Genomic DNA, 72,089 nt, shown 5'->3' with positions numbered 1-72,089 from the left:
TGCAGTCATTTATGCTTAGTAAAGCTTGTAACTATTGCTATATGAAGAAGGATAGCAAATGATTAACATAAAACTGGTTAGTTATTACTTGGGCATGGAGCCAAACCATGTTATGGCTGATTTACCGTAAAGGCTTATCTGCACTCGAGCTGTTCCCACCCTTGTTCTGGTACCAGCATGGCTTCACTGGCCGTAACAATTGCAGGAGCTCTTGTTGGACCAGGCAGGAGCACTTTTACTGCCATGTGGCCTAATCTGGTTGTGCAGTCATGTGTGCAGAAAGCAGTGCACGGGTGTATGTTTTACAGCTTTTCCTTAGAAATGGCTTTAATATGCACACCAACAGTCAGCACATAAAAATAATTTCCATCGAGTGATTTGGGGATATAGGAAAGACAGATTTCAAGGCTTGTTATTATGCCACTGTGATGGGCTTTAAAAAGGAAACATTTTTCCTAGCATGTTATAAATATCTTATCATGCCCTTACGATCACAGGCTAGGAAACCATCACAGCTATGCACGAGAAAGGCAACACTGCAGTAACATAAAATCTCTCACTCTCTTTTGTTTTCCTGGTGGATTGTTGCAAGAAGGAAAACTTGCAAATGTCCAGACATTTTCTTGCCCTTTTTTAAAAATCAGTTGGGTTTTTTTTCTGTTTACCTTAGAAATTGAGGCATTGTTTGTGGTGTGTTCTGTGCTGTGAAGCACATGGAAATACTGGCAGTCCCTGCTTGAGAAGGCTCCTTACTCACTAATTACTCCTAGCTATGAACTCACAGGGGAACCCAGACTTGTGTTTGGTGATTAAACCAACACATGTACGTGTGTCAGGGGACTCAGGCATTTGAGAACATAAGCTTAAGTTTCTAAAAGTAAGCAAGGAGTTAAAGAATAAACCATATCAGATAGCCTGTTAATTACCACATGGCCATTTCCACTGCTGTTCTCCATAAAGTTGTGCCAGCAGTTTCATTTTAAACATTGTTTTCTGCTAGTTTATATAATACAGCTGTAAATATTTTTGCAGGCTCAAACTTGGAATTTAAAGGGAGAAACTAGGAAAAAACCCCATACCCCTGACTACTATGCTTTCGACTGATATAAAAGTGAAACTGCTGGGAGTATTACATGGGATGGGTATGTCCATCTAAATAAAAGCTTTGGATTAACAAGCGAAGGATGTACAAAGCCATCTCTGCAGATGTCCTCCATGAGGCAGATGTCCTGGAAAAGGCCAGGGAATGAGCCTGTGTGTTGAATCTTGAACTAGAATGGAAGAGCTCAATAAACAAAATACCAATATAGTAATGCTGAAGGAATATAATTAGTCACCACATTCTTGAGTTGTGCTCTCTGGTATTTCCATTGTAAACATGGATTGTTTTTATCAAGCATGAGTACAACCGTGGATACAACTGCCAGTCCTTGTGTAAGTGACAAGCATCAAGGATCTGATCACTGAGGTTGATATCACACAAAACAACTAAATCCTCTAACAGCCTGGTAGAACAACTAGCCTCCTTTTTACCCAGCTACCCAGTTTAAACCTGCCTAGATTCTGCAGGTTAGTGAACTTGGTAACTCTGGTGGAGCCTCCAAATGCCAGAGCCAACACATGTGAAATGGCTCAAGCAAAGACCCTCCTGACAGCACCTGCTGATGTAGCTCAGTCCCTTTGCATCACCAACCTGGGATCACCACCAGTCTTCCAAGGGGGACATTTTGTCGGTAGCGGTGTTGAGCAGTTGTTTCTCCTTCCTTGCCCTGGACCCCGTGCCACCTGTCTGTGGGGCTGGCCCAGCTGTTTGTGCAGCCAGGCAGTGAGCTGTGCCAGGGAACATGCCTGCTTTGGGCTATTTCCTAAGGCAGTTTACTGCATGGTTACACAAACAGCCAGGCTGGTGCAACTCAGGAGGCTGCAGGGAGGCACAAGTGATCAGCTGATGGGGACAGGGTAAACAGCAACTGCTATAGCCAGTTCCAAAACAGTAGTGAGACCAGAAGCCAAACCACAGGCTCAAGTTATTTACAGTCCTTTCCACTGGCTTCAGTGAACAAAAGTTAGTCCCCCTATTGCAACCCCAAATTCTGGTAAGACTGAAATCAGTGAACAATCCTTTTCCCCATTATTTCAATTGATTTGTATTTAGAGTAAAAAACTTACCTAAGTTTTAATGTTATCTACGAAGGTCCCATCTGAGGGCATTTGGAATGGGTACCAAAAGACCATTTGGGTAGCAACCCATAGATTTTTATCCCACTTCCTGGCTCATTCACCGTGGGATGTTCATAGGGATGATCACCCCATGATCATAGGGATGTTGTAAAATGATAGGAAAGCAAGTTCCTTCAATCTGAACCACAGAGGAAATAAATTAAAAAAAACCAAACCAACAAACAAAAAAAAAACCCCAACCAACCAACCAACCAAACAAAAAACACAAACAAAAAAACCCCATGGCTGACAGAGGCTCCTATTCTTCCAGCTCAACTGAGAACACAGGCTGGGAAAAAAAGCACTTGATACCTGGGACATGTCCACTGAAAGAGAGCATCTGGTCTTTTTCTTCCTCATGCTAGGCCACATACTCTGTGATCATGTTGTTTTAGCAGTTGTGCAGAGAAAGTCCCATGCTGGGTTGCTAAAAGCCACCATGGACTTTGCCATCTGGGTAGGTCAGTGCATTCATAAAAAGCCTCTTGCATTAAACCAAAATGCAGAACAACTCTCCAAATCCATCAAAGGAAGTCCAACACGTGGGTGTAATACAATGGGCCCTTTAGGTGTGTAGGTGCCCTTTAGGTGTGTAGATCTTGTCTACAGCAGGATTACTAAAACCATTTATTTTTGATTTGTTTTGAATCTAGGTGCCCACTATCCAGCGCAAGTATCAAAGTTTTGGTCAGGAATGCCCTAGGCATGGAGATACCAAATGATAATTCCTGCAAGAACCTGTGAGGGCTTTATTCTTTGGAAGGAGGTTTAGAGCACCCCTAGGAAAAAAATCAGAGAAAACAACTTGATGTCTCCGGCCGGAAGATTTGTTTTGCAGTCCCTTTATATGAAAAATGCCTACAATTACACCTAAGCTAACAGAAAAGCTCTGAGGCTTGATTAGTGTGTGCAAAGCCCATCAGTGTGTACATGGTGAAGTCTGTAGCCCTGAGAAAGGAAGGAATGAGGTGGCCCAATAACTCTGTGGTGAGTCAGTGGTGTTACCTAACGTATTGTACATCTGTGCCACACGGGATACTCGCTATAAACACATTGCCTTATCACCTGTTTGTTGGGAAGGGTGAACTGGTTCAGCTAAAATAAGAACAGGAATAAACCTGTGTCCAACAGCATTTCCATCTTACCTCCAGTTATGCTCCAGCGCTCCCTGTACCGAGTGAAATTAACTCCCAGTGGTTTTTTTTTCCCCTTGAAGTATTAATTATTTAATTGAACAAAAAGAGGGAGAATGAAAATAACCCAGAGAAATGGAGGTTTGTGCAGTGTTTCAGCCAAGGTTTCCAAGCTGATATACAGCAATAAATATCAGGGACCAGCTGCTTCCTTTCTTACGAGTCCATGTGGAGATGGCGATTCCCTCCAGATCTCCCCTGGGAAACACTGTATCAGAGCATTATTTTTAAAAGAAATAAAGGATGTCAGCAAACAGAGGTGGACTTTGAGTTATTTCCGTCTCGTTTTCCCCTTTACAGTCCACCAAGTTCCATGGCTATATTCATGGGGTCTCATGAGACCGTCTGGCCCACGGGGGCTTTGCTTCCACTGGAGTTATGTCCTGCTTTCCACCACCATGCAGAAAGAAGGGGACCAAACATGCAAGCAGAGTGCAAGGGTTCAGCAGATGTCATTTCTCAGGTCTCTGGGGACGTGTTATGTGTCTTGTGTCACATCACTGTCGCTCACGTGTGGTGTGAGGGTAAGAGCACCTCGTCACCTCTGGAGGATCCTCCAAGCTCCTTAGAGCTAGGTGGGTGGATGATCACAGAGAGATGCTTAGGAAGTACACAATTCCAGACATCCTAAGATTGCAGGCAATGAGTGCTTTGTGTATTATTTTGATGATTATACAGCATTTATATTGTAGGAGTGATCAGATGTGCTAGAAATGGTACAAACCAGTCTGATAATATAGTCTCTGTCACTAGGGAACAATTTTAAAAGATAAAAGAGATGAGTCTGGGGGAAGGTAATACTCCGTCTTACAAATATGTACCAAGGTAATGATGAGAGTTCTTGCACATACTCATAGATCTCGCCCAGAAAAATACAATTGTAGCAGAATTGTTAATCTTGGCTTTCCTGCTTGATTGTGTTTTGTTTAGAAATCCAGTTTTTGAGTCAGAAAAAGCTCATCAGAATAGAAATGAGAAGGGCTAATCAGGAAGGGCATAAGAAAATAAGAAGATGAGAATAAGGAAGGAACAGAAAGAAAGAAAATGAGTTCAAGAGGAATAGAAAAGCTTATCATTTGAGAACATTAGCATGGAGAGATTACAGAGTACAGAGTTAGGAGAAATGCAGTGTAAAGCAGGGATAATTGCCATTGGTAGTTTAGGAAAAGAGTGAAAAATAGCCAGAATTTTGAACATGTGTAAATATTGGCTCCATGAGCTCTAGAGGCATCAGAAAGAAACTAGTGATGGCTGGTATTAAGACAGGAGGGCTACCTGAGCAAGGACACAAGAGGATGCTGCCGCCTCCTCCCACACTCCTTCCCAACAGCAGCACCCTTTTGCTAACTCTATTCTTTGAACAGTTGCTCCTAAGACCACCTGTCACCTCCAAGCAGTCCTGCACCCCAGTGCTGAGAAATGTGCAAAATACAGAGTAAATCCATTTGCAGCTGTCCTTCATTTCAGTGAAGTCCCACACCAAATCTGGGTCTATGTTTGAGTTTTAAGGGGAACTGATGCCAGGGACAGGCATTTCTTAGGTGCAGTTTTCCTCACATACTAAATAGCTCTCCAAAGTAATTTCTCCCTGAACAGTGCAAGAAAGCCAGGCCTGACCTTCCATAAAACACCACTCCCAAATCTCAGTTTCTTCCTTACTTCTACTGGAAATGACACACCATCCCTTCTCTGATTTTTCTCCTTTCTTTCCATCTCCTGTGCACATTCACCCTTTGGTCTGTAATCAGTCCTAAGAAAGCTCTTTGGTACTCAGTGATGCCTCCTCCTTGGATCACCCTGCATCCCCACTACCCCTTCAGAGGTGTCATTGCCACTGCTGCAGTGCCAGCCATCAAGCAGGAATAGGAAACTGATCCAAGTATAAAGTAATGCTCTAAAACTGGGAGCCTGGGAGATGGGGAGGGAGAAGCATGGTCATATTTAACCTGGATTGATTCCCTTGCCCACTTCATGCTGCAGCTTCACAGACACTTGCCCCTGTGGGGCAGGCAATGGCAGTGAACTGGTGGGTGGGGGATCTGTGCTGCTGAGCCTTCCTTGCCAAAAAGACAAGGGTGGCATATGGATGTGCTCTGGCCTGCTCAGCCCATGCCGTGCTGGCCAGTGGCTTCTGTTGCACTTCTCCAAAATGAGCCCTTCCTTCCTCCTTCCACATGGTGAGCTCACTGCATGTGGAGTTGAAAATTTTTGTTCCCACAGAAAACCAGGGTTGTATAAACTCAAGGTGACATTGTTTTAGCTGAGTTGTGTTGGCCCATCACACAGATGAGGGTGTGTTTGACTGTGCTGACTGTTCTTACAGCATTGTCTTGAGTTTTGTGATATCAGATGATGTTGGTAGGGGCCAGCTGTTGGAATCAGATGATCATATGTTAATCCCAATTTTCCTTTTCCATTCTTAAAGCAGACTGTGGCAGGAAAGTGAGGGAAGACTGACAGCATGGTACAAAGCCTGAAACATAAAACACACTTCAAATGAACACATTTTGTAAAATCTCATTAGTTTTTGAGGCTTGACTCATGACAGCTGAATCCTCAGGACTGGCAATATTCATATAATGTAAAAGAGCTATAAACCTTAAAGAAGTAAAAATGCACAAAGCTTCTACATCAGTCACCAGCTGCAGCCAAGCTATGGCTCATTGGAATTTATTGCAGAGTCTTCAAGCGGAGCAAGTGGTGAAGTGGTGCTATTACTTCTGATTACAAATGGACTGGGTAAGAGCATTGGTGCTATAAACACCCCATTATGGAATGGGCTGCACAGTACAACACCTACTATATTAATAACATTCAATTCTTCAGATTTAAAAATAGTGCTCTTAGGAAGAAAAGCAATTGCATTCTAGTCTGACACCTGAAAGGAAATGTGGGAAGGAAATAACTGTAACTGGCACAGCTAATAATGGATTATGATGCTACCCTCCTGGGAACTGGAGGGAATTGTCCTGCACTTTACATTGGAACTAGTCTGCTTGCTCAAACATAAATCTGTATTAATCCTTCCAAAAGCTAAAAAAAAAAAAAAAAAAAGCCCAGGTGAGCTTTTGGTTCCCATGGAGCCATTTTGATGAAAGAAAAGGATCAGAAAGCTGCCTCTACAGTTCATCCGAAAGGGCCCCTCTGAAAAGGGAACCAGAGACATCTCTGCTACCTACCCCACAGTGTCTCCACACCTCCTGACGACAAGAAGAGGCTGGAGCAACCTGCCCTTTGGTAGTCTTTGCCTAACATAATGATCCCTCAAGGCCTTTGGCAATTCAAAGATTAGAGGGCTCAACTGAACACAGAAGCTGCACCAATTTATGATGCCCTTGATTTGCACGCCCAGAGTCAGTTCAGGGTGTGGTTTCACAGGTTCCTAGGTCTCTGTTCCCATCCCCTGGCCAGAGGTCTGTCTGTCCCAGCAGAGCTGGCGGCCCTTGCCCTGGGTGCTCTTCGCAGCGGGTTTTGTGCAAAAACCCCCGCACACCTTCCCACACACCTGCCTTCATCAGCCACTAGTGGGAGGACACACTGAACTTTTGCCCTGCAGGAACTGGGGCACAGGGAGGCTTGTTTCTGCCAGCTCACAGCAGGATGATGAGGACAGCACAAGCGCTGAGTAAACACCTGAGGAGGGGACTCCTCCAACGTAGCAGCCAGGGTTGTCAGACTTGGTCAGTCAGCACAGCTGCTCCACAGCCCCAGGGAGTTCAAACCCTTCCTCTCCCACACCTCAGCATTTTGCCCGAGCCACAAGACTGTGGGATAGCTGGAGAGGAAGGGAACACTCTCTATCTCATCCCATGATTTTTTAACTGCTGAAAAGAAAGAAGTCAAGATTCAGGCAGGAGGAGCAAAGTGTGGCTTTAGGTATCACTTCCCACTGATGGATCTCAAAGGGGGGTTTTGGAGGTAGATAGTTTTAAACCCATTGCATAGACACTGCACCAATAGCATTGAGCTGTGGTTGATCTGAGGAAGGTCATCTAGCAAGCAAATGGCAGAACTGGGAGAAAATGGTACCTTAGACCCTTTCCAGTAATGCATTTGCTTCACAGTGCCTCCAAATATGAACTCTGGCAGAGACAGACCATAGTTAAATGCTTGTGTCTTCCTCCTATCCTCTATCCAGGCATCAGATTTTAACCAAACGTGTCCTACCCCTGCCTAGGCCCCCTTCCACCACCCAGATCATGCACAAAGGGCCTTACATGATTGCACTCCCCCTCATACACCCTGGAGGAGTGGGATGGGACATATTCATGCTTCGAGACACACCAGCTTATTCATCCCAGACCAACCTTGCCTCTTTGGTTAAATTGATGAGACATTACACATGGGCTACAACAAAAAACCCATGACCTCTGGATAATAAAATGGCTGAAGAGGGGCCTAAATGTTTGTTTAAAATTTTGTCCTGTCATTTTTCCCGACTAAGTAAGTGCATGAGCACAGCTGAAGATCCAGCCTATTTTGTAGCAAGTGTAGATTTAATAAATCTGTCTCAACTCCAGCTGTACAATGAGAAGCTGTTATAATGGGAGGAAGTTGGCTGAGCTCGTATTCTTCCCTGAGACAAAAGTTCTGGGTTCGATGAGAGAATAGCTACAGCTTTTTCTAAAGAGCCAGTGAAATAAAATCACCAGAGGAAGTACTCCAAAACCCTTCAATACAGCAAACTATGTAGGCAAGCAGTACAAGTAAAGATTACATCATTGCCCGAAACAACCAAATAGCCCCATCAAGGTAATTACCAAGTATGAGGCAAACAACTGGATCAGGATACAGGTAAATACTGCTAAACCAGAATACTGAGCATGTTATGCTGGAGAACAGAATGGGAGCATTTCAAGGCATAATGTTAATTCATCAGCTCTCACCATTATTCTTGATCAGAAGTGCTTGTGCTTCAATACTGTCTTGGGAAGCTGTGAACATCAAAGCCCAGGCGTACACACACATCCAGGTCCACCAGCTCTACCAGGCAGGTATGAATCTCCAGCAAGCAGATGATAACAAATAGCAGGAAGCCCATGAAAATACATCTTAAGCCAGCTCTGGGAACAGGAATCAAAGCCACAGTTTAAGTTGCTTTGATTCAGCCCCTGTGTAGAGACTAGAAGCTGAAAATCAAAGTGGGGCTTGGTACCTTTTTAAAGGAGCCAATTCACCACAGCCTAAATGAAAAGAGTTAGTAGCTCCCACAGAAGTGCAGGCACAATTCTCAGCTGAGATGTGAGAAGCTCTTTTCTCTTTTCAGAGCTGGTTACACAAAGAAGTTTACTTTGAAATGTGTGGTGCCGCAATGTAATTGCTCCATATACTAGTGTGCAGGAGCAGTCTCCAAATGAACACAGGGCTTCTTCCCAAGCCATTGTTTCTGCCCGGAGAAAAAGAGCGAGGATGCTTCAGCTGGGCACCAGGGTACCTGGTGGAGATGCTAGGCTGTGGGATAGCTCCACTGGCGCCCAGTGGGACAGGCAACAGAGCATAGCCAGAAGTCACAAATCTACACCCAGATGTTCACACCATCAATTCTCTGTGATTCACCTTTTGGGTGTATCGTTGTTCAAGTAACCAACAAATCACTGAAGAAACCAGCTCTCCCCAAAGGAACTGGGCATAACTGGCATGCCAGTGCCAGACAGCTGCAAGCTTTCCAGGCAGAGCTCTTCCATGTAATTTTGGCTGCCATTTTCTCAGCTTCATCTTCCCCACCCAGCAGCAGTGCCACAAGTACAAGGATGCAGAGGAGAAGCAGAAAGAGTTCAATAACGTGCTCTTCTGGTAGAGCTGCATTTCATATGCCATCCCTCCTTGTCATGAGCTTGGGAGAGTGGAGAGGAATATGCTGAGGGCCACCACTGGCCCACAGAATGTGCTTCAAGGTGTGAAAAGGTGCTTTTTCACAATTACCTGAGAGATATTTCATGACTGCCTATTCAAAAGGACACAGTCATCACCATCCAGAGAGGTGCCGTCAGGGCAGCGTGTAGAAATCCCCAGGTCCTGGAGTGTTGTTAGTGTCACCTATGAGGGTGCCTAATTTCACTGCCTTGGCACAGCCCTCACTGTTATCCCTGAGCCAAGGCTTGCACTTAACAAATACAACCAGGTACGGGTACCTGGGTGCAGCCCTGGCCTCCATGGCGCGGACCACCCAAGAACAGGATCATTTCCTGCTTGCCTGGACCAGTCCCATCTTGGGCTATGCCACTGGTGGTACCTCAAGCCCCACAGTTTTCTAGGAGTTGTCTGCTCTACTTCAGGCCTTCTGAAAGCCTCACAGAAGTCTTAGCTTTACAGTGTATGTAATTCACCAGATTGTCACCTGACTCCACTACTGAAAAAAATCAGGACTGCCATCCCAATTAAGAGTGTTGTTAGCACTGTCAGAGTTTCTTCTTTAGTTTCTAGAAGGTTCTGTGAACACCCTCTGTGTGTGGCTCTGTAAGATATTGGTGGGACATCTGGACCATAGAAAAATCCATTTAATGGCTGCAGGAGCAGTGACAGGCCAACAGCGCAGTGCTGTTCCCCAGCACCACGAGCTGTGTGGAGACACCAGCCAGGCTCCATGAGCGAAGGGCAATCGCTCCCCTCCCTGCAGCAGAGAGAGGGACCAGCTTCAGCTGGAGACCAGGGTTTAGATGTCATAAGGCCTGGCTTAGCAGCCTGCGTTGTTCATCCATCAGAGTGGAAATTTCCAGAGCATGTGTCAGACAGCCGTCCTGCACTGATGCTGAGGGCAACACCTTGGGTACAGGCCTGACATAATACTAGGAATATTTGCCATGATTTACGGTATGCAGTATCACTGGTACAGTGACATGACCCGATGAGCTGCGAGAGACATCTCCTTTGCTATGATGTGCAAGTTCTGCACGCTTGGCAAGCTTTTATTAATTTTCAATAAAGTGGGGGATGTCAATTAACTGGGGGAAATATGTCAGCCTCTGTTAATGCACTTTGTACTCCTTTATTAATTTTTCATACTGCTATGGATACAAGCCTGCTTGGGGGAAATACCAGTCGTACACAGTGCGTTTCCCTGCAGGGTCTTGTGTTGGGAGGCAGGGAGTGGGAGAGGAGGGGGAGGCTCTCTGTTACTGCTCAGTTTTCAAAGTGCTTGGGTACGCTCACGAGCGTATCAAACTGTGCAACTTGTGCATAATCAGTTTGAGTGCCTGTGTGCTGGCCTGTGGGGCCTCTCTCTCTGCCTGCAGCATCATTCTAAAAGCTTAGGTTCTTTTCTAGGTCATGATCAATGTTATATGTTGGAGTACATGTTGGATAATGCTGGTGCATTTATAAAAAGTAAAATTCAGCTTTAAAATTATAACTATTAGACAAAAGGGTTTTTTTTCTCCCTGGGAAGTGCAGTGTTTTAATGCTGTGCAAAGAGAGCAAAAGCAAAGGGCTTAGAAAAGGACAAGGGACATTCTGGTATACAGAGTTAATGCTCTTGGCATGCTGTGGAGAGCCTTCCAGTGTGTGTGACCAGCTTTCCTTTCCGGGAATCTTGGGAATTAGTGCGACACGGCTCTGTAATCTGTTCACAACATCAAAGGTGGATCCACCTCCATGAACAATTTTTGCACTGGTTCATTGATGAGGGAGAGATCTGTCTTGCATTCCTTGGGCTCTGCTCCTCCCAGAGCATCACACCCCTGTCCTGCACATTTCCACATTTCTCAGGGCTCAGAGAGGGTCACCAAACATTTCTTTCTTTGTTTTTCCCTTTCTTTGCTCTCAGGTCCTCTCAGGCGCAGATCTTGAAATCTGTGATCTCAAGGAGTGTGAGCCTGGAAAGGAGCAAAGTCAAAACCCTGTATTTTGCAAGAGCAAACTTCCAGCTCCTTAAGGAGTTGGTGACTAAGATTCACTGGAAAACTGTCCTTAAGGACAGAGGTGATGACCAGCACTGGCAGCTCTTTAAGGCCCCTTGAGTTCAAGAGTGCTCTTCCAGTGCAAGTCAGGCCAGAGACTGACATGGATTTGCTCCTCAGCCTGAGGAGTAAGGAAGAAATGCACTGCCAGTGGAAGCAGAGACAGGTGACCTGGGGAGAGTACAGAGACACACAGTTCATGTGTCTAGGAATGGGGTCAGGAGAGCCAAGGCAAAGCTGGAACAGGACTTGGCAAGAGATGTAAGGAATTACAAGAAGGGATTCCATAAGGACACAGGTCAGAAAAGAAAAGGCCAAAGAGAGTGTAGCCCCTGTGATAAGCAAGAAGGGTGACACTGATATGGAGAAGGCTGGGGTAGTCAATGAGTTCTTTGTCTCAGTCTTCACTGACACTCAGGCTTTCCACTTCTCTCAAGTCCCTGATCCTCTGGCTAGGTGTGGGGGGAGTGAAGCCCCTCCCCTGTAAGTGCAGAGCAGGTTCAGGATCACTTCATGAAGCTGAATAGCCACGAGTATGTGGGACCTGAGGAGATGCATCCCAGGGTTCTGAGGGAACTGGTCAGTGTTGTTGCTGAGCCACTCTCCATCATATTTGAAAAGTCATGGTCAGATGAAGTCCTTGGTGACTGGAAAACTGGAGACATCACTCTCATTTTTAAAAATGGGAAAAAGGAAGATCCAGGGAACTACAGAACAGCTGAGCCCGGGAACACCATGGTGCAGAACTTCCTAGAAGATCTGCTAAAGCACATAAAAGACAAGAAGGTGACAGCCAGCATATCTCTACTGAGAGCAAATCACGCCTGATCAGTCTGGCGGCCTGTGTTGGAGTGATGGCAAGAGTTGGTAAGAGAAGACCAAAAGACATCAGTTATGTAGTCATCTGTTAGGCATTCAGTGTGGTTCAACACGATTTCCTTATCTCCAAATTGAAGAGACATGGATTTGATGGGTGGACCATTCAGTGGATAAGGAATTGGCTGAATGAATGCAGCTCATTCATTGTGAGAGGGTTGTGATCAATGGTTTTATGTCTAGGTGGAGGTCAGCAATGAGTTGTGCCCCTCAGGGCCCTGCCTTGGAACCAGTGCTCTTCAACACTTTCATCAGTGACACAGTGAGATCAAGTGCACCTTCATCATGTTTGCAGATGGCCTGAAGCTGAGTGGTACAGCTGACACAAAAGAAGGACAGGATCACAGTGGGAACCTGGACAGACTTAAGAAGTCTGAGTGAGGACGTCCTGAAATTCAACAAGTCCAAGTGCAAAGTGTTGCACCTGATTCAGAGAAATCCCAGTTATAAGCAGAGATTGGAAGAAGTCATTGAGATCAGTCCTGCAGCAAAGGACTTGGATATTCTCAGGGATGAAACTCTGGGCATGAGCCAAGAGTGTGTGCTCACAGCTCAGAAAACTGACCACATCCCGGGATACATCAAAAGAGGTGTGGCCAGCACATCAAGGGAGGTGGTTCTCCCCCTCTACCCTGCCCCACGAGGTCACCACCTGTGTGTCCAGCTCTAGAAGCTTTAGTACAAGAAAGATATGGACCTGCTAGAGTGGGTCTAGAGAAGGGCCATGAATATGGTCAGAGGAATGGAGTACCTCTACTACAGAGATAGGCTGAGGTTCTGCCTCAGCTGGTAGGAGATAGTCATAGATTTGGCATCCCAGAGGAGGCAGTGTGCTTTGGGCTCCTGAAATGCTGCCCACCTCCCTTGCAGCCCTGCTCTAAGTCCAAATGTCCTTTAATGCTGCTTTTTGATGAATCTGAAGGCTTGTGGAAGAAACCTTATCAAAGCCTTACTAACAGGACTGTGCAGTATATGTCCTACTTGGACTCCTACAGTTCTTCTGAGAGAGAAAAGCTACTTAAAAATTGTTAGCAGTAGAAAGCACCTGTGCGAGTATCACAGGGTTTTGCGCTGGCCAAGGTGCGCTGGATGACAGGAAAATGGACTGCATGAGGATTGTGCACTGTGGTGAGGTGCTGGGAGAGAGGCAGGGAAGAGCACAAAGGGCTGGCTGTGAGGCATGCAGGCTCCCTCTTGCATTGCATGCTCGTAGGGAAAGAGACTGTAATGTGGAGTTGTTCCTCAGTACCATAAACCATTCTCAGATGGAGCTGCCATGGGATGCATCCTCTTCTCCAGCCACAGCTGTACTGGCCTTGCACACACAGGCAGCTGAGCTGGCTGTAAGTTAGGACCACATGTCTTCAGAAAAACAAGCTCCATCACCCAGTCATTTTGTCATTGCACTGGTGCCCGTGTTCATGCTGGGGTGGGAGACAGAGGGTGGCTGGAGCCTTGAATTATACCAGCAGGGTTTTGTCCCAGCTTGGAAGGCTCCTTGAAAGACATCAGGCCCCTGGCTGACTCCTTCCTTCCTTCCTTCCTTCCTGCCTTCCTGCCTGCCTTCCTTCCTTCCTTCCTTCCTTCCTTCTTTCCTTCCTGCCTTCCTGCCTGCCTTCCTTCCTTCCTTCCTGCCTTCCTTCCTGCCTTCCTGCCTTCCTTCCTTCCTTCCTTCCTTCCTTCCTTCCTTCCTTCCTTCCTTCCTTCCTTCCTTCCTTCCTTCCTTCCTTCCTTCCTTCCTTCTTTCCTTCCTGCCTTCCTGCCTGCCTTCCTTCCTTCCTTCCTGCCTTCCTTCCTGCCTTCCTTCCTGCCTGCCTTCCTTCCTTCCTTCCTTCCTTCCTTCCTTCCTTCCTTCCTTCCTTCCTTCCTTCCTTCCTTCCTTCCTTCCTTCCTTCCTTCCTTCCTTCTTTCCTTCCTGCCTTCCTGCCTGCCTTCCTTCCTTCCTGCCTTCCTTCTTTCCTGCCTTCCTGCCTGCCTTCCTTCCTGCCTTCCTGCCTGCCTTCCTTCCTTCCTGCCTTCCTTCTTTCCTGCCTTCCTTCCTGCCTTCCTTCCTGCCTTCCTTCCTTCTTTCCTGCCTTCCTGCCTTCCTTCCTGCCTTCCTGCCTTCCTGCCTGCCTTCCTGCCTTCCTTCCTTCCTGCCTTCCTTCCTGCCTTCCTTCCTTCCTGCCTGCCTTCCTGCCTTCCTGCCTGCCTTCCTTGTCCATCCAATGTGCAGTGCAGTGCTGAAGGGGTGCTCAGTTCTCACAGGCCACAGGCATGGTAATAAATCAAATGGCTGGGGCTTCTTCCTCTGCCCTAAAGGCAGGTGGCACAGCTAAACTCTCCTCATCCATCCTCCCTCTTGGGGAATGATCCCTGGATTTTTCATATCCCCCAAAAACTGGACTGTAGTATGGAACCAAAATCATGCTGGAGAGTGCTCTAGTAGCAATTAAATGGCATGACAGGACAATGAGATGGCTCAGGAGGGTGGATGCCAGAGCGCAGGATTCAGCTGCAACATGGAGGTATGGGAGGAGGCCCACAGGGAACCACCAGGTGCCACAGGACAACTTATCCTGGAGGGTTATTCAGCATTCTCTGAGATGCAGTACACTCTGTAAGTATAGATACCCTCCTGGCCCCAAAGTAAGTATGTATCTGTAAAAATACTGTGCATTTCATAGGTGACATTGCTGTAAGGAACCACAGCTTTCAGTGTTTGTGCAGTGTCTGGCTAGCACAGAGACCTGAGAGATGCTGCACAGCCTGCTCCATGAGGGCCTTTGTGGCAAGATCTTCAAGTGTCCTGGCCTCTCCATGCTGATATTTAAAGGTCAGTTGTATTCTGGAAAGTTACCTTGATAGGCATAGCGAAAATTTGTCTTTCTAATCAGCAAATCTGCCCAGCTAATAACGGAAAATGTAATTTCCAGATATGCCAGTTCAGGGTAAGTTCAGCAGAGAAAGCCAGAACAGTTTTTTCTGTGTCTCACCCTCAGTAGTAAGGGCTGTGAAAAAAAGGCTTCCAATTCTGCAAATGTGACTGGAGTTGGAATAGAAATTTGCTATCTTGGGTGAGGAAGTTCTGCAGCCTTAGCTGGCATAAAACGTAGCAAATCCTTATTTTAGTGAGTGAATTCCCCAGATGTGCCTGGGAACAAGTCAACTGACTACAAAAGATCTATTTATCCACAATCACTATTTAGAGTAAAACTGCACTTTGAAGTTTGGAAGGCACTTTCGCAATAGAGGGGTTTGCCCTGATGTCCTTGTCCAAAAATAGTGCCTTATTTTTGTCCTGCTAACACATGCCAGCTGGCTGCCACCCTCCATTCCTGACGCAGCTGCATTTCAGTTCTGCTGTTTATGTAAAGTTTGTGCGGTGTGATTTAGGGTCCTTTGGGATGAAATGTACTATGTAAATATAAACTCTTATTTCCAATGTCTTTCTGTAGCCATTAAGGGCCTAATTCATCCCACCACACAGGGGTTTACACCAGGAGTTGGCCAAACAGATGCAGATCCCAGCATCGTCTGGCACCTCGTGGGTTCAGCCTCTGGAGGAAGCTTCCATGAGCAGCTTCTACAAACACCACAGTCGTGCTCAGTGTCCCAGCACTTGGCCCAGCTTGGAACATCCAAGTGGAAGACTGTTTTGAAGACATGGGTTTAGTTTGGCATTTCACTACATAAATTTGTTGTTTGCTAAGAGATTGGAATCTGGATTTGGAGTTTTGCATATTCATTCACGTTAGGCTGTAGGATAGTTTGGATCCATCTGGTTAATTTACCAATACAGCTGAGCGAGTGATAAGGAATAGGGTGTGGCACAGCCACCTAAGTGCTTCTCTTGCAAGGTCAGATAGCCCCACAATAATTGGGAATAACGTGCAAATATATTGCTTTCACAAAGAAATAAGCCCTGCTGAGGAATTGGGAGAACTGTGAATCTGGTCCAGTTTGATTTTATCTCACCATCTATTTACAAGTATGGGCCTATCCCAGACTATATGCAACACATATCCATCATTCACACTGCACAATACCAAATGAGACATTTGCAACATAGCAAAGCAGATGATCTGCAAGATGCACTGCCTATTTAAATAGTGTCCTGAATATTTATCCATAAGAATTTCCATGTCACTTCAGTTGTAGAGAGAGTGGAAAAATGGGGGGGGGCGGGGGGGAAAGGCGAAGGCAAAGTTTGAAAATCCAGGATGGAAAACTCAGGGGTCTAGGATCACATGCCCACAATACCCTCCCAGCAGTTTAGTCAGGGATATTCAACCTCCCCTGACTGCAGCTGAAATGACATTGAACAAGAGTTTTCCCCTAGATTTTAGAAGCTACAAAACATGGAGCAGACTCCATGTGCCTTAACAGCAGGTGAAGTTGAAGTTTCACCTGTGCCCAGCCAGCCCCAACTTCTGCAAGCCCAGGCAGAGCCTGTGATATGCAATCACTTTCCCATATTTGTGAGGTGATGAGCAGAATAGTTTGCAGACTTCCAGCTACACTTCCTGCAGATGATTCAGCTCAGGTGAATGTCTCTGCCTCCAAGAGCAGCAGTGTGGGGCAAACCTGAAAGTGGGTCTCTTTCCCCGAAGTGTCTCTTCTTTGCAATGAATTCAGTTTTCACATGTGCAATAGCAGCAGCACGTACTCTCAGGCTAAGCCTTTCATGTGCACTTTGAATCTGCACTGTGGCCGCACAAGGGGCAGGGAAGGGAGCTGCTTCAGACAGAGGCTGCTGAGGATCTTCTTGTCAAACATTAAAGGACACCTGTGGACTTCTGTCTCAGGCAAGAAAAGTTACAATCCAAAGGAACTTGCTATGCCTGGTACGAAGTGCTGACAGCTGGTCATTAGAGCAGGGAGGTCTGCTCTGGCCCAAGTCCTCCTTGCTTCTGAGAACACCTTGGTCACATCAACAAAGCTCCTTGTAAGCATTGGGACAACATTTTGAAGATCATCAGGCACCTTTCTCAGACAGACTACTGGGACTTCAAAAAGCAGGTGGGACTACTGCACCAAGAATTAAAACCTGGACCTGCTGAATTTAAAACAACCAGCAGAACTAACCTGAACATTGAAAAGGCAGAGTAAATATAATCCAGATCTCCAGAGATGCCACCCTGCTGCCTTTATGGGATGATGCAGCGCACTCCAGCAGAACCCATCTCTCTCCTGGGGAATGGACTCACTTGTCTGAAGGCAGAGGAGACCATGCCCATCAAACCTGGACCAACCCCATTCCCAACTCCACCTGCTGTCAGGTCCCACCAAAACCCGTGTAATCACCTTTTGCAGTGTCCTTGAGCCTGACTGGATTCCCATTGGGCTCCCGCAGTACGTGCTGGAAGGTGAGATCTGCTCCCTGTCCCATTCTCAACCAGCAGCGCACAGCGTCTCTTGTTTTGCCCTTTCACATTCAGAGAAAGAGGGAAACTATTTGATTTCTTCAAATGTGCCCAGGACTATTTGAGGCTACCTGATCCCAGGGAAGAAGATGGAAGTGTTCTGTACCCTCTTTATCTCCATGTCCATTACTGCTGCACCAAACTTAGAGCACATTAGCTAAAAAGGAATTGTGGAGGAATTTGCAGAGGAGCTTAGGAGACTATTTTGGGTCCAAATGAGCTCAGAACCAGTGAGGAGCAGAGACTGGCTGCAATGGTTATGCTCACAGACCTCCAGGACTGGGCTGACCATGACCCCCATGCTGGTCCTTTGGCTCTAATCTGGCACTGTGAAATGTCAAACTCTCCTTAAAACAGAACAACAAAAAAAAAAGTATTGCCAGAACCCTGTCATATCCAGAGAGAGAATAAAGACTGTACTGCATATTACATGTGCCTTGCTGCTACAGAGGTTGCTGCTCCACTCATGGTGAGCACATTGCCATCACTGAAACATGGGACTGGTGCCCATAACATGCCACATTCTTACCAGAAGTGCACAAAAGAGAATTATCTCTCTTTAAAAAACCCTCTTCCTCTCCCAGGAGCAATCCTAGCTCATTTTTTCCTCTCTGGGATTCCCTCTCCTCCTTACACTCACAATGTTTTTTACCTTATTTTCTTTTTTTCCCTGTTTGGCAAAGAAAATTTGCAAATCCTCATGGGAGTCACAGGGCAGCAGAAGGTGCACCAGAGGCTGCTGAAGGGACAGTGGTGTGTAGTTTGACTGTCTCTGGTGTCAGCTGGGTTTGGGATGAGTCAGGAAGATAAGTTAGGTAACAAACAAGTGGGAGAGCTAATAGACCAGTTGGTATCGTGGCAAGGGTGCGTCTGCCGCTGACTCAGAGACCTAATCAATGTCTTATCATTTCTCACGCCTTCCAGCTCCAGCATGAAACCTCCAAGGGTTCTCATCAGGGGATTAATTCCTCCCTCTCATCTTCATCGGGAGCATGCACTTGAGCTCTCTGCGTGGAAAGCAGACACATCTCCATGTGGCAGAAACACCCAGCCAATGACTACACCTGGCAGCTAATGGATGGACACATGTCCCAGCCAGGTGTATCTAGGTAGAGAATGCAGATACTCTATCCCCACTTGCAAGCGTATCAGGAGCCTAAGGGATTATTAGATATATTTTATGATGGAATAAAGATTTTAGGGGAAAAGGAATCTCAAAGGGAGAAGTTCAGACATCCTGAAGACAACAAACAGAGGCACTTAGGAGGATGCATATTATGCTAAAATACAAGTCCATCACAGGCAGCTGGGTCCCATGTCACAGAATAAGATCAACTCTTGGTATCATTCTATGAGAGCTATGAAGATTCACCCAAAGATCCATTGTGAAGGCTTGTCAAAGGACTTCTCCTGAGAAGAAAGACACAGGATGAATGCTAACCCAGTACCATGCACGTGAACCTTGCTGTCTGGAAGGGAGCCATACTGCAACACTCTCCAGCACCAGGCTCAAGTAAGGCTCCTCTCTGGCTCCTTGGTGGCACACATGGGCACCTCCTAAGGCTCTTTGTCTTGTCCTTGTCTTTTTCCTCATCTGCTCTCTATGGCCCTTCACTCTGGGTGGGGTTATGGTGGTTGCTGATTGCTGCTGATCATTTCAGACAGACTTTTTAGCTCCCTCAATTTAGAGCCATCCTGGACATGGCTCTAAATGGTGTTCCTTCTTCACATCCTACCCCAGTTTTTGTTCTGTTTTCTCTCCCTCAGTCTCCAAGGTGCTTGGCATATGTCTTTTATCTACCTGGCATGGGTTCCATGGGTATTCAATGGACACAGAAGCTAATTAGCGACTGATGCAACAGGATTTTAAATTTAACCTCATGGTGCAGCCATGCCTTGAACGTAAATAAGGCACATACTTTTGGGTGAACATGTGGGGGTTCTTTTCAGAGGAAACCAACCTGTTGCTCAGGACTGGTGTGACCTCTGCAAACAACCTCTGAAATACTCAGACTTGCTGTGTGCTACTCACACACTTTGAAAACTTCTCCCTGTGCTCGACTACTTGCAGCAGCAGAAGCGCATGGAAATGTGAAAAGTGAAAAATTCACTATGAACATATAGAAAGAGATCTACAGGAAAATTTGGAGGTCGAGCTTTTAGATGGCATCCATTTCTCACCCCCTCTCTGGCCCTATTTACTAAAAGAAATAGAGTTCCAACAAAGGGAGTACAATCAAGGAAAAGATGTTTCTAAAGTAAAGTTATTAGCAATAAATAAAATGAGAAAACAAATCAGAATAAAGTCAGTGCATCAAGATGATCTCAATAATCTCAACACGAAACCAGTTAATCCTCATAAATGTTAAGAGAGGCTCTTCAGGAAGCAGCTGACCCTTTGGTTACAAACACACTAGAGCTGATTTAGCATAGAAACTGGAGCTGCTTAAATAGTTTACTTTTGAGACATTATTATCTGAAGTTCACGTCACAGAGCCAGTTATAAAGCTCCCGTCTTAGATTTCTGTTCTCACACAGTAGGTAACCCTTTCCTCTCCTCTGCCGGCAGATTCCAACAGATGACACATTTCAACAGAACAACTGTAATAAACAGAATTTTTACAGATATTAGCCAGAAACTATCTGGGGCAACGGATCTTTTAGTGCAAAATCATTTTTCTTTATGAGCCAACATTTAAATCTAAAATGTTTTCTTCAGAGTACAGATTTTAGGGACAGACACATGCATGCATGCACACAGCGATGCTTCCATGGCACAGAGTGAAGTCTAAGAAAGTCCAGACATTTCCTAGACATCAAACACAAATAGCAAACATCGATAAAGAAGCCACTTCCCAGGGGACTGGTCTTGGAGCTGCAGTTGCAGACGCAGCAGATGTCCTCTTGGCTCAATGCTTCTCCTGCACAGACCTTGTTTGGGCTCTGGTTGGGAAGCAGAAGAGAGGAACAACATGATGTTGGGGGTTAGGTTTTGTTTTGTTTTGTTTTGTTTTCCTATAGAATTTTTCCCCCCATAAGTTGCTAAGAGACTAAATACTGATGCTTAGATGGTGTTTGACCCACACAAAAGAAGTGGCCCAGGGTGGCGGAGGGAAGATCACTGAGGTTTGAGGTAGGGAACAGCACAGTGCTGCGGGAGCTGAGCTGCTTTTCTGGCTCTCAGCATTTTTTTTTCGGGGGAGGACGTTCGGGCAGCTGCTTGCTGCGTGAGGAGTCCACTCAACATAGGGTCTGATCCTGGGAATTCTACCGTCATCCATCATCTGCTGGAGCGCCCAGGAATTCTGAGCCCCTTCACCTGCCCTGCTGGAGCTGGGCCAGCCCTGTCCGGCCGTCACAGCTCCTTCAGCACTGCTCACTTTGCCAGGACATCCCCCTGCCTGCTGGGGACATCCTGCCCTTCCAGCCGCCAGCCTGGGAGTTTCCACCATTCCAGCTTGGTGCTCTCGGGGTCCCAAGGGATCAGACTGCCCTGGGCTTCCTGGTTCTGTTTGTTATCAATGCTATAGTTGTTGTTGTTTGTTTGCCTTGTTATACTTACTAGTAAAGAATTGTTATTCCTTTCCCCAAAGCTCTGACTGAAAAGCCTCTTTAATCTTCTAAATTATAATAACTTGGAGGGAAGGGATTGGAATTCCCCATTCCTAGAGAGGCCCTGCCCCTCCCTAGCAGATACCTGTCTTTCAGACCAAGACACGTAATCAGCAGAGTTTTGACAATGTCTCTCTAAAACAACTGTACTTGGAGGGACCGGAGAGTCAGTCTTCTCTCACCAGGCTCATTGACCTTAAAGGTGGGATATCCCAGACTCATCCTTAGGGTTCATGAACTTTGCTTACTCAGCCTGGTGACATCTCCCTCCCCAGGCTGCAAGCAAATCTGCTGCAAGCTCTGATTTGGAGCTAGCCCAGAATTGAACTTTGCAAGTGGCAAGTTTGGGAAAAGTCCCATTTACATCCACAGAATAAAAAGAATTTGGTGCTTTATAGAGCAGACACTGTACATCTGCAAACGTTTCCCTAAGCCTTTGTTTTCCTCCCTCTCCCCTGTTTTGTAAGTAAAAAAAAAAATTAACATGCAAGATGTTTCCTGAAGATTTTGGCATAGTCTTATCTGGATAAAAGGTCTCATGATGACTCTGTTGCCAACTTATAGAAATTTCAACACAAAACTATTTTACAAAAATAGCTGCTTGCCAGGGTTTGTTTGTTTTCTTCCCAACCACTGCCTGACATTCCCCCATCTGCAAACTCAAAAATAAACGTGTACAATTTATTACTTCTGTCATCTTCTTCTCCTCCTAAAGAAGGCAACTTACAGTCAGCATTCTATTTTGGAAATAAGCTAGAAGTCAAGCAGTTTGTCTCTTGTACACTTTAGAATAGCAAAACTTGCTAGTTATTTCTTTGCTGACTTAGCCTCTGAGCAGGGTTGGGCATGCTGCCTGAAGCTTCCACAGCTGATTCCAAAGCCTCCTGTACCCCACTGAGAACAATACTTGCAGTAGCCTTTTGGGGAAGGAGTGACCTTGGGGTTCCCAAGGTGCTGGGATCTTACTCCCATCCCCCAAGGAGAGAGTCTGGCTGAAGGGTGAGGGACAGGGGGCAGGGGCTGAGCCCCGAGAGCTTTGCCCGAGGGGGATGCTTCCTATTCCTGTGCACAACCCTGCTGATGGGCCCTGAGCAGCAGTGAGGCAGTGTCACCCTGTGCCCCATTTTGAGGGAAAAGCAGAGAGAGAGAGAATGGAGCCATCATATTTCCCCCTCCACAGCTGGCTGCCCCTTTCCCACATTTTGGAGAAGCAGCGATGATAGTACCACTCCAATTCTGTCATTATACTACATAGTAATAAAAATGTATATTCTGTGCTCTGGAATCCTACGTTCTTGGCCTGCCTGGCAGTGTAGAATCCTTGTCTCTCATCCAGACAGTTTGGAATCAGACGGTGAACAATTCAATGGGTGTGGGAAACCCACTTTTCTATCCTCCGTCACAGACTCATTTTGTGACAAGGAAAAGAAGTCCAGAGCTACAGAGAAGTGCCAAGTCGGCTCATCCTTTGAAAACCAGACCCTAAACCTTCTGTGCCTGAGCTCTCCATCTCCAGTTAGTGAAAAAAGCACTTCCCCGTGTCCTGTTGAGCAACGTATTCCAAACTGAGGAGCACTTAGTGATGGGGACAGATGCTCGCTCTAACCTGGGGGTTACTCTTTCAGCATGTCTGACTGCTCTTGGTGGGTCAGGAGCACCCACGCCGGTGGAAACTGAGCCCCAGCCGCCACACTGGGGGCACGGGGAGCCGAGGGCTTTGGCTGGATGAAGCAAGGGGCTGGAGGTGAGCTTCACCCGGGGCTCGTAGCAAGGGCAGCTCCAGCAGGAGGAGGGAGGCCCATGGCTTCCTCGCTCCAAAGAGGAGGGAAAGAGAAGACTCGGACCCAGTCGCCTGGTATAAACATTAAAGGGATTTTGCATGCTTATATTTTTTTTCCTCAGAGAAAAATTATGCTGCTTTTGGTTGCCATAGTTTCCTGGTTTCCCTGGTTACCTCTCAGTATGGAGTAGGGGATGAGAGATGAGGGGAGGGAAGGAGGAGCCAAAAAAAGACAGGGGCCAATGAACAAAGATCCTGAGCAAGGCAGATGACATCAGCAGGCCTTTTTTTTTCCCGGGAAAAAGAACAAAAAGACAGAATGTATGTTTCTCGGCAAGGACGGTGGCCGTGTTTTGTACCCTTTGATGTTTTATAATTCAAAAGCGGGAGAAGATTATACAACAAAATTAATCACCAGTGAAAACCGACAGCCCAGTGTTTAATACTTCCTTAAACTTAGAAGCAGGAGGATCATTGGTGAGAGAACCATGATGCAAAATCACAGCAAGTGGAGTACCTGAGACCATGTGCAGACAGGCAGGCAAGGCCAGGCTGTTGGTAATGGCTTTTGCAATGGACCATTGCAGGCAGGCAGGAGAAAAGTGTTGATTCAACTCCAGCTCCAGAAAGCTCCAGCACAGCACTCCTGGCCAGTCCTATCCTGCAGAGCCTCATGCGGATCATCCCCTTCCAAAAATCAACAGGACAATGTATGCAAAAAAGGCTTCCTTACATGGCCAAGTCTCCAGTCCTTAGTGAAAGTCCCATGTTGTTTTCAAGTGGTCAAGCTTTGAGTAAGAACTAAACCAAGACAGTGTAAACCCTCTTTATACAACCACATGTTTCAGTGGTTGGACAAGAAATCCAATCTGACCCCAGTGGCAGGGCTCCAATAATCCTCTCACCTTTCTCTTAATATCCTGTGACTCAGTGATATATGTCAGGCCATTTAAACCCCGGCAGCAGAGTTCAGGTGCTGTGCCAATTATATTGAGTGGATGGGGAGATCTGCTAGTTGAACAAGAAATAGGTCAGAGGAATGACTTAGCTAATAAATTATTTTAATGAAAAGTTCTTTCGGGAGCTGTTGGGTTTGTAGTTCTGCAGAGGAGAAGAGGGTCATCAGGAGCAAAGAGTAAAATGGGAGGACTTGGCAGTAGACCTCAGCAGAGCAATGAACAGGTAACCGAGAAGATGAGAAATAGGATGAACAGAGCATGTTGGGTCTTTGTGGCACAGACCCTGCTATAATGGCGCTGAACAGTCTCCACATGGGACAGAGGTGCTGGGGCTAGCTTGTGTTGGGGGCAAAGCTGCTGCCCTAACTGAGCTTCTCTGCCCAGGTCAAAATAGACAGCTTCTCCTCGAGGCTACTTAGCTGGGGTACGGTGTCTATCCAGCACAGGACTTCATCCACCCCACAGAAATATCTACATCCCTGTCCAAAATCTGCTGATGTCAAGTCTTTCAGTGCTGGGCTTTGAATCAAGTCCAAGTCTGGTGTCTAGATATGGAGTTAGCAAAACTGAAATCATTGCCAGGAACACATAGAATCCTTAGGTTGCCTTCATAACCACTTTGAAATGATTCCTGAGGACTGTTTTGTTGTGTTCTGATTGATGGGGTCTGAAAGTGCAGGGTACAGTTTCTCTGCAGAGTCCTGCGGCTGTATGTGTTCTACCTGTAGATAATCCAAGACAAAACACACCTTCCAAAGGTACTAATGGCAATCTATTGAATGTCCTACAGGGAGAGCAGAACATTACTGTATGCTGGGCAAAAATCACAATAATTAGTAAACAAGGTACATTTGGAGTTTTGTTTCTGCTTGTAATAACAGAGATAACTTCAAAGTTATGTTTTCATCACTGCAAACGAAGGCATAGAAATTAGTGAAATCTAATTTTAGGTGTTTTCAAGTTAGATGACTGTTGGCAGCCAGAGGCATAGAGAGGAGTGCAGCTGGGACTGCTCACCTTGGAGCTGTCTCTACTGGGCGCCTCTTGTAGGATGGGATAAAACCGCTCCTTGGTGGTGTCTGTTTCTCTCCACCATTTTCAGACAAAGCCCAGCAAATTGATTTCAGTTATCTGACTGCCGAATGCACCATGCCAGATGTACAAGGTCCACCTGTACTTTCTGTGATGGCTGTTGACAAAGTAGCGTCCCCTGTCCCCAGAGCTCCTGCTGATTGTGCTCAGGCCTGAAACTCCCCCTGGCAGCTAAGGACAAAACTGATGTTGGTGGGAGATGCGCAGGGAAAGGAACACCTCCCTACAGAGAAGGCATTTTGGATTTCTGGTTTCTTGTTTCTCTCTGCCATACAGCATCCAGTCCACAAAGTTTATTGCATGTTGTTGGTGGATTTAATTTAGGGCTGATGTTGAGCAAACCACAGAAACAGGGCCTTCGTCAGTGCACTTATTTTTGTAGTGAGATTTGAAGAAGTAGTTTGAAAAATAATCTCCAGCATTCATGAGATGTTATAAATTGGTTCTTTTATGTATTAGAGACAGGGCAATAAATGCCAAAAGGGATTTATTGGTTATTGCTGTTCTGATAAAAGGGTCATTAAGAGTTGTAAAAGTCTAAACGATAATGGGGAGATGTTGTAAATGCTGTAAGTGAATAGAATGAAAGAACATGATATACCCGTCAGCTGAGGTCACTTCCTAATAGTTTATAACCCTCTTCTAAACACTGAAGAGAAATCTGGGTTTGTCCAGCCAGGCAACTGAAAATTCCCATCCGTCACCCCAAGCTGAGCTCCTGGAGCTTCCTAAGCGGCACCTGACTGACAAGCATCCTGAAAAAGCCTGCAGAGTAAGTCTCTATACCTTGTGGGGACTGGCCTCTGAAAGGGCAAGTGTGGGGCACGGGGGCGTGTCAGACGTGGTACAGCACCAGGGGCTGCTCTGAGAAAGGCACTAACACTCGTGTGGAAGAACAGACCTACGCACCCCGAATCTGCACCTCTGATGCGGACAAGCCTCATCCGCCGATTAAATGCCGAAGGAGATTTTTTGAAATATCCCAGCAGGTCTGCCAGCTATTTGCTCTATCTGCCCCGCACACAGCATCTAACCAATAAGTCCCATTAAAATTTAAATGTGAAAATCATTTTAAAATGAACACCATCAATTCCCACAGCTTATTATTAGCAGAGCTGCTGAAAGCAGCTGTTATTAAGGTCTTCAGCATGTCCCTTAGGAGCCTTGTTTTCTGTTGTTTATGATTTTGTCAAACTTGAACTGCAATTTTTCATTCTGAATCTCTGTCTCCTGCTGAATTACTGAGGAACATTTCAGGCAGAACAGTACAGCTGTGAGACTAGAGGAAAAAACCAACATTTTGTCTGTGTTAAAGTAAGACACTGGTGACTTTTTCTTTGAGGAAGGCTAATTTTTCTGTACTCAGAAGTCTGTCATGACAGCGTGATTTCTTTTCAGTGACCTGCTTTTTGCAATTTCGTGGGTAAATTAGGGAAATCTGGTAAATTTTGTTATTAGGCAGTTAAAAAAATCAACATAACCCGTCAGGATTCAGTGTATGACATCCAATTTCTTTGGTGTGCTCCAGCCCAAGGTGGCCATGACCTTACCTGCAGTTACAGGAGAGAATGTCAGTCCAGCAAGGGCTGGATGTCAGACCTAAGGGGGGATTGTAATTTTAGGTCCCTAATAGGAGCTGTGAATGTGGCCATAAAAAAGAAGTTGCCCAGTATGAATGCAGAGCTGTGAGAGATGTAGGGCCTGATTTATAGAATATAGGTGGGATAAGTTGTGGGAAGAAGGAGAGGAGGCTTACATCAGGACAAGAAATTGTGGATGGAGATGGAGATGGAGATAGATGGAATGCCTGTGCAGGAGGCTTTGAATTTGCTGGTGAGTTGAGTGGGCTTCTCTGCAATAGCACCTGAGGGAACTGCCCTTGGTTTGTCCTCCCCGCTCCCTTGTGTGGGTAAAATACCTTCTCTCCTACCCCTTGGGAGTGTTATTGCAATTGTCAGGTCAAGCATCTGCAGATGGGAAATACTGCGCACCCGGCGTATCTTCTATTTTGCTGAGCTACTCCAGCAATACAAACATATGAAAAATCGTGATTAAGAAAATGTAGCTGCCTCCAAAGCAGGGTTTGAAGGGTGTACAGTAACCAAGGCCTGGGCACACTCAGCACAGAGTAAACACACTGCTCATCCTGAGCACCAGGGCAGGAGAAAACACCGGTGGGTGATCATGTGGCTAGAGATAAATGTATCATAAATCATTTACCACAGGAAAAAAATGTCAGTTGAGTAAGCATCCTAATTCTGGCATTTCTTAAATTTTCAGTGTTTGCCTTTGCAACCTAATCATGCTTTTGGCTTCTGTGATACATTTGATATCATGGCACACTGCATATTGAGACACTGCTGACTGTCTCTGACCTAGTCAGTGAGGCACGTCGGATTTATTCCCGTAACAAGGCACACTGCAGACCTGTTCTCTGCAGCAGATGAGCTAAGGGGCTTGGCATTTCACCTGGCCTTAATTCCTCCAGACCAGGCGCAGACCAGTCGAGGCTCCTTGTGACACCTGATGGAATGCAGAGACTCTATGGAGCCCAGCTTGGCCAGTAACTTATGTGCCCTGGGAGGTGCTGTAAGTACCTTGAAATATCGATTTCACACCCGTAAACTAATCTGAAGAGGATTAAAAGATTGGTTGGCATTTGAGCAAACAAGAAGGATAGCTTTTTTCCTAGGGGGATCTATGAGTCATCTTTTATTTGACAAGTCAGGCAACTTTCAGATATTAAAATACATCTTGAAAATACTTCCAAACCCTTGACTTATTTTAATCCAAAGAGAACTGTTGTTGACTATTCCTGGTTTTAAAAGCTTTTCATGTTTTGGTCAGGAGTAAGTACAATGATTCATTTTACAGCTTCACTATAACATATAAGGAATAAATAATTTCTGAATGTCACATAAAATGAGAAGTTATTCTTTGAATTATTTACAGAATATTCACAAATAAGGAATTTGTGTAGAGAAAACAGGGACAACTATGCATACACAATAGGGAAGAAGTTTGTCAATAAAATATTATGGACAACTGTAAATTGTAAACAACTGTAAACGACATTTTAAAAACAAGTGACAGTATCAGAGGTTTCTCAGACAAATATCTTCAAGCATTTGACTAATTATGACATTAGTCAGGAAAAATCGGACCAGTCCCAGCCCAGCAAATTATCAGCATCCCCAGAGAGGATAACCTCATTTCCAGGGCACCACTGAGAACAGACAAACAAGTTGGTTCTGTTTTACATTTAATTTTTGTTTTCTTGTTGTTATAAATGGTATGCTGTTGTTTTGGTTTTCAGTGCTTATGGTTAAGTTACTTACAAGCAGCATGACTGTAACTTCATCCAAGAAAATGATTGTGGATTTATTTACGAGATATTAATTTACACTTGTGTAAATGAGTAGCGAATTCTCCTCCAACCTGTATGTTCTCACCTGGTATTCTGCCTGTTTGCTTGCTTTTGATTACTTCTAATATGCATACTAATGCTCTTAATAACTTGGCTCATGAAATCTACATCTGCAGTGGGCTTTTAATTTACAGCTTGGATAGTATTGTTTTAATTTTCTTCTTTCCAATAACAAAGCAGCTACTGATGCTTCAGATGTGATGGGAGGGTTTAAACATTCCTTTGGTGTGCAATGGGATGCTCGTTGCTATACCAGTACTGGAACACACACAGGACAACCCTGAAGTTGTACTGGTCAGTACTTCACCCACTGACAAGCCCTGAGCATCCTTCTGCACAAAGGAGCCTTGCTCTCTTCATCAGTTCCTCGTCTTGACTCCTGGCTACCTTTCCTTTCCTTTCCACATTGAAAACAATCTCAGAACCTTCATAGAAAGCAACCTGCCACCTCTAGGCCAAGCCCTGGCTGTGACTGCTGTTTCTTGCTTTGCTCATGTGGCAGTCTGGCTTTCACAACTCGCAGCACAACAGGAGCCTCCCATGCACTAACGAACCTCACATCCGGGGATGGCTTAGAAGTCGCCAGGGTAAAGATAATGGGGATACATTTGCTTTCGTGGTTTCAAGCCTTCCAAGTATCTATCTAATCATGAAGGTTGGGAATTTGTTTGCTTTTTTTTTTTTTTTTTTTTTTTTAACAAAAGGCAAATCAGAAATATAACAGATTATTCACCAGGCACGTGGCTTCTGGAATGTGAGTTAAAAGCAAAACATAAAATGAACATAATGCTTTAGAAGTCAAGAGAAGCAGAACAACTGCAAAGAATAATTTGTGGATTACTTTTATTATGTTACATGGTAAATAATTAATAAAAGGAAATAAATTCTGAGGTCACATAGCAAATAATGGTTGTGACAGATAAGCTACACTGTAGGAAGTTCTAGGTCTGGTCCAGATTTTTAAACATAAACTAGTTTTCTGAGAAACAATGATTTTTATACATGCACTGTTAAAGCTCTTTAACCCTGCTGTACTATGTGGAGTAAATAAAAATCAAACTCTGTCCTTACGTACACCGAATATGCACAGTAATGTGTTTTGAGAGTTAATAATGCATGAAGGGTGCTCAGGGTAGAGGTGGAAGCTCGGCCTCTGGTTGCTGAAAACTTTAGATGCAAAGGGTGTCATGCAGATTTAACGGGTACATGAGAGCTTTTTCTGGGGTTTGTTGGTTTGTTGTTTGAAAATAAAAAATTTTTAAAATGTTTTATGGAAAGCAAAGTGAGAGAAAGATTTCAAGTGAAACAAATGACAGCTTTAAGAAATATTATACTACAATTTTGTAAATTTATATTTATTTACATTCTGTGTTAAATAAAATACCTTGTAATACAATAAATGTCTTAAAAATAAACTACTGAGAAAATGTTCATAGAAGCTTTGTGAACTTTTTCATCAATAACATACTAGACAATCCACACTATATCATCTCCTTTGTCCCCTACGTTCGCCCTACGTTTGCCCTACGTTCGCCCTACGTTTCCTTGACCATCAATCTGTGCTCCCTGGTGTTAAGTGTTTTTCTCTCTCTCTAAGCCCCACAGTTGTGCTCCTCAGGCACAATTCATGTGGTTCCTCACACCTTTCCCAGCCAGCTCTCTCAGAATGAGGTGAATGGTCCCCAGGGGACTCCTCTCTCCCCCCGTTTGCTCAGCTGGAGCCGGGATGATGAGCTGGAGCAGCACGCAGGCACTCATCTCAAGATAGGCGAGAGGAATCCTACCCCTCTTCCCAGTAACTCTCATTTCCTGGTTTTCCCAGGATTAAAGAGTGCTGAACTGTTTGGCCCCAGAAGAAAAAGGAGGAAACAGAACAACAAAGGAGAAATCTGATTCCAGTGGGAGCTGTTGATGAAAAGCATTTAGGCAGAGCTTTAAAAGGGAGACAGAAACACTCATTTGCGTCTCACCTCAAGTGACACACATCAATAAAGCAGTGTAAAAGTGAAGGGATCTGCTGACCTTCAGAGCAGAGCTTCCATGGGAAACACATTTTGTGATTTGGCTCAGGTATGTCAGGAGCCATTAAATCAGGAAATTATAAAACTGAAGGCTGGTGCAATTGGGAATCAGAAGGGGGCACAGAAATGGATTAATTCTGTACTGATCAATTTAATAAAAAATAGTGGCCGTTTGAGAGCTGACAAGCAATCAAATGAGATCAAAGTTCTCCCGCAACGGCTGGCATCAGACGGGGCACGGTGTTTGCTAGGTGGGAAAGGCTGCCCTGCCCTTCCTCACCAAGAACCTGTTTGTGGACAAATATATTAATTCAAAGTCCCAAATGACTTCAGTATTTCAGGCTACTAGCCTGATCCTCAGCTCCTATTGATGCTTTGTTTATCAGTGCAAACAACCTATTTCGCAAGGCAAGCCTTTATTTTGGCTGACATACTATATTCCCAAAGGCTGATGTAACATGGGTCACAAATGTCTGGTGACAAATCTCTTCCATCCTCTCTAATTTCCATGTGAAATCAACTTGCATGTATCCCAGATTATATACAGCCAAGCAAGGAGACGTTGTCTTGGCAGAAGCACGTTTAAATCCCCCAGGTGCAAGGAAGGAGAAACAAAGATTCATTACAGTAATAAAGTTTCAGCCTTCTAGGGATGAGGTCAAACGAGAGCAGCAGAGCACTGGCTGACAGGAGAGTTGATCTTATGTACATGGGAGCTATCAATAAGCCTTCTGACACATGTCTGTTGAGTATGGTCCATTGAGGGAAAACATCTACCTTATCACTGAACATTTCACAGGGCAAGAAATGTTCATTGTGTTGCACAAGTACGATTCACGATTTTTTTTTTTCCTGTCTAAATTTGATTTCTTAGTTTATTTACCTTTGAACCTGGTCACCAAGTGATGAGTTGCATCGACCTGTCTGTTTAGTCCAACGGAAAAATGCTGTATTATTTTGTAGCAATTTTGCTACAATTTTAGCAATTTTCTATTTACTGAGAATCCTTTCTCTGTAATGATGCAAATTCAGTGTTTAGGGTAGGAACTGTTCACTGGAATCAAGTCTGGAAACTGCAAGGGTGCACGCCAGAATGCTGCTCCCTTCTTTAGAGTCAATGAAAATGTGCATTCTCCTTAATACACTACCACATATTGGTATGGTTTTTACAGACTAAAAGCTGCTGCTGAAAATGACAAAGCAAACTGAGAAGTACAACTAATATCTAGGTTGCAACATGTTGCCAGAACATTCCTGAGAAACAGGAGCCTCCTGGGAGCAGCGTAGGTGGCATTCACTCAATGTTTACACCAAATTGCATTTCCTTGCCATTGCGCATGCCAGAGCCTGCCTTAATTTAGACTCTGCCCTCATAAGACCCTCAACTCCCTCCACTGCTCCCTGTTGCAGGCACAAGCTGCAGCCAGAATCTCCCAGGACTGGTCTCCAAAGCCTCTTGGTCCTCCGCTCAGTTCAGCAGAATTTCATGATATATACATTAACTCGGATTTAATTTGGTACTTCTCCAAATGCCAACTGCAAAAACAAGGCTGAGGAGGAGAAGGGAAGAAAACCCCACAAGCAAGTGTGATACCTGCAGGCCAATAGTTCCATGAATCTTTCCAGGGAAAGGCAGGCACTCTTGTTTTCTAGCAGTCTATCCGTTTTCTCCCTATTTATATATGTACTCTTTGCCTGGCTCATGAAGTGTCTAAATAAAAATTTATTGCAGGGACTGGCTATTGATTTGCAATCCTGCACATCTGGAAGACATGACCCTAAAAGAATGTCCATTCTTTGAACTAATGCAAATTTAAACTCTAGCATAAAAGAAATTGTTTCGGGATAAAATTAAGTGACATTTTGAATGAACATCATTGATGCTTGGGTTTATTTTATAGGTAAATCCTGTTTACAAAGTACACCAGAGAAGTTTCAGTGATATTTGTGGGGCTGATTGAATGCAGTGAATCCACACTGGAGACTTACAGAAATTGATTACACCCTTTTAAGTATATTGCAGAAAATGGTTACATGATAGCTGCTTCTCGGGGTCCCTGATATCAATGGGATGGATACAACAGCAGTCTCTCTTAAGATCCAGAATTTTTTCTGTGAATGAAACAAGCTAGTCCACGACCAAGCAATTCAAGTAAACTCCCTCTCTGGGAGGGAATCCAGGTTTCTCCCTCTGTCACTTTGTGTTTCATTTAGTCTTACCTCTGCCAAAACCACGGAGTTCAAGGACTAAGCGTAAATTTCCTGTCAATTCCTGTCCAAGTCATTGCTGCTGACATCCTGACTCACTGAAGAGGCAGATATTATCTACCTCTGTCAACAAACATTCTTCTTGCGATTCCTAGGGCAGGATCAACTCTTCACCTGTAAGGTCAGAGTTACGTACAGTTGGGAAGGATATTTAACAAATTACTCTAACATGATGTACACAGGAAAAAACAGTGCAGCCAGCTAAGGCCAACCACAAAGCCTGGTTTCCTCAGATTCTCCCATCACAAAAAACATATTTATATTTGGCACTTTCACTTGCACTGTGCACCAACATATTGGCTCTTTGCTCATCTGAACTGTACCTAAATTAATTTCTCCATAAGCTTCTTAATGATAGACCTTATATCTACCTACCATCCAAGTTATCTGTTTCATATGTGCAGATTGTGCTTGCATTAACTCAAAACAACGCAGATTTACAACGAATCAAAGAATCTGCTTTTGTTTTGAGAGTCATAGAATACTCTGAGGTGGCATGGACTTCAGAGTCCAGCTCATGAGTAAATGACCCATCAGGGGGGAAAGAACCCACAACCTTGGGTGTCATTGTACCATGCTCTAACCAAGTGAGCTAATGTCAGGAAGATGACTGATCAACTGTCAAATTTAGCCACCTTTTGCTTGAGCAAAGCCATCACTTCCCTCCCTCCACTTGCCAATGCATATTTCTTCTTATGTAGGTATTGCAATAAGGTATTACAGTAACAATCACTGTAACAGTGGTAATGATATCACTGATAATAATTATCTTGAACTAATATAGTGCCTTTCTTCTGGGGATCACGTTGTGCTTAAAAATCATCAATGCAGGCAACTCCTCTGGAGCTTCCATCTGAGTGGGAGCAGCTCAGATCCCTGCCTAGACATCTTCTCTCTTGGGGCATTGCTCCTTTTGTGGATTGCTCTCCATCCAAGCAATAAGGTTTCATCCAGATCTGAATGAGCTAACAAGCTAGAGGGGTACCAGAAGTGGTACAGTGACACCTGCTAAGAGCTGAGCACAAATTTGCTGCTTTCTGCACCCAAGGTTTGACCAACTTGATGCATACCAGATAGTGAGACAGCTCAAGAAGGAATATGCAACTGCAAAAATGAGCCCAAGGCAAGTGGCATAAAGGGAAGGAGGGGGATACTTCACATGGAGGAGGAACAAAAGAGTCAAATCATGGTATGTATGCTTAGATTTGTTTCCCCAACTGATAAAACTGCATTTGTCAAGAAGAGGAAGAATCAGTTTGCAAACAAGCTAGCAATATTCTAGTAACACTATGAGATTTGACAAGTGGAGTAAATTATTCCATGTCTTCAGACAACCCAGTTTTATCACTGGATCTATCTCTCATCTTCATTAATTACTATTGAAATTGCAGGCAGTCATCCATTTACCAGAGAACAAGCAGGAAACAGAGTATTCAAAGTATGATGAATCAGTGCTTTAACTAGCCCAAACACGACAGGCAAAGCTTGCTGCCGTCACTGGTGATTCCCCAAGAAAAACATTTATGTAACTGTACAGTTATACATAATTACACAGTGATAGGCATCCTGCTTACACACTATGTCTCTTTGTTCTCTGCATTTTTCATAGTGCCCTGTTATACAGACTGATACAGGTGCCAGTAAAATTAATCCTTTCAAATGGAGCCATTCAACTCAGACAACTCCAGGCTTGGAGAGCGTCAGTTCTGGAAATGAAGTCTAAGCCTGGTAGTGCTGGCTGGGATTGAAGAAAAGCTCAGGAAACAGAACAGCCCTTCCTTAGAGGAACCACACTTCTCTGTAACAAACTGCCTGGCTTATGTTTCCTCCTTTGAGAATTACAGCTGGGATTATCAGAGCTCCTTCAGAGTCAAGAATCTGCATCCCAGATGGAAGTTGCACCCTACTGCCAAGTATAGTCCCATTCACTTCTTTTCCTGCTGTCTAGGAAATCCTAGCAGACAAGCAGTAGCTTGGTAATAGCTAATCTGCCTGCTCAGGGTATGTTTTGCCTGTGCTGGAGTCTGTTTCTACTCACTCCAGTGAAAAGCAGCATCAGCTGCAGAGGGCTGCCTCAGCCCAAGATGTTTTAATAACACTAGATGCAGCTTTTGAGAAGGGATCTCGTGTCTGCTTAGTGTTTGGGCTATGACTTGTATTACTGATTTATAATCTTCAAGTATCAGGCCAAATTGCTTCCTGCCTAAAGTTGGAAACCCATCAAAAGCAGTGATATCACTCTTTCTTCTGCCAGCTGTAACATGGTCAGACAAGAATGTGGGGCTAAGACTGCTGGTTGCTATGTTGGGATGGGAGATGTGCTTGACTAGTGTATTTAGTAAGACATTAAGACACATTAAAGATCACATTGCTCCACTTCTCTGAAAAATACTTATATAAAAACGCCCAGCACAAAATTCCAAGAGCAATTTCCTAGATGTAATCAGTCATTCCTGCTGATGTCAGTGCCAGGGATGGGGTTTCAGTGACTCCAGTCGTGCTAGGCCTGCCCTTCAGGGACAACACAGTGCCTGAAAAGAGACCTGAATTCGGGTGCTTGTTTTGCACTAGCTGAAGTACTTGCTAAGCCCTCATTAGCAGCACTTGTGTGGTAACACCAACTCTGTCATCACTCAAGGTGTGTTACCAGGGGTGCCACTGGAAGCTGGGGAATGAGCTGCTCCTGGTCAAGCAGCTGAATGGTGAGGATGCTGCGTGGGGAGGCAAGGGATGAGGCTGCCTTTCCATGCTGGCAGGGCAGGCTGTGTGGGGACTAGCACCTTCATCCTCAGAAATGCAGCCCAAACAACTGGGTACCAGAGACTAAAGAGCCTCCAGACCCTGAAATCTGCAGGGGATGTTTAAAAAAACCAAACCCAGGAAGAGGGAGAAAGGGGAAATAGAGTTTTGACAAATCATAGAGAAAACAAAGCATAGCTCTGACCCAGCAGAAATGATAGTGAAATCAAAGATGTGGGCTGCAAGGGTTGTCGTCATTAGCAATAAAAAAACTAAATTGCACTTTAGTAAGAGATGACCAATATACTAGGTGGCAAAGTGTGAGTCAAAGCAAGTGCAGAGCTGTGAGTCATCCACCTCAAAGAGCTTTATCCTTGGATAAAAGTCAGAGAGACAGCTCAGGGAGGAAAAAGGAGTGTGGGAAAGGACAGAGACAATAGTAGAGCAGTGGGCCTCCTCACAGAATGGAGGCCACATGGAGGGCAAGGCAGCTATTGGCCAGTTATGCTCCCTTATTGTAATTTCTGACCAGGTACACAATACTCTGCACGTTTCACAAATACAAGGGTCAGCCTCCTGCTCTGGGGAACTTCACCTGCAGCACAAACAAGAACTAGAGCAAGAGCAGAAAGAGGCAAGTGGTACAGAAAGCAAGTCACTAAGGGAGTGTGTTTGTGTGTGTGTGTGTTTAAATGAAGCAACATTTACCAAGATTTTTCTCCTGTAGTCCATTTACCATGACTTTATTACTCATACAGTGCTCTTGCAGGCACTTGGGCTGAAGGAGCAATACAGCAATTAGTCAGCTGACATGGCTTGGTATTATGAGGTAAAATGAAAAGCAAGAAACTAACAGAGAAAATTACAAGTCAGATAAAGGCAACCGTGATAAGGATCAATGTTATTTAAGAGGGTGAAAACACAAAGAAGAAATTCTTTCAGGTGGGATGGAGAGAGAAAAAAAAGGGACGGAGAAGATGCTGAGATGGTTAGAAGGACATAGAAGAGAGAGCGTACAGGATGAGAGGCTGTCGAGCACCCCACACATCTGAACACAGGGTGACATGAGTTAGTTCTAGATTACAGGGAAGCACAAGGAGTGACAGGAAGAAGCAAAGAAAATGAATATGCAGGATCTCATGCTGCTTCAAGGACAGTAAATACAAGAGGCAGGGTAGAAAGAACAGGAAGATGGTCATGGGAATCACATCTGTATTGTCTTCCATCTGCAGAGGAGCCCTGTTTCAAGAAATTCCAAAGGCCTCAGGAGAAATCAAAACATAGATTTACCACCAGAGGATTGAAGCTAAGAGAGAACACAGCCAAAGCATGTTTCCATGTCCCCAGCTCAGTTTCAGAGTGCTAATCTAAATCAGCTCCCTTGATTTAATGTGTATTTTCCATGTTTTACAATACAGCAGATGACAATAGAACCTGGCTCACTTATATCCTAGGCAAGGCAGGCAGGAGCTGAAGCAATCAAAACCACTGGAAGCTGTCCTGAAATAAGACAGGAAAATAATTAAATAGGTGGGGAAAAAAACCCCAGAGGTTCTATGTATTTTGTGTAACTTAATTTTCTTAGGACTTCTTAGGCCCAGTTTTAAGTAATGCTTCCATATTCTCATTATTCCTCAATATTTCCCCCCCAGTTATTTCCTTGCACTCCCCATATCAGGTGGGAGAGCACACCTTTCCAACTTTAAGCAAAATTTTGGTCTCACATACACTTTCATAGGCACTACTTTTTTACACTTTGATAGAAGAGGTACAGCTTTGGGGAGGGAAGAATCTGAAATAATTAAAATAAGCAAAACCACTCTATACTGACAATCCAGAACTGGAAGTTAGCAGCCTGAAAATGAACCATACAAAAGGCTGAAATTGGGAGAACAGGTGAAATATCCCCAGTCATGACCTGATTATTGAAACATTACACATATTTTTAGGCATGGGATTTTTAACAAACAAAAGTGTAACTTGGTTTACAAAATAATCAACTGCATATTTTTAAACATTTTGTGTAATGACAAACGTGCCCAGTATTAATGCATTATACTAAGGTCTGTGTCTGTCTCCTGACAACAACCTTCAAAGGAGAGAAAGAATGATTGTTAAACTGGAAAGCATCAGTACCATGAACTTGTAAATAAAAAGGAAAGTTATGTCTGCAGGGCTCAGAAATAATATGTAAGCAGAGAACAAATGCCACCATACAGATACAAGATGCATGTTTGTACAGAGAAAGCTTGGAAAAAGAACACAACATCCCTGTATTTATTCATTGTAATGTATTACAGCACAATGTTTAGGGCACAAAATAAGCTGCCAAACAAAAAAAAAACAACTTTCATATAATATTAGTTACAGAAAGCATTTTGGAAGATTGAAGTGCAACAGTAATAACATTTTCAACATCACCTTAACAATCATTTCAGCATTTTCATTCTGGGAGAATGAAACTTGCATGAAAAATGATTTTTGGTTCTCCCACCTTCAAATGTGCCATTTTTTTCCTCAGGAAAAAAATGAAAATCAAGTGAGCAGGCTGGATTTTTCACTTCCCTGCTAACTATACAGTTATGCATGTAAATAACTTGATGCTCATTTATAATTTTACTGAAATCAAGGTGTGGGATTTTCCATATTGGAGCATCAGCAGAAGACTGAAGTTGCACAATAAATGCAACAAGGTACACTATAAAACAGCAGGTACTAAGAAGGCTTAAGAAAAAAGAACATCTAGAGCATAACTGAGCAATTGTTTATTTTATGTCTGTCCATGTGCAGATGGTCTGAGCACAAATATTTAAAACAATTACTGTTCTTTTCATTGCAATGACTATTGTTGCTTATTCCAGTAACTTTAAAAACCCCCTAAACTAACAAACAAACAAAAACCCCTGGATCAGACATGATGCCTTAGAAATGTAATGGATAATTTGCGGATCATTAAAAACATAAGCAACTCCTTTCACTATCCAATAAATCAACAACTGCAGAAGCATTTTAGATTTTATTTAAAAATCCAGGAAACTTATAAATCTCATTTAACACTCCAACAGGACACACATATCGGTTTAGTTTTTCCTCACAGCTGCCAGAAAAGCAATCAGTTTTCCAGCAGCTGATCGGCTGTTGACTTGACTGCAGGTCAGGAGACATGCAGCCTCCAAGGGACAATTCCCATAAACCCCCAAGGGGCAATTCCCATAAACCTGTTCCACAGAAGAGTCACCAGCTCTGTAATCACAGAATCAATTAGGTTTGAAAAGGCCTCTGAGACCATCGAGTCCAATCTCTGACCGAACACCACCCTGTCAACTAGACCCTGGTACAAAGTGCCGCGTCCAGTCTTTCCTTAAACACCTCCCGGGACAGTGACTCCACCACCAACTGGGCAGCCCGTTCCAATGTCTAATCACCCCTTCTTTGAAAAAAATCCGCCTGATGTCCAGCCTAAACCTTCCCTGGCACAGCCTGAGGCCGTGTCCTCTCGTCCTATCTCTGGTTGCCTGGGAAAAGAGACCGACGCTCCCCTGGCTACATCCTCCTTTCAGGTAATCGTAGAGAGCGATAAGGCCGCCCCCGAGGCTCCTCTTGTCCAAGCTGATCTGGGGCCCCGCGGCCCCTCTGAAGGCGCCCGGTCCCTCTGGAGCGGGGCTGGCCGGCACGGAACGGCCGCGCTGCCCGGGAGCTGCCGCAGGGGAGCCCTGACACCGACACCGCCCGCCAGCGCCCCGGTACTCCCGGTGCCCCCGCTGCGCCCCGGTACATTCGTGGTTCTCCCGTACATTCGCTATGCCCCGGTACATCCGCCGTTCTCCCGTACATCCGCTGTGTCCCGGTACATTCGCGGTTCTCCCGTACATTCGCTGTGCCCCGGTACATCCGCTGCGTCCCGGTACATTGGCGGTTCCCTCGTACGCTCGCTGCGCCCCGGTGCGCCGCCGCTCGGCTCCGCAGCCGCAGTTCCGGCCGTGGGAGGAAGCGCGGGGCCGCTCGGCTCCGCTCGGCTCCGCTCGCCGGGGGATGCGGGAGCACTCCCGCCCCCGCGGCCGGCGGGAGGCGGGCGGCGGCGCGGGTGGGCCGGACGCGTCGCCCCGCGGAGAGCGGCGGGGGGACCCGGCGGCGGGCGGCCAGCGCGGGGCAGCGATGGAGGAAGGTGAGGGGCGGCTCCTCAGGCCGCGGGGCCGGGGCCGGGCGGAGGCGGTCGGGGCTCAGGCCGCCGGCTCGGGCCGGCGCTGCGGCCGCCCCTCGCGGTTTGTGCCCGGGCCGTGGCGGGACCGCCGCGCACGGACGGAGGTGAAACACTGGCTGCGGGACGCAGGCGGCCTCCCGGGCCCAGCCCGCCCCGGCGGCCCCTCGGGCCCCAGCCCTGCCCGGGGCAGCCCGTCCTTTGCAGCCCCAAGCGGGAGGCCGGGCCGGTCTCTAGGGGACAGGGGGTCTTTTTCTCTTCCCTTGCCTGGCATTGTCTCTGGGCAGAGAGCCGGGGGCAGCACTGTGGGCTCCGTGGATGCTTCTGTAAGTGTACTTTCTCTTTGGCATCCTTCCGTATGTTTTAGTCAGTCTTCTCTCTCGTTTCGTTAAGTATTAAAGAGCATCCAAAAGAGGGCTACGAAGGTGGTGAAGGCCCTTGAGGGGAAGCTGTATGATGAGCGGCTGAAGTCACTTGGTTTGTTCAGCCTGGAGAAGACTGATGGAGACCTCATCGGAGTCTACCTCTTGCTCAGGAGGGAAGAGGAGGGGCAGGCACTGATCTCTTCTCTGTGGTGACCAGTGACAGGACCCAAGGGAATGGCCTGAAGTTGTCTCAGGGGAGTTCTAGGTTTGCGTTAGGAAGAGGTTCGTTACCCAGAGGGTGGTTGTGCACTGGCACAGGCTCCCAAGAGAAGTGGATGCAGCACTTAGCCTGACTGAGTTCAAGAAGCGCTTTGGCAGAGCTCTCAGGTGTGTGGTGTGATTATTGAGGTGTCCTGTGCAGGGTCGAGAACTGGACTTGGATCATCCTTGCGGGTCCCTTCCAGCTCAGGGTATTCTGAGATTCTGTTTCACTTTAAGCTCCTACACAAGCATTTTTCTCCATGTGTTTTCCGTGCAAATCCTCTTTGTAGGTGGTAGGAGATGGCATTTAGTTTTCTTGGAGAAATCAGCAGAAACAAAACTGTTAATAGGTACCCAGAAAAATGCAGGAGCAAAACAAACATATGCAGATCTGTCCCACAGCATATTCCAACCTCCCAGCTGTTCTCAGCAGGGGTACTTGTGGAGTTGCACATGGTTTCTGTATGTTTAGGAGTCTCCAGTAGCTTGTTCTCCACAGCTCTGTCTGTTTTCTTATGAATGTGTACCAACTCTTGGTTTACAGAATGTTCTTTGGGTAGGAGTGTTCTGCGTGAAGGTGATGTACAGTGAGCTGGTTCTTTTTAGCCTGACTCACTAGGTTTATTTGAGAACTTCTTGTATTAGAAAAGGCAAATCACGGCTCTCTATTCAGTGTGTTTGTGCACTTCACTAACTAGTAGACACCTGGAATATTTCTGTTACTCATTCTCTTTTCTAGACTGAGGCATCTTCAACTTGCTTCCTTGTTCCTTGTATGGGAGCCGTTGCACAAGTTAAATCACCCTCATGGCCCTTCTCTGAATGTTTCCCAGCTCTATCTTGTGTTTCTTTAGATGAGAAGACAAAAATTACCGACAGTGCTCAATTAGTAGGTGAAAAGTAGATGAATATAGTGGCACAAAGTAGGAGTGAGTCATGTTTTTCTGCAGTAGAAACAAAAAAGTAAGTGGAATGCATGTTTTCTGCACAAAAACTTGTTTGAACTGGGGACTTAGAGGGTACTGAAAAGCAGATGAAAAATTATGTGCTGGATAGAGAGGTACTAGAGGCTGTCATCATTTCAAAATTCTAGATAATTTTTAGTTGTTACCTTGTTTGACTTTCATTTCGCTCTGTTTGAAGGATTCATTGAAGTGAAACAGCATTTTTCTTATTTGTGGCAGCAGCAAGAAACAGAAGTAACACACACACATCTTTTTGTATTATTGCTTTGAGGGGGGGAATATGTTGAGCAGTGTTGGAAACCGAGGTGAAGATCGTTTGCTGATTGAGATGTTGTTTCAGAAGTAGAATTTTAAATTGTTACTTCTTTGGGAGCTTTCTATTACTGCTGTTAGTGCTATACTTTATAAGTTTGTTACACTTCTCTGCCAGAGAAGCAAATGCCTTTTCCTCCAGTGTTCTCAGTGCTGTTGCTTTGGTCATAACTAGAATGCCAGAGGCACTCAGTTGTCCTTACAAGCACATATCTGCCCACTTTTGTGATCTGGGGTTTTCTCCCACTGAGTTTTATTTTGCATGGTATGAATGACTTTTAACTGCAGTGCATTTGGTGTTTGCATTGCTGATAAGCTTCTCGTATACATGTCATGAGGAGATACTGATATAAATTTTATTTTGGATTGACATGATGATAAATGTGACACTGAAAACCCTAAACCTTGTGTTGTGTAAAATCTTTCCAGTTCTTGTCTTGGTTAAGAAAGTAGACATTTTCTGTTCATTCCATGAAAAATGTTACCACTGAGATCTTGGTTTGCTCAGAATGATTTATAAATTGCTTTGTTAGCACACAGGTGTCCTGATACAGGCATTGCTTTGACCATTTATATTTCCATCTCTAGTTTCTAACTTTTAGATCTAGTAGGCTGGAATTAAAAGTAGACTGAATTAGAACTGAAGTAATACGCAACCAGAGTGCTTAAAAGATTTGTTGTGGGGTGTGAAGATTGACACTTCAAGTTTGAAGTTGAATGGGTTTATGAAGGATCTGTTTTAAGTCCAGGAGAAAATTGGTGGCTGCAAAATTTCAAGCAATGTTGGACAGTAGGTCAAACACAAGAGCTAAAAATTCTGGAGCATGAAATACAGTTAAACCTTTTCATTACACTTCCAGAATGACATAAATATTGTGGGGTATCTTTAATATAGGAATTGTAAAATACTTTGCAATTAATCTTTTTGAATGTAGACTTGCAGTCTGTGAATTAGCCTCATTGCCTTTCCGACTGTAAAATAAATGGGCCAGGACTTCAAACTGCTGCTGCTCACAAAAAAGTTAACAGAAGCCCTTGGTCTTGGGATGTGATCTATGTGGCTGAGCAGACTGGGCTTTTTAATTTTATGTTAGACTAAATATTCGTAAATCTGCTTAGTTCCAGTAGATCCAAAAGCAGGGAAAAAGTGATATCACATTTACTTTATAAAAGCCTTTGCCATATAAATAACAGGCATCTGAATTTAAAAGTAATGGACTACCCCAATTTTTGTATTACGCTGCAATAGCAGCGTAAAACCAGGATGGGAATAGAATGGAATTGGCACCAGTTTCTCCCAGTGTCTGCATCAACTTATCTAAACTACTGATTTCCTTCATTTCTGTTCATCAAATGAAATAAACCAGTTAGCTTCCAGTTTGGATTCTGGCTAATCCCAGAGTATGGCCTCAAGAGAATACTGTTGCTTTTTTCTAAGGAATAACATAAGACTTGATTTCTGTAGTGTAATATTGTTATTTTAGTTGGGCATATGACATACTTTAATTGAGACTTTGTCAAACATATCTTCCATGGGATTGAATCAGGAGGAGTAACCTGCTGCTGTGTGGATTTCCCAGTGGGATTTTAGGTATTGGGTTGCAGTAACTTAAAAAAAAAAAATGTCTTCAGGGGCAGCAGACCTGCGACAGAGAAAGAAACAAAACTGCACCGAATCTGACAAAATGGCTCCAGAGGAGAGAAACAAAGAAAATTCAAAGCTGGGAAGGTCGCCAAAATGTAAGCTACAGATTTTTTAGCTGACTTTTGATTGTTTTTTTCATTATTCTCTTACATTTTATGGGAAGATATTTGTAGCACAGTAATTTATAACAGACTTACTTTCAATTAGGTTTTTGAATATTTCAAGAGAAAACAGGCATGCACATTTAGAGTTCTTTAATAATTTTATGTATTGGAGAGTGAAATGGTAGTTTTGGACTGTTTCAGGCTTGGGGAGGTAGAGGCAGGGGAGTTAAGAAATTTACTATTACTATTTGCATACAAATAAATATTTTTATTGCTCCTGGAATGCTCTTCTGCTTGGAAGCTGATACGCATGAAGTAGTGGTACTGAAACAAGAACAGGTAAAAAGTCCTTACAGTTTTTCAAGAAACAGAACTACAACTAGGTATAAGTTTAGGCAAGTGCTCACCAAGCTACCAAAAACTTTTGTGTTTAAAGTACATACTAACTTGAGGGAGTTACAGATGAAGTAGACACCCTTTGAATGAGTTTGGTAAAAACCAGGTTCAAAACCAGAATAGAAAATAGAATGCCCCAGAAATTATGTGAGGTGTGGTATGCCACCTCTGTCTGTTAGTGTCTTTAAGAAGTTTGTGGTGTTTTGCGTAGAATCTAGAGTTTGCTCTATTTATCTGGACAAGGCTTTTCCTTCTTGGAATTCATCTGAAAACAAAGTTTGCTGGAGAAAATTTGCAGTGTAGTGTGTGAGTATTTTGTCTGAGGGTCCTGTGAAGCAGTGGTAACAACTGAGAAAGAAAACTACAGGACAGGAGTAACAAACCAGTTTTCAATGTGTCTGTGCTGCTGATGGTGATAATTCTTATGCCAGTAGGTTTGCCTGATGCTCAGAAATAGGAGTCCTGTGTAGGATGTACTGTTTGTTTCTCAATCCTCTGGACTATTTTAGATTTTTGGCTTCATTTTCAGATCTGTTAATCCAGCGTTTTGCAAAGCTTTTCTTTGGCTGTCTCGCGGCAGTCACCAGTGGGATGATGTACGCTGTGTACCTCTCTACATATCATGAACGGAAATTCTGGTTTTCCAGCAGGCAGGTAAAGATAATCTACTGGAACAAAAGCCAGATTGTGTCCTTGAAATAAAATCTGATCCATGTCATGTTGAGACTACTTGCAGAATCCTGTGTTCTACTGAGGCCTCTGTCTTTGAAACAACTTCTTTTTTTTCTTTTTCTTTTTCTTTTTTTTTTTTTTTCCTTTTTTTTTTCCTCCTGCTAACAGTTGTGGTTTGTCATGCTTCTGTGTGTTTTTCCATGCCACCCTTGATCCTTAAAATACTTTCCTAAAATATGGAAAAATAACTGAAGCATACTGGTATTGCAGAAGCTAATCAACAGGAATATGTGTTGGCTTTTTGGGGTGGGTATGTTTGTGTTTGTTTGGGGATTTTGGGGAGTTTTGTTGTGGTTTTTGGTTGGTTTTGTTTTGTTTTCTTAAGAACTCTATTATTAAGTAGAGAAAGTTGAATGAAATTTGGGTTTCTGGATATGGAAAGATCCTGTGGATTTTGTGCTCACTTACAATGTGGATTTGAGTTGCTCTGCTTCCAAGCATATGTGCTGAGTTACAGAGAGCATTATGGACCTGATAGAAATGCTGTGAAGATTAATGTTTTGTGGAATATTTTGAAGTTGTACGGTGAAGTTGTAACCATGTACTGTGTTAACAAAACTGGTCTATCTGAAAATATATTGTCTTCTCTGGAAAGAGATTGCAGGAGATTAATTTTTTTTTTTTTTTTCCCTAGGAACTTGAACGAGAAATTACATTTCAGGGTGACAGTGCCATTTATTACTCATTTTATAAAGAACTGCTAAAGGCTCCTTCCTTTGAAAGAGGTACAAAACTCATTTGTTTTATTAACTTTTGAAGAGTCCTTTTGTTTTCTTTGGAGACAGTAAAAAACTGCAGACTGGGGAGACAGATTTTATTCTTTTATGTAGATATATTGGTCAGATTAATTAAAATCCACACACTGCCCTAACTTTTCAGTGCCTTTTCAAAACCAGGATTTAACTATCCTGTATTCCAGCAGATTGCCTTTAATCAGTACTCTAGGATAGGGTTAGTATTACGCCTACGATGCCCTGTACCGGAGTTATCATTGGGTTTGCCTATGTCACAACAGTGGATTTTCTGCCATGTAGATATAATTTATGTCAAATTTGGGAATGAGGGATGAAAATTACTGTTTTCCATCCTCTGTCAGAAGACAGAACAGCTTCTGTCACAAGCTGATCTGCTCCATCCGGTCCCTGCCAGAAGTTTTTACTCTTGTCAGCTGTGATGAATAGATGCTGATGAACACTTGAGTGGTGGGGACAGAAAGCAACAGGAAGAAGTACAGACTGAGTGACAATAATCTCTCCTTCCTTTGTGCTCCTGCTCTTTATCCTGCGCTGGCTCTGGGGCTTACTGACCCTGGTTCCCTAAACCAAAGGGAAACTATAGCAGTGAAAAGAAGAAGGAGCACTTCCATGCTAGTTCAGGGAGTTCAGAAGTGCACTGCACTAGCATGGGGCTGGAACTCAGGAGGGAAGAGGATGAACTGCCCTATTTTGTGGTGGTCAGCCACTGAATTAGTTCAGTCCCTTTGTGAAACCTCACCGAAGCCAGTAAAACTAAACTTTGCGGTTAGCGTTTTTATTGGTTGAACATTTTCCCAGCTGAAGTATAGCACGTCAGCAATATCTGAGGTCTTTGGTACACTCAGTGCCTCATGACCTCTGGGGATATTGCCCATGCTGTGAGTGGATGGACTGCATGCCTCATTCAGGGACACTGTCTCTGCAAACAGGTAGACTGATGTGTCTACAAGGTATTGCAAGGCATCCAGTCCTCAGGAGTGCATTCAGCTGTGCTGAACCCAGTTTTAAGTCCTGTAAGACCTGGTTTGGCCTACAGAGAACCAAACTGCAGACCATATACCAAGATATGCTCAGAGCTGGAAACAATTCTCTGCTTTGATTGTTGCATTGTTTTTGAGCCTTTTGTTCTCCCTGATATCTTGATTTAGATTGTTATTGCCCTTCCCTCTATTGTCCTAAGCATTGAAAAGTCTTTTCTTTATTTATAACATTTTGGAATGATCCTTCAAATATGCCAGCTTCAATTCCATCCTAATCCTATAAAAAGGCACATTGTGTTTGGTGAATGATTCTTAGAAACCTCAGAAATGCAGAGCTGAAAGGGGTGGTGAGACCATCATAGCTGATGTCCTTCTGGAGACAGATTTGATACATCCTGCTCATCCCTCTTAGATCTGTCTCACTCCTTAAGATCTTCCTGTGAAGGTGATCTATTGGCAAGTAGTTCCAGGACTGCATCAGTCTGAAAAGACTGTGCTTTAGATGATTAGTTTTGGGCCTTCTGTTTAAAGACTAGGTGAAAAAAGGGTAATAACTTTCTAGCTAGATCAGCAGGTGGAATGACATCCAACACGGAAATTTCTCCTTTCTTTAAAACTAGGTGTGGTGAATCAGTCAGTAGCTTTAATGATCAAATCTCTTTCCCCCTACCTTTGAATACACTTTGGCCTCTTTTAGGAACAGCAGTAGTAAGTGACTCCAAGAATAATTTTTTTTTTTGTCTGTAGGTGTTTATGAGTTGACACACAACAATAAGACAGTATCACTGAAGACCATAAATGCTGTCCAGAAAATGACTTTGTACCCAGAGTTGATTGCCAGTGTTTTATATCAAGCATCTGGTAGCGAAGTATGTGCATTTCTCCTACTTTCTGTACTTTCATTGTGGTTGTATCTGTGTGTATCTGTGTGTGTGTATGAGACTTTCTGTGCTGTATCCAATGAACACAAAGCCAAAACAAATTTTTTGTTGAACAAGTTGAGCTAAGGCTCTCACCAGGTCCAGGTTCTCCTCAATTCTGATCAATCTCTGGAACAGGATTTTGGGGGTTTAATGTTAACTGCTAGCATTTTCTGTTATTCTTTACTTCTACAGACTGCTTAGAAATGTCAGGACTATCTGTGCTATCCAACAGGAAATTAACTCCTTTGGAGTACAGAAATCTGTTACTGTGCTACCTGTCTGCCCATTCTCATAGGGAAAAGCACTTCTGTAGATTAACCTTTTGTCAGTTTCCACTCTACTCAGGCTTTGTTCTGCTTATGCTGCGTACTTGGGTCCTCTCATTATCTTTCCTTTTTTATTATTTACTTATTTTAGAACCATTTTTGCCACATCTTTACTTCCTCAAGTTCTTTGCTTTTATAACTTCTTCTAGTAGTCCTTTGAACTTTGTGTCCCACTGCAGCATAGATTTATTAAATCTGACACATAGAGTGTTCAAGCTAAAGCAAATTCAAAAATCATGGCACTGGCAAAGCTGAGTCCTGAGGTGTGCATTTAATTCACGCTGCTTTGTTCTTCCCGAGCCCCAAATAAAAGCATGCCCAGTACTTCTCTAGAATAGGAAGCGTCTCTTACCTGTTTGTAAAGCACCTAGCACATTGTTAGCAGTAACAAATTGTAAATAGTAATAATTTCCAGCTTCAGCTCAGTTGCCACTATGTCTCTTCATTTTTATTTGTAATTTCAGGAAGTTATTGAACCAGTGTATTTCTACATTGGTATAGTTTTTGGACTGCAGGGAATTTATGTGACTGCATTGTTTGTAACCAGTTGGGTTATGAGTGGGACTTGGCTGGCAGGAATGCTGACTGTAGCATGGTTCATTATTAACAGGTAAGAAAAACATCTTTATACACTCTAATTTGTCAATAAGGCATTTTAAAATACTGGTGGATTGAAGTGATTTTAATTAGTGGATTGAAATGCTTTTATTAAGCTTTGTGTTCTCACTGTGAGAGCAAAATCTTATGGTGAATAGAAAACATTTCCAAGAGATTCATTGATTCTCATGATGATTTTTTTTAATGGAAAGGCCTCGTGTTGTCCAAACCATCCACATTACCAGTTGAACTGACTTTATGTATGTGTGTGAATACAGGAGTATTCACACACAATTTCATTTTTCAAAAATACTCCTCAGTAGGTTTGGTTTTGTGCTGATGAAGAATGAAGACAAATGTTCAAAACAGCTGTAAAACATAACTGCACTCTCTGGCCAGCTCTAAAATATTGTGACAGTTGTCCAGTGGCATAGAAAGAAATGATGAATCGCATTTGTTTTTGAAGAACATTAGATTTTTTAAGACTTTTTGTAGTAGGTTTTTCTGCAAAGTGGGTTTTTCTTAGATCATCCTAATATCAAGATTTTTTTTTTATTTTAAAACAATTCACTTGGAATTCCCCTACCCCTTATGGAGCACCACAATAATAAGGAGCCTCATTTGGGCAATGAAAACCTGTGTTAATGCTCTTGGTTTGTCACCATGGAGCTCTGGGGCTTTCTGTGAACTTGAGAGCACTCAAAATAAAAGAGCTATGGAGCAAAATGTTGGAGATACACCTTTAAAGTTGAACTGTTGGGAAGCATCTTCTAGGAGTGTGAAGTCATCGTGACAGAATCTGTGATTAGTAGCTGAAAATACTGTTCATCAAGCTGGTGTGAACAGTGGAAAGTAGGAAAAATAGTGAATAAATCTAATTTTTTTTTCAACAGTGAATAAGATTAAACAGTGTCAACAAAATGAAAGGCTTAGTAGTTAAAAAAGCTCTGAATATGCCTCTGTAAGAGGCTTCAGAGGAAAAAATGAAAGGTGGTGCTTTTAAATGCCTAAATGATAAAGGAGCTGGAGGATCCTTTTTAAAGGCATAGTAGACACAAAGAAGACTGTGTACCTCTGAGACTGATGCCTTTGATCACATTTGAAAGCGTGGCTTGTGCTTCTGAGGCACTTTAGCACTTTAAAAAACTTTCACCTACACCTCTAATTGTGTGGATACTGTCGAGTCATTCCATGAGAAAACCCTGCATGCTCCCCATCCATCTTTATTCTCTTGTTTTGCTGGGCTGAATTTTTCCCCATAGACAAAATATTTGCTGCTGCTGCTTTGAGGAAGCACCAGTTTGTATCCTAAGTATGTTGTGCTCATCTGCCTAAACCACTTGTTTAAAACATATTGTATGAGAACTGAAAGGAATCTTTTCTTTCAGCTATGAGCTGATTTTCATTGCAGGTCAGAAAAGGCTCGAGGCAGCTGCTTTTTGGCTTCAGTCCTAAAAATGCCAGCTAACATGGAAACCTGCTGAACAGATGAGTAAAGATTGGGCCTTCCATGCTCTTAATAAATTTGCAAACTGTATCAGCAGCAAAATTGTGTCAGTGTTACTTTGCACCAAAATAAGGAAAAGTTTTCTTGCAAGGCCACATTTACAACTAGAGGTGACATTTAGGCTTTCCTTGATATTTTTGTTACATAAATATTTTTGTTTCTTTGTACTTTATTCTAGGACAGATACAACAAGAATTGATTACTCCATACCATCCAGAGAAAATTGGGCTTTGCCGTATTTTGCATGTCAAGTAGCAGCTCTCACAGGCTATTTAAAAAAGAACCTAAACTGTTCTGCTGAGGTAAAGCAAAATCAGTTTCTTAATAAAGAGCTGCTGGTAAAACCATACTCTGGGGTAGTTCTGCTATTGTTGCCCTTCTGGTCAGAAAACAGTAGATGTTTTGTTTCTTCTTTTCAAAAGAGCCAGTTGGATGTCACCTAGGCATGTGCAGTTTTTGCTAAGCAGCTTGTTCCCTACCTTCTTATGTCCCCAGGAGGGTTCAAAGAGAACAGTGTGGTAATGCACTGTGTGCTGCTTTTTTTTAATAAACTGAGGCAGAATTTTTCTCATGTAAACAGTTTTTCTTGAAGAAGATGGTTGTTACTTTCTTACCCTGACTCTCTCTCAAAAATGTTTCTTCTGATTGGCTTGAAATGTTTTTGAATATTTCAATAGTTACTTTCTTCCATCTGAAAGTTAGGCACGTTTGAAGTCAGTATTTTAATTATTTCCCCAAAATAATAATTAATTTCCATAGTTTATGTTTTAATGACCTCTCAGTTACTTGGTGACAGACATGCATGGGTACGAAATTAATGCTTTTTCTTTTCTTATTTTCTTGTAGAAGTTTTGTTATCTTCTGGTGAATGCCTCAACATACACCTTCATGATGATGTGGGAATACAGTCATTATCTCCTGTTTGTCCAGGCTGTTTCTCTTTTCCTGCTAGACAGCTTTGCCCTAGCACAGACAGCGAAGGTATTGGAACTTTTCAGCCTACTGATAACTGGGGACTCAGAGGCAGCCTCTGAGGTGCCTGCCATTCGTACTGCTCAGGAGCTCCAGAGGGCACAAGAGGCTGCGTGATGAGTGTCTTGCAGCCTGGGCCCAGCTGAAGTGCTTGTGATATCCATCAGAAGAATAAAATGACTTTAAACTGAGGCTCCTTTGGACTGCTCTGTTGGGATAGAAGCTAAACAAAGTTTCTGAGACCTGAAACATACTTGGACAGCTAAAAGAGTGATGAATGATACCCCTCCATTTTGACATAGCTGCCTCTCCTTTTCTCTCTCTTATTCACAGCAGGATGGGCAGACCAAAGAAGTGCTCTGTTGGCTCTGCAGTTAAAGGGCTCATTTTCACCCTCAGTGGCCTCTCCTGCACTGATTTGCCAATAAATAGACTAGACAGGTGTTGAAGGCAAATTGATTTTTCAATACAAGAAAGTGTTTAAATTTATTCTGAAAAATGGTTCTTAGAGATGTTGCAACAATAAGGCATTTTTATTCTGCTTGTTGCAGTTGTATATATGCTCCTTTGTACTCACATGCCTTCTGGTTTCATTCGATATCAAACTGCATGCAACTCTTAATTCTTCACCCCTTCTTTCAGTTTCTTTTTATTCAGTTCCTCAGCAGCAGAAAATGTTTGATCTATTGTAGTTCAAAGCAGTGTGTATAAAGGAGAAAATGGGTGTTTTGGTAAAAGTCTGAAGAATCAAGCATCAAGGTTTATAAGACCTGCTTATCAAATAGTAAATAACAGCAAGTATTGATAATAGTCAGAGTATTCCTGAGACAGGTTAATGAACAAGTTATTCTGAGGGCAAGGAAAGCACCTGTTTGCAGGTGAGCTCTGTCACAAATTGTGTGTTCTTACTGGTGCCTTGTAGTTACTGCTTCAACTGCATCATAGGAAGTGTTACTGAATGGGGAGACCTGGTGAAACACTCCTGCTTCTGGCATTTTTACAGAATTCTTGTGAGGTAATTGTCCACTAGTTACTGGGGCTGACCAGGATCATTTTCATGTGCAATTCTTTCCAGAGCCCTGCTAGACTCATGAGTTGAAGGATTGAGATCTGTTAATCCCCTGATTAACAGAAGAAGGTCTGAGCTATCGACTGCTCTAAAAACCAGGATTTATAGCAGTTTTATTTTATTGTTTATCTTTTTCTTTGACAGGTGCACGAGGTATACAGAATCTACCTGTTTTCTCTCATTGTCGGGTATCTTCTGCAGTTTGAAAATTCAGCCTTACTGGTGTCACCATTACTGAGTCTTGTAGTAGCCTTAATGCTCTCCAAATCCTTTCAGGTAACTAGACTTTCTTCTAACCCTGAGTGTAGTTTTAAAATTTAAACTGAACTCTAAATGATACGGCATTCTTTAATTTTTGCAGATGAATATGAAAAAAAGTACATTTGTGTCAAGATTGCTGAAAATAATGTATATTTATTTGGTACTTACTGTAGCAGTGACGCTAAACTTCTTATTGAAGGTAAGATTCCTCTGAAGAATCTTAATTTCAGAATCTAAATGGAAAGTTGCAGATATATCTTGAAAAAATCTTTTGAAGTGTTGCTTATCTTATTGATATGATAGTTCATAGCTTAATTCATAGTTAGTATGAGTACTAAAAATTGAGTCATTTTGTAGCAACTCCAACAAGCTTGATGTTGTTGGGGTTTTGGTATTTTGGGTTGAAACAGTATAGAAATACTCTTTAGGAGACATTTTATCTATTTTATAAATATGGGGTTTGTTAGAATTTGAATGGCCTCTACAGATTAGTCTAAATATTAAAATAATATTCTTGTGCATGACGACACAATGAACAAGGAATAAACAGTCTTAGGGTAGATATTAATTTTAAATTCCATTTCCAGTAGAACATGGGAACAGAGGCTTTTTCACTCTGTGTAGGGGTCAGTTAGGGGTTGAGATTATGCAGTGGGATTTTAGCCTGGTCTTGTATTTTGATTAGCAATTTCCTCTTGTCTTGACCTTTTACACATATTATTTTTCTTTTCTTCTATGTCTCAAACTCACCATGGTTGTGTTAATTAACAGTATTAACTTAAAAGTAAAGAAACTACTGAACCCTACAAGGCTTGAAAGAATGCTCACATGTAATTATTTTCTCATGCCGTTCAGAATGACTAGCCAGGAAAATAAAATCTAACCTTGAAAAATATGAGTTAAATTGAGTTAAATTACAGGTATGAGTAAGTTACAGGAGTTTAGGCAGCTCAGACAATCTGTGTGAAGAATACAAATGCTCATGACTTTTGCTCACCTGCAGTCTTACTTTCTAGTGAAGCCAAGCGCAGCACTCTTAGGCTTACTTGGGAGTAAGTCTGTGTCTGTTTTTCGTGATCCTTTTTACACTGCTCAGTAGTCTTTTGAGAAGTTACTGTCAGCTTTTCACTTGCCCTCCTGTTGTGGTATGGGAGTGGCATGAAAGGAATGGCATTCTCAAGGAAACCCTAAATATAGATTTATTGAAGTGAAGGTTTACAAGACTATACCAGTACCTAAATTAGCACACTTAATCCATTTTGTTAGTTTTAACTGAATCTTGATTAGTTAATTTTGTCATCTGAATGACCACATGAAAGCTGCTTCCAGCATTTTGTCTGATTTTTCTCTGCTGAATTAATTTTCAGATGATCATTCCTCATAAAGAAAATGAACATTTGCTGAAGTTCATTGAAGTAAAACTTGGCTTGAACACAACTAAGTAAGTTTATTTAAACTCTTTACACCTCTCAAGATACCCAAACTTTCGAAACTGCTCTAAGAAGCGTAACATTTCAGTGGCTTGTGGGAGTTTTATAGTGGAGCTAGTGAAAGAGTTTAGTTATTTGTTGTCTGGTTTTAAGATTGAAATTAAAAAATGCACATACAGAATTTAGTTAGGGTATTGAGGTTTCTGAGGCACTTAAATATTTTTCATGCCTTGGGGTGAAAGTATTTAATGGATTTTTTTTCTCTTGTGATGTTGAAGAGTGAAAACTTTCTGTACCCTGTCTAGTGTTTTAATAAGACTTGAAAGCAAAGATAATAGGGTAAAGGTGGCAGTATGAGCTTTTTATAGCCTGGAAAAGAGGGTTTTGGAAAGAGTCATGAACTATTGATGCTACCTCAAAAGAGGCCTGGGTTGTTGGTACCCCCAAGCCCCCCTGTATGTTTTGGAAGAAATTAGGACAAGGGACATCTTAAAAGTCAGAGGGAATTGTGATTCTAAAAAAAACCATGAGTATCTGTAAAAGAGTTGGATGTTGGACTGCAGGAAGATGTCATGGCAACAAATTTTCTGGAAAACTTCCAATGGAGTGTTAGTGAGGACTGACACACTCCTGGACCCAAGCCAAGACTTGCAATTCTGTGCAGGAATTGGAGTTCTCTCCAAAGAACTTTATCTCTTTTACAAAGAACTACTTCACAACCTTTCGGAGGAATAAGTGGAAAATGACATCACACCCAACGGAAGCTGTTGGGGAACTTCTGGAAGACAAGATGCAGTGATGTTGACTACGATGCATTGTTTAACACACATACCCTTTCTTAAGTGTTTTGAAGAAAAGAAAGGACTCCTGGTCAGGATTTGGGTTTATTTAGCTCCCAGGTATTAATGGATTTCCCTTTTTTCCCCCCGGGGCTTCGCTAAATGTCACTTTTCAGGCAGTCAGACTCTGCAATGGAGCCAGAGATTGAGACAGACTGGGTGCCTTTACACCTGGAACACTGTGTAACTGTGTATTGGAATTACTATTTGCAGCACAAAAGCTTCAAGATCTGTCTTTTAAGGCCAGTTTGGACATGCCCAGCTGTTAATCTATAAACTGATTCTGTCTAATTGAAAGTGGTTCTCTCCTCTAGTCTTCTCTTGGGAGAAAATGAAAAGAGGGAGGAAAGCAAAACAAAGTAAGTCAAGAATGCATTCACAGCACCACCATGCTGCACCACTTCCAGCTGAGAGTGCATGCTGAGAGTGCTTCTTGGCAGAGCGTATTATGTTCCTGCTTGCTAACTGAGAAAGAAGAATGATCAAGTGGCTTCAGCTACAGAACCAGAATTTCAACATTAAGGATTTTATTCCTGGCAGCGCCTCAGGCTTCTTTGTGATCTCAGATGACCACTTCCCCTTCTTCATCTCCTTGTTTGGAATGAGGACAAGCATACCTTCTTGCATCAATATCTCTAAAATCTTAATCCACTGTGACAAGAAGATTCTTTTTGGTCCCTGTAATGGAGTTATATGGGAGGTTGGGCTTTTGTGATATAAAGGACTTGTAGTCTCATCTGTTCAGGTCACAGATACCTTTTGGGAAGATAAACTTTTGACAGTTACTCTAAAGAGTATTTGCAAAGCAGTTTCAAATGATAAAAAGATAACTTTTCAAAGATGAATTTCAAGTCGTTTCCAATTACTTGAATAGGTTAAACTGCAATTGTTTTGTGCTGGGTTGTTGGATTTTTTTCCTAATCTATGGGATATTGTTATTGTTTTTAATGGAATGTTTTTGCCTTACTAGGAATTTTACAATGAATTGGCTCCTTTGTCAAGAATCTCTTCAGTCACCCTCCCAAGACTTTTTTTTGCGACTAACACAGTCATCGCTGTTGCCTTTTTATGTTTTAGTATTAATTATCTGCCTTTTTTCTGTAACTCAGGTCATTTTTAGGAGAATTCGGTAAGTAACTTGTTTATACGAAAAATAAGTTAAAAAAAGAGGCTCCTGGATGCCTGAGGGAGTGGTCATTATGTTTGTTGCTACAAAGTTTGTTGTACCATTGTCAGCGTGTGAGTACCAGTGGGAAGGTCCACCAGAGAAAGAAAAGTCCTTTAGTGAGGAGGTTCTTGAGCATCTCTCCTGTCAGGACAGGGAGTTGTCATTGGTTTGTTTCCCTGCAGAGCTCTGGCTGATGTTTGCTGATGTGTTTGTCTCTTCCTACTGACAAAGAAAGTTGTTGTATCTGAATTCTCCTTTCAACAGCAGAGTTATCCAGTTGTTGCTAGAATTTGTTTTTCTGTTTTGGATTTGGATTTTTTGGGGTTTTTTTCCAGTTTACATGTTGAGAAAGATGAGATGGGTGGAGCTGACAGGACTTTGGATTTCTAATGCTTCACTGTTGTTTTTTTAAAACACTTGTTTACTGTGATAAGGTTCACTAGCCTTTGCTGCTTGTAACAGAACTGAAGTAAAACTGACTCAATTAGTTTTAGTTTCACAGTGATTCACAGTTCCCTTGAGAGAAGGGGTAATGGAACTGTCTTTGTAAAAAGACTAAGAATACCAACACTGTAGATCCGAGCATAACTTGTCTTGGAGACTCAGTGGTTAGGAAATTCTCTTTCTAGCAGAAGATGAATAGTGTAACTGCTCAGATACTGGAACAAATCTCTCACTTGTCTGCAGCAAAAATCAATAAGTTTATTTCAAGGATGAAGTCTTCTTACAGATAAGGATTATGCTGCTATAAATTGAAATGTTTGTCAGGCTGGATGTGTGATAGGATATTCAGAACAATGGAGCAAACTTCTTATTGTTTGCTAGTGGTAGAAATAACTATTTATTACTTTGTAATGAGCAGTGACTACACTATGTCCAACACCTTTTTTTAAAAAAAGCTTAAAATAAACCTCTCTCTTTTTTTAATTTTTGAATCAGTAATCTCAAAATATTTTTTCTAATTTTCATAAGGAAGCTTATTATAAAAATGTAACCTGAAATCACATCATGGTAGAAAAAATCATCTATTCTGTGCCTTGCTATCTTGTTAGTAGAAAACCTTTCATTGCAAGATTTTGGCTATGATTTTTATTTATAACATATTTTATTGAATATATTACTAGAATTTATAATAACGTGGCTAAAAGCTACTTTTGTTACCTTTGTTGTGCACACATTCCAAACACGATTATCACCCTACATATTCCATAATTCTTTACCAAGCTGATGGTATGAAGGAAAATACATGTTCAGTATGATCGGTCTAAATGTTTGTAGAGGGTACATGCTCTTAAATTAGACTGCATCTTTGTGCTGAATTACCTTAAAGTGAGATTTATGGTCATAGGCAGTGATGCCATTGTGCTAATTTACAGCCATTGCTCCAGAGAGGTTGCAGTCTAAAACAAGGGACAGTGGGTACTGATAGGTCATTGATCAAGTACAAAGAGCAAGTAAACAGTGCAACAATATGATATGATATGATACGATATTATATCATATGATACGATACGGTATGATCTCAGTACACTGCTGATTTTAAAGTATTTTTATTGGCACCTTTTCCTGGGATAATATCTGAAAGAAATGATGTCTCATTTTCTCCAACTGCAGTGGTGAACCACTGAAAGAGACAGTTAAACTTGAGGATGGTCGAATTGGAGAGAGGCCCGAAATAGTTTATCATGTAATTCACACAATTTTGCTTGGTTGTCTAGCGATGTGTTTGGAAGGGTAAGTATGATTTTGATGTCTCTCTTTTGAAAGCAACAGAGTTCCTTACTGGACATGATACGCTGTTAAACCCTTTTGAAATTCACCCTTTTTCAGAAATAATTTTGGCATGTAGTGATACTACTTAGGAGTAGTCAAAGGTAATTTTGATTATAAATTGGATATAGTTATATGAAGACTTGTGCTTGGTCTCTTTAACATGTTTTACAAGCTTTAGTGCAGCCAAGATCCAAGACATTAATTGAATCACATTTTAATCACTTTCCTTTTTTATTTAAGTGTAGGACTGTGCTGTAATTCTTTTTAGCAAGAGCTTGTGTTATGTTTGGATGAACAGAATAGTGCTGGAATATTGGGGCATGGAAGATTTCTTATCCCTCTTCTTGTGTGTAGGCTACCACGAAATGTACCTTTGCTTGACATGTTAAAGCAGTAGCAGAACTAATTTCAAAAGTATTGTGTTAGTTCCTTAAAGCTAGAGAAGCTGATGTTTGGAAGACATTATTATTCTAATCTTGTTTCTCAGCTTAATCAGCTTGAAGATGTCAGGCTTTTGGTTTTGTTAGGCTCCTCATCCTAAAATCTAAATACTCATTGCTTAAAGTGAGCAGACTGTTGTGTTATCCTGTGGTTGTTCTAAGTTCACTAGTCTACCCTTAAGAGGAAGACAACACCAGCAAATCATAAATCGTTAATTAAGTATTTTACTTTCCTTTCTTCAGGAGCTCTCTTATAGTACATTTTCTGTACAGCTTTGCCAAATAGCTCCTTTTTATCCCTTTTTGGCGGGAAAACCACAACAGCCAAGTGACTACTATTCTCTTGTTTATCTTCCATCCTCCCCTGAACACTTTGAAGGATTTTGTCATCTTTTACCTTGGATCTTGCTCCTCCATTTCACAGCAGATAATCAGGTGCCAGTTCTTCTGCTAGAAGTATCCTTTGTTTACCCTCCAGTGCCATCGAAGTTGACCTCAGATTGTCTGAACATCCAGACTACATTTGACATAAGAAAAAAATCTGAATGTTTTTATAACAATTTGAGTACAGAGGCATACACAGGGTCCCAACTAAGTTATTGCAGTGTTTTTCAGAATGAAGTATCTATGGACACCTTATGTCTGCATGCTTGCTGCATTTGGTGTGTGTTCTCCTGAACTTTGGATGACGCTTTTCAAGTGGCTTCGTCTGAAAGCTGTGCACCCAATACTGCTGGTGAGTTGCTGTTGCCAAAGTCTTGGAAAATACAGCTAGCAAGCATGTGGCTTTGCAAACAACCATTACCTAAGACCCATGAAAGAACCTATGAAAACAGCAGGTTGTTTTGTGAGCAGTGGATCACAAATGGTCTGCTTTTTCCATGTCTTTCATTCTTAGTATCACGTGTTCTCTGGTACCCGGTGATAAAGTTGGGTTCACACTACAACCTTTCCTCATAAAAAGCAGAGCTGTCTTCATCTTTCTTTCACTCTTCTCAACTTCTTTGAGCAAATCTTTAAGACCTTGATCTTTCTGTCATATCTAGTTGGGATTGGTCGAAAGGGTCATGCATTTTTTAGGAGGAATGCAGGAGGAAAAGTGCTGGTGCACAAGGAAGACATACAAGCTTTGTTTCACTGAGAAATGGGTCTTAAAATGGTGTAGTAAGGTGTATTTAACTGCTGAGAGTAAAACTGCTTCATAAGAAATGGTAAGTCAAATTACTTCGTATAAGATTTTTTCATGTATGGCCATTATAGAGAAGTGTTGTGTCTGGAGATAAGCTTGTGTTACAAAGCAAACAAGTGCCCTGCTTCCAACCCTAGCTTTATTCTCAGTATGACAAGAGTTGCTTTGTGTGAGTTTTAGCAGCTTTGTGCATTGGTTTTATTAATAAAATAGGGATAGGATATTGCTTACCCTAAATTCAAGAGGCTCATAGGAATAAATATATTATACTTAGAGGTTCATTATGTCTCGTGTGAAAATACCGTACACTGCTATATCAGAAATACTGACTGTGTTCTTTCGGTCAGTGAGTAAAAATATGTTCAGGTACATGGTAAGTACATTCTTTTATATACTTCATGTCTTCTGTGATGTAGACCTGCTTTTTTACTATTAACACAGTGGATGTGTTAGTAGCTTATTATCAGAGGAATGCCTTGTGTGCATTCCTTACCAGAGGTTTTCTGTTCCATACAAGCTGCTTTCTCCTTGCAAAACAAAAATTGTATCAGCTAAAATGGTGGCACGCTGAGAGATGGGTTTCTGGGTCCTGCATATCAATAATGCTAATCTGAACAAAATCATCAGCAAGATCAGAGGTTTGAAATACATGCTTTTTTCCTTTCTCACGGCATTTTAATGTGAGGTGTTTGCCTTCTCCTGTTTCCTATGTCATGTGCACATGGAATCATTGTTACTTGAGTAGTAATTAACTGTCCCTAAATTTGATGGTAAAGTTTCTGTGAGTCAAATGAAGCCTTCCATGCTAAATTAGGCAAATTCTTGTTTGAGGAAAGTTTTTTGCCTGGTAGAAAACCACAGAGTTTCACCTACTGTCACCTAATGTTTCAGGCATAAATATTGCTCACTGTATGAGCAGAATAAACAGACACTCAGTGTCGGAGAATGGTGCATAATCCATTTTTTCTAACATGTACTTTCTAGGCTCTTATTCTGAGTATGGCAGTTCCCACCATAATTGGATTCAGTTTGTGGAAAGAGGTAAGAAAAGTACCTTTGTGGAGTTTTCTTTGTATGTAGGCACAATGTGAGTCAGAATGATGAGCAAATATAATGAAATGTACTCAGTGAAATTAGATATATGTGATGAAATTGAAGCTGTCATCCATTGAAAATATGTTTTGTTTTTAAAAAAAACTTCACTTTTTTCAGTATAAGGTATTTGACAATTTTATTTTTTAATGATCACTTACTGTAATTAAATTTAAATGAAGACTTTATTATATTCCACTCAATAAGCTGAATATAGTAGCTTTGTATGTATAAACTGACTCAACAAAGATAATACTGCCAAATGGAAACTCAGGATATTGAAAACCATGTTGCCTCAATCTTAGCTTTAGTGAGAAGAAGTAAAGTTAGGTGAAATAAAATTACAGGAGGCCATATGCAAATAAACTGTTTGAAAAACTCCCATCAAATTATAATGGAGTTAAATTCTTTGTGCAGACCATTGTGTCGAGGTGTGTACCTACTACAGTACAGGGAAGAAAAGCCACAGATGTTTTCATGTTTAAAATGAATATTAGTTCTTTATTGCAAGTCACAGACAGACTGGGGGTAGAGTATTTGGAAATTATTTTTTAAGGTTCTGTGAGTGCAAAAAGTATGTGAAATGTCTCATAAAGTGTAATCCTCTGCTATATTGGCACAGCTTTAAAATGGTTTGGATAAAAACTATAAGAACTATAAGAATTCATATATAGAAGCCGGTCTTGCCCAACAGTATTTTAACAGATTTCGTAACACGTATCTTACATTGCAACCAAATTTTCTATTGTAGCCTGACTTTTTATATATTTTTGATGGAGCAATAGATACTGTCTGTAAAAAAAGCTAGAGTTGCTCAAAAGAGTTATGAAATCTATTACAATAGAGGAAACTAATTTAGCTAACCAAGTAATTATTTTTCAGATTATTTTAATGAAAGCAGTGTGGGGGTTTGGACTCTAGAGGGCTTCATCCATTGCAGATCCAGCTTTGCTTTTAAGCAGTGGTGAACAGTTTCTTCTCTAGGTTCATAACTCATCCCTGAGGTGGGAAATGTTGATTAGAAGTGAGAGAGCAGCAAAAATGACTTGAGGCTCCTAATCTGTTACCACGGCTATAAAAGCTGTATAGCTTAGCACCTTTTTGCTTGGCTGCCTTCTGACTGTGTCTGGCACAGTTCCTCCTCTAAGTAGGTTTTTCCAGGTGCTGTGATCGGTGAGTGAAGCAGGTTCTCCTTGGGGTGGCAGTAGCAGTTCCTCTTTCCATCCCTCTGTTCTGGGAGTAGTTCCAATGTATGTGCAGCAGCAGTGCTGTTTGTCCCTGACATAAACATATGGCAGCTGCTCTTGTGCTGGCTGTAGACTGCTGTCACTTGACAGCTGAGTTGTCCAGGTAGTGGGGGTGGAAACTCTTTGGTTAAAAGCAGGTTCCCACTTCTAACTGTCCACTGTGGCTGTGCCAAAGTAAGTCGTCTCTTTAATCTGGCATAGCCTGTAAACTTTATTCTTTTCCAAAAGAGCTGACATCCAGTAACTTTTCACTTTACATACAACAGCAGGTACATGTTGCCTGCTCCAGCCCCTCAAGGCTGGCCAGTTTCCAGCCATGCCTTCTTCAGATAAATGCTCCAAATGACTCAAGGACTGACAGAATCTCTTGTCTTAATAAAGGAGGAGGATAGGGAACCTGACAGGGTAGGGAAGCCATGATGCAGGGTTGTAATCTGGCCTGGTTTGAAAGAGGTGGTATTCTGTTTCACTTCACAGAATGCGTCCTTTTCCCAAAATTTTTTTCAAGAGCATAAATTGAGATATCCCACTTTACACAATGTAATGTGCTTTCCTTCACTGCAGTGATTGAAGTCAGAAGTCCAAGGCACATTACCGGGGTTCCTCTAGGAAATATCTTCCCTCCTGTCTTGCTTGCATAACACCATTCCATCAAGTCACAACAGTCCAATCAATTAATCCTGCTCAAGCAGGTTTACCATGAGAGATTTATCATCTTCTTGGGTCAGTGCCCTTATTTGTAGAGATTTGCATATGACCACCTGGGCAATGGTTTTGATGCATTTAAGGCCACTTGATGTTGATAAATGCTGTTGCTGCTATTTTTTTTTATTTTTAATTATAAGTGTTCTAATAAAATAGAGAGAGATGAGAACTTCTGTTTAATATACTTATTTTGGAGAGGGTCTCCTGCTGTCAGGTAAATGTAAGCTGAGTTTTGCAAAATATTCAAGCAAAAGTACTAGTCAGGGGGAAAACTGTTGAAACCCATTTGTGTTGTGTCACTTAAGGCCTTAATATAATGAGATGCTCTATAGATATTTTTTTAAACTGTAAGTAACCAAAAACATTTCCGTCAGTTTTTCCCTAGAATAATGACAGAGCTTACAGAACTGCAAGAATTCTATGATCCTGATACAGTAGAGCTTATGACATGGATAAAGTAAGCATGAAGTCCAACATTTCTATTTTACTGCTTTTTGTAAGGGTATTTTTATCTCAGCAGTTTGTGGAGCTACTTCTATCAAGCTGTGTTTTCCCTTGCTAAGTCATTCAGTGATGCATGGGGGAAGACGTTTTGTATTTTAAGTTTGGTATTCTTCCCATGAAAAGAAACAGGAGTTTATCATGGATTACAAGAGAAGATCCTGAAATGCACAAGCAAGTCATGTTTAATGTCATTGCAGACCTAGGTTCCAAACAGAGGTGGAGATGTTAGCAAGATCTCAGACCTTGCTTCTTTGCATGCTAACTTTTCATGAGATTACAGGTTTCATGCTGATTGTAATGCCAGTGAGGGGCAAAAACACTGAAAATGTTATGTGCCTGAGCCAATAAAATGAAATGCTTGAATGTGAGGATTTTGAGACTTTTTCAGGATACATGGAGAGGAACATTTGTGATTCAGACTTCCCCTTTGACCACAGCAAGTGTGGCGCTATGTTAAACAGCTCATACTGAACATACACACAGCTAATACCAAGTCAAGTTATGTTCACAGATACATTTTTCTTACCACCAAAAGTTTCAGAATTGCATTCTGCCTCACTCAATTTAATTTCAAACTATGTCATTAGGAACTGCACTTTTCTGAAAATTAGATCCCTTGTGTTCAGATCACTTAGTTTTATCTGTATTTTTTAGAATATTACTTTCTGTATTTATGTAGTCTTTAATGTCAACCTGTTTGTCTTCACAAAAGGCAAGGCTGGTAATTAGTGTCTTCTTGTTGTTGTAGTAGTGTATGTTGCTTGTCACTGCTGTAGCTCTTCAAGGCAGCAAGTGGAATAATGCCAAGTACCTAATGGCTTTTATGTTAGTCTGCATATACTTCAAGTACGTAATTAATCATGGTGAATTTCATTGAGATTCACTCAGCTACGAGCAATTTGACAACTCTTATTTGTAGCAGCTGTTCTTATTTTTAAAGAAAATAAAGGTTTTTTTCTTATGGATATACTTGGCTATCCACATTAAAATTTTAATTCAACGTCATTATTACAGTATATTTTCTCAAAGTCTTTTCTCTGATAATATTAATTTGAATTTTCTCCAGAGAAGTTGTTAAAGTCTGTAATAGTGTGGCAGTGACTGTTTTCTTTCACTAATAAAGAAATACAAACAGTCAAAAAATTATACCAAACCCAGAAACACAATTATTGTAGACATTATTCGTATGGTGACATTATTTTCTCATAGATTATGAAATACATAATCAGAGATTACAAATGAAATACGTAATAGAGATCAAGTTACAACAATCACACATCTTTCCCTTGCAAGATAACATCGTGTTCTTTCTCCTTCTACCTATGGTCTCTCCCAAGCTTGTTTTGTTACAAGTTGGCAACCATTCAGAAAAGCAATACTTGGATCTATTCCAGGACCACTCTGAATGGTGCTTGGTGGATTGCAAGGAAGGGAGAACAGCCATCAGCCCTTGTCCCAGCAGGAACCCTTCCTTTCAAACTCCGTATTGCTGCAGGTCTGTGCTGCTTTCCCTGGCAAGGAAAGCACTGCCGCAGCAACACCATCACCAATTGTAATGGGGCCCCCAGTGGTACCTTCACGTACTCCCGTTCATTCTGCAGCACCCTAACAGACCCCACAGTATATAAAGTTCTTTTGATGAGTGCATTCTGTGCTCATGTGCATGTTGGTGTTGCTTTTGCAGACGACAGGCTCCCGTGGCTGCAGTGTTTGCAGGCAGCCCACAGCTCATGGGTGTGATTAAGCTCTGTACGGGATGGATGGTGTCGAGCTTGCCTTTGTATAATGATGATGATCTTCTGAAAAGAAATGAGAATGTGAGTATCCAATTCCATAACTGTGGCATCTCACAGGAACTGTCTTCCTCTTCACCCAAATGTAATGCAAAAATCAAGTGTATTAGAATGGAGGAGGACGTCGGAGTCCAACAGACATGGAAGGGATTATCAAGTAGATTATCAGTGCTTCACTCCACATAGAAAAAAAAAAATTAAAATACTATTTCTGAAGACTTTTCAAGCTACTTGAAGTATGTAAGATGAGAACTTGCCATCATTAGAGACTAATATTTCCCAGTCAGCTGGCCATTGTCTCACTGTTTTGGAGATTTCAAAACCAAACTTTTTATAGCTTGATGTGTATATATAGTTTGTTGTTGCAGATAGGTCATCACTGTGGGGTGTGTGTGTCCCAGTATTTAAGGTATCACTGATTTGTGGATTGCATGAACGTATTTTCTTAATTTATAGATTTATCAAATCTATTCAAAGAGGTCAGCAGAGGATATTTATAAGATACTCACATCTTACAAAGCCAACTTTCTGATTATTGAAGACTCAATTTGCAATGAAGTGGGACCTGTAAGAGGATGTAGAGTTAAAGATCTGTTGGATATTGCTAATGGTCATGTAAGTATCCATGAGAAAAAATGAATGTTTGGATGCATAAATAATTAAATTAAAAATAAATCTTAAAATGCTTGTCTTATTTTTTTTATTGTAATTGACATGTAGACAATTACTGTGCTGCTTCTCTGCCAATCATTAAATACCATTTAACTATATATAAATATTCAAGACTGACACCTGAAGAGGTTATTACAAAAGCAGTGAAGTCTGCCTCAGAAGGCATTCTTCACTGGCTTTGAAGATGAAATTCTAAAATGGATAAACTCAGTTCTTTTGAAACTCTGGCTGGGATGAGGACAATCCTGCCATTTAGTTCAGTACAGACTGGTTCTGATGAGAATGCAAGTTTATTCAGTTCAGCCTTGCAGATAGGTTAGCACACCAACAGATAGTTTAAACCACATCTGCTAGAAAGACTGGTTGAATAAACTGCACCATGAATGCTGCTTCAGTCATTTACATGTTTGGTCTCTTTAGATGTTGGTACTGCTGCTCTTGCTGCTAAAGTAGGAAATAAGATGGGGCTTATAAGGTGATCTCACTGCCACTTGTTCATTGGCTCCCTGGAAATCCAGCAAAAATTTTGATTTGAGAAAGGCAGAGGGTGGGTTAGAGTTTCATTGCTTATTCTCAGGTCAACAGGAAAGAGGGAGTCACCAGTTACCTCTTAGCAATATAGGAGCGGTATGTTATTAGGGGATTACTTTGTATTTCTCCAGGGATCTCCAGCTGGTGTCAGTTTCTCTTCTAGGTTTGCTAACTACTTTATCCATGAAGGATATTGTCTCTATTTTTCTATTAGCTTCCTTACCATTGCTGAAATTTATTATTTCTTTCCTTTTCTTGTTGCTAGAATTCACGTATGCTGTGATTATTCCAGGATATATCCAATATACTGTACCATAACTAGAGTGTGTGTGTATGAATAACCTACAGCATTGTTAATCTGCACATTACCTCTCAGTTTCTTCTCAGATCTGTGTTTGCATAAGTTCCTGTTTCCTCTTCACTTAGGATCTCCATTGGAGCAATTAACCACAGTTTCAGGATTCCATGCCCTCATACCCCTGCATCTCTCATCTCCATGCTTCTCTCTCACACATAAGCTTGATAATCTTTCTTGTGTTTTCTGTTGTGGTTTTTGTTGTTGTTTTGGGGGGAGTGGTTGGTTTGGGTATATTGGGGGTTTTTTTTCAGAAAACTGACATAGTTTGTTCTGGAAAGTTAATAAGGTGTGTTTCTCAGGAAGCTTTAAACAAACCTCTCCGTTTGCTTGCTAGCAAAGATTGTTTAAGTCATATTGGAAGATTATCAAGACATTCCAAACTAATGGAAGCTAGTGCACATGTATTTGGAGACTATAACTGCAGCATTTACTTATTCCCAAAGTTAAGTGAGACAGTGGATAGATAGTGTGTTGACAGGTCTGTGGATGTGTTTTGAATTGCTGTGTTTAAGAAGATAAGTAACACTTTCTAGCCTGTGCTACATCCTGTAGTTCTAGTCCAATATCTTGTTTCTGACGCTGGCTGAGAGCATAGTTTAATGATAGGGAAAGACACATTTTCCAGCAGGCTGTTGCTGAAGGACTGTAGCTCAGGGCAATTATCTTTGTGTTTGGCAGCCACTGGTGGATTTTTCTTCATGAGTTTGTCCTATCACCTTTTTTTAAAATCATGTAAATTTGTGCCATCAGAAGGAATAATGAAGGGATTTCTTCAGGGATATCAGACAGTAGATGCTAAAATGTACAGTTTACTTCCAAGTCAGTTGGTTGGAATTTGTAGGGCAATGTGTGTGTGTGTTTGGTCTTTATTAGGTATGTCAAACTTAATTGGCCTGGGAAAAGTGATCGAGGTTTTCCTTTCCTTAGTACTCATATGCCCTATGCAGGTCAGGTTTGAACTACTGGGTAAACAGGGTATGGGCATAATTTCCACTGCTGTTGTTCTTTATAATATGAATTAAGTACCCTGGTTTTAAAGTCTGCTACCTTGACAAAGGGATTAATTCACAAAGGCTATTTTAGATGATTAAACAAATTACAGGGGAATGTGTTTTCAGTTTATTGGAACTGTACAATATGGAAATTAAATGTCTATCATAAATGAAATTCACAGAATACAAAAGTTAATTAAATGTACAGAATTACATTCTGTAACCACTTATCTTCAGTACTGTAATTAGGTCTTTTTCTTTCTGACAGGTGGTTTGTGAGGAAGGTGACAACTATGCCTACTCAAAATATGGACGATTTTGTCATGAAATCAAAATGAACTATTCTCCATATGTGAATTATTTCACTCGAGTATACTGGAATAGATCCTACTTTGTATATAAAATCAACACTGTGATATCCTTCCAGTCATGAAAAAGCATGCAAGCTTCTTTCTGAGGATTGATTGTGAATGAATTTCAGTTGGAAAAGTTCCTTTTGAGCAAGGAAGTTTATTTTTGCAGATGGATGTGCACATGCGGTGTACTGACAACGTTATTGTACCAAACTGAAATTCTTTGATCTACAGATCAGCAGACACATATACCATCCTTGAATGAAATGGGAACATTTATCAGTTTTACATTTCTCTATGATGTGTTACAGTCTTCCATGTTTTTGCATTTTTCTTCCCATTATACATCATCTTAATCTTCATGTAAATGAGATTTCTAACTTTAGTGTTAGAGTTGATATGCGTAGACTTCAGTAAATACAGAAAAATTATTTAAAGAGCTCATTTAAGTCATATAGCTTTTAATTTTTAGCAAGAAAGCAATCTCTATCCGAGTCTTTTCAAGTAAGTGTTTGGATTTTTAGTTTGGGGTTTCTTTTTGTTTTGTTTTAATTCTTCCTGTCTTCCATGGTAAACATTTCTGTGTTTATCAAGCACACATTTATACATCTTATGTGTAGCTATATTTATCAAACACACATTTATACATCTTATGTGTAGCTATATAGCTTATATAAATCAAATAAGGAAGATTTTACTTAAACAACACTTCCACAGATTAAGGCACTGATCTCTACATTGTTGTCTCTGTTGTTTGCAGAGACATGGTGGAAATGCTAGGAATTAGACCTAGCAATAGGAGCTGACAAGCTCAGATCTTCAGTTTGGAAAGAACCTGTCTTCAGCATTTTGCCACACTTAGGTGTGCATAAGTGTGTCTTTCTTAGCAGGCACCAGAACGGGCCAGTATACCACAGTATGCCATACTTGTTTTCAGGCAAGTGTAGCAGGACAGCCAGGTTTGCTACTGAGACTTCTGCACTTCAGTTTCACCCTGTGTGTGTGCTGGTACGTGTGTGTGTGTGTGTGTGTGTGTGTGTGTGTGTGTGTGTACGTGTGGAGGGATGGGTGATACTCATTTCATTTGACTTATTATGCAATAGCTATATTAAGATAGTGTCATAACTGTCATTTAAAACACTATAACCACCACCATTAATAAATAATGGTACAGATGTTCATAGCTATTTTTATACAATTATTCAAATACACACATTCTTGAAAATTTGGGAAAGTACTCTGCAGTTTTGCTTCCCTCTAAAAATAGACTTTGTTATATGAACCTCTTTGCCTCTACAACTCCTTTTCTTAACAAATTATCTGTTCATCCCCTTTTTGCTGGCTGATAGACTTTCAAGAAAATGAACGATGCTTTAATTACAACTCTGGGCCTAAACCTAGTGTTGAGAATGGGAACTCCAATAAAAGGTAACAGTAGCTTTGCTTAATGTAGGTGTAACTGGACAAAAAGCCAGGACTGAGTTTTGGAAGAAGTTGCTCAGCCCTTAGGAATTACCTGCAGTTACAAATTAATGTAACACCTGGCCCAGAGACCAGTCTGTCAGGCATGTGTTGGAGCCCAGATGTCTTTAATGAAGGATCTGGAAAAATAAGCTGAACCTTCAGCTGAAAAATCTGCAGACCATTCCTCAAGTGGAAGCTGCAAAACAATCCTTACCGCAAATCGGAGATTTTAGCTCTGAAATTATTAGGAACTGCAGCATGTTGTTGTATGTGCATGATTTTTCTCTGCTTATGCAGATACACTTGCTTACTTTACACTGATGCATAGTGCTGAGATTTTTTAAAACTTGTTATCACTTTTGGAGTGATTTAAAAGAAAAAAGCTTTATTGTTGTAAAAGCCAACATGTCTGTAATCTGTTTTTTTACTTTTAGTTATATTTTTTAGGCCTATGACTCTTGACAAAATGTTAAATTATACATTTTATTTGAAACCAATGTTCAGATAAATCCATCGAATATATGGGATGTTGTCACTGTGAGAAACATTTATCCGTATAACTGAGTTACAAGTAAATATCCTGTCTGGGCATACAGGCATCATGGTGGGGATGGTGTGTACCTGTGTGTCTGCACAGGCTCCATTTATTTGCTTGTGCACAAGTGCATGTTTTACTGCATTGGGCTGTTTCAGACTACTCAACTACTGTATACCAACAGAAGCTTGTGTATTAACTTGAGCTATGGCAGGCCTGCAGGAACCCCCTCTGTATGTGTGGATACAGATGTAATATTTGGAAGTAAGTTTAGAGTTCCTTTTTCAATTTAAGTTTGTGTGAATCACTGTCAAGGAATTACATGTCTGTGTGTCAGTCATTTAATCTCTTGAAGTTAGTAATTCACGAGCATTACTTCATATCAGCAATAAGGCATTTCAGGTGCAAACTTCAGGGTTACAGCTGTACTTGGGTAGATGAAGTCGCAGAGTGTACGGCTTCATGCCTTAGACTGCCATGCCAAGATGTCCTTGACTGCCTGTTGTGTTTTACTGCAATGTTGTGTGTGTTACCACGTAGAGTGTAGTTTGAACACCTACTTGTAGAGCACACATATTAAGAAAACCACAAATGAGGCCACCCACACATCTAAACAAAACTGTCTTGTTGCACGTTGGCCTTTATACATGTTTAAATGAATGAGTTGAACTTTATTTGAACTGTGACATAGTTATTGTTATTAGTTTTGTCATAGTTTTTAAAATGTATTCTTGATACTTCAATTGATTCTGCTTTAGGAGAATCGTTTAAGATTTTTACCTTGCTTTTTATATTAGAGAAAATTATATTGCAGCACCATTGGCACAGTAGCCTTAAGTAACAGAAGAAGCCTTTTATTTGAGAGAACATTGTGGCTGTTCCTGTAAAAAGGCATAATTAAAATGAGTGACTGAAAGAAACATATCTTACAAAGAAAGTGAATTAATTTCTCACCTAGCTATGGACTAGCAAAAATACTGTCTAATCTCCAGCTTCTGTGAAAAATAGTAAGTTCCAGTGATATCCCTCAGTGGGACATCAATAGGGCATAATTACACCAGACTTGTGCAGACAACCCTGGCTTGGTTTTCAACCAGATCACAGGTTTAACTCCCTGAAAGGGTTGTGGGAAAGTTTTACAAATTTTGATCTGCTTTGCTGTAGATGTTGCAATTCAGTTGAAACATGTGCCTTGCAAGCTTTTATTAAACAAACAAAAACCTCAATTCATGTTTCTTTTTGTGTTTTTTTTTTTTTTTTTTTAATTCCTGTCCCTCTGATTTCTAGAGTTTCTGTTGTGTCTTAATACTCCAGCCACCGCGGATGCCCAAGTGGTGCAGCTGGGCTGTGTGCCAGCCATCTAACAGCTGTTCACGGGGAAGAATGAGAATTTGCATAGCAATTTGTGTGACTATTCTGCTGGCTTATTTCCTCCTTCACATTTCTGCTTTCTGATATACTTTATCTTAGTAAATGCAGAAAAATTACGTTGAAAGAATAAATTACTATAGTATTTTCAGGCACCCACCTATTATCCTTAGACTTGTGAATCAAAGTTTGACCAACCCACAGCTAAACTAACATACACAGTTTTGTCTTAATCTTAAAAAAAATGCTCTTTCACTTCCTGAATTACCACATACTTGAACTCAGATTTGACAGGAGATGCTTGAGACTAAGGAAAGGTATTTCTGAGCATAAACTTCTATTAATATTATTTTAAAAACATTGATTTAATTTCTTCCAAAGTAAATGGAAATACAATTTATTACAACACAATCTTAAATACATTTTCCATGGTAGTGGGGAATAAGGACAAGATACACAAATGTGTAAGAAAGTGGGCCACAGGCTTTGAAAATTTTTCCAACCATTTGCTCTAGTGGCATTACTGTTTACTAAAAAGTAGAGGAGTCTAGGGACCAAGTCTCGTTCTTACCAGCCTATTTTCACCAAGTCATCTTCAAGTGTCCAGACCTTAAAACATTGCATCAGCTTTTCCATGCAATTCACATGAAAAGGAGCTGCAAGTTCTGGTTGTAGGAATTGTAAGGTATCCCTGAAATCTTTCTTAAAACTTCATATAACCTGTCCTTCAACCAAAACTCCAACAGGAGAAAGTGTAGGCTGTGCTTGTGAATGTGTGGGTGTGTGCACACATGATGTGTTTGCATTTACAGACATCTGTTTTACTCTTGTGTTCCGGAGATGGAATAAGTAACTTCTCTTATCAGGTATGGTGATTGAATCTGTAAGTCTGGTAAATATTGATGGGCAGGTGGACTCTGGAGTACTGTGATATTGGAGATGAAAGAGCAGTGGAACTTTATTCCAACACAAGCAATATTTCTTGTGAAATAATGCCTCAACATAAATCTGCATAATCTTGCTTTAGTATTCTTTTTAAAACCTAACTTTAGAGGGGGAAAAAGTGGGGATTCTAAGACATGCATTGTGTGCATTATTATCTTAATAATCTTTTCTACTTCGTCAGCACAGCTAAAAAACCAATCACTGTTACGTTACTACAGTCTAACTATGCCAAATTGCAGAGCTGGTGATGCCTAAAAGTCTTCTGAATTGTTTTGTACCTCAACAATGTGTTTAAATGTAATTAATCCGGTAATGGTTTTGGTTTCAGCACAGTCAAATATATGTATTTCTGCCTTCCAAGTGATGTTTAAGGTTACCTATTTATTTGATGGTACAGAAGGTTTAATGCCTTTTAAAGTTTCAAACTTGCTTACTTCAATAATGCAGAAGAATTATCAGTGGTGCTTTCCTTGTTAACAGTGACGTTTAGCTGTAGCGTGTGTGGCATATGGACTTATCTTCATGCAGTTATTTAATAACAAGTCTAAGGAATACAATTCCTTTCATCCTGTTTGTTGTCTTGGCAGTTTTTTATCAAAGTAATGTATACATGGTAAATATTTTTCTCTTGTAACAATTTTTATTTTTTTTTTCTGTGGAAAAAAAAATTAATAAAAGCCAAGTCCAGAAAGTATGGATTGTTTGGGACACAAACCATTTTATCCTTTGAGAAGTCAAGGGAAGACTGTGCAGCATAGCTCAAATGTTTGTCTTGACGGGCAGCATAAACAGTCTTGCAGCTCTTGAGGACAAGCAGCCTGCTCAGACTGGATCCA

General features: G+C 41.9%; 1 protein-coding gene across 2 annotated transcripts; it reads left to right on the top strand.

Annotated features, from left to right (window-relative positions):
• Nucleotides 1-39,271: 39,271 nt before the first annotated feature.
• Nucleotides 39,272-70,166, top strand: DPY19L4 (dpy-19 like 4). Of its 2 annotated transcripts, none has more exons than XM_040060646.2 (19): nt 39,272-39,334; nt 43,221-43,328; nt 44,263-44,387; nt 45,100-45,190; nt 46,948-47,069; nt 47,914-48,059; nt 49,732-49,855; nt 50,400-50,534; nt 51,739-51,870; nt 51,956-52,054; nt 53,223-53,296; nt 55,095-55,253; nt 56,907-57,026; nt 58,121-58,241; nt 59,679-59,735; nt 62,113-62,195; nt 63,927-64,059; nt 64,492-64,650; nt 66,857-70,166. In XM_040060646.2, the coding sequence occupies exons 1-19, from the start codon at nt 39,289-39,291 to the stop codon at nt 67,019-67,021; spliced, it is 2,199 nt and encodes a 732-aa protein (XP_039916580.1). In that variant the 5' UTR covers nt 39,272-39,288; the 3' UTR covers nt 67,022-70,166. The 2 variants fall into 2 exon arrangements, with proteins under 2 accessions (XP_039916580.1, XP_039916571.1); XM_040060637.2 differs by lacking the exon at nt 39,272-39,334 and adding an exon at nt 39,520-39,652.
• Nucleotides 70,167-72,089: the final 1,923 nt, after the last annotated feature.

The sequence above is a fragment of the Hirundo rustica genome, chromosome 1 (genome assembly GCF_015227805.2).
Source record: "Hirundo rustica isolate bHirRus1 chromosome 1, bHirRus1.pri.v3, whole genome shotgun sequence".
Taxonomy (NCBI): Eukaryota; Metazoa; Chordata; class Aves; order Passeriformes; family Hirundinidae; genus Hirundo; species Hirundo rustica.
Note: the sequence above shows the minus strand (reverse complement) of the source record. Positions and strands in the feature narration are given on the sequence as shown.

Bases quoted from the DNA above. Each gene is read 5' to 3' on its own strand.
- DPY19L4 (XM_040060637.2), top strand. From the start codon at position 39,520: ATGCGGGAGCACTCCCGCCCCCGCGGCCGGCGGGAGGCGGGCGGCGGC. The intron at 52,055-53,222 runs GTAAGATTCCTC...ATTAATTTTCAG, and splicing joins CGCTAAACTTCTTATTGAAG to ATGATCATTCCTCATAAAGA. The intron at 57,027-58,120 runs GTAAGTATGATT...AGTGTTTTTCAG, and splicing joins CTAGCGATGTGTTTGGAAGG to AATGAAGTATCTATGGACAC.